This window comes from Chelmon rostratus, chromosome 14, assembly GCF_017976325.1.
Source record: "Chelmon rostratus isolate fCheRos1 chromosome 14, fCheRos1.pri, whole genome shotgun sequence".
Taxonomy (NCBI): domain Eukaryota; kingdom Metazoa; phylum Chordata; class Actinopteri; order Chaetodontiformes; family Chaetodontidae; genus Chelmon; species Chelmon rostratus.
Window position 1 is genome coordinate 22,510,433 of NC_055671.1, and position 70,539 is coordinate 22,580,971.

Below are 70,539 nucleotides of genomic sequence, written 5' to 3' on the forward strand. Positions count from 1 at the left end.
ACGTTAGCCGCTCTTAGCATAAAACGCCTGAATCTCCGACTGAACTGTCGGAACTGATGTGTGAAGTGTAGGCGCCAGGTTTTGAGCAGGAAGAGGAAAGTGTGGGATGAAAAAGACGATAACTCTGTTTCTGCTGCGTCGACTTTGACGTTTTTATCCATCATGAGTCAGACAGTCTGACAAGATAAGATAATGTTATTTTTAACATCAGTAAATATTACAACAAATGTCTGTCCCTTACCTTGATACTAGTAGCACCCGTGGCTTCTTTACTGTGGAAATGAATTCAAGTTTCTTATTAGTTAGCAATGTTTAGCACTGCAGACTCCACCCTGATAACTCTGGTTCATTGGAAAGTACCACTCCCACCCAGAGCAGGGACCTTTTGGCACCAGGAGCTATGACTGATGGAGAAACTTTAAACCCGGGTTCCTCTGGACTTCCAGGTTCCTCCTGTTCCACTAGGGAGATTCTCTGTGCACAAACTTGGGTTAGGATCGGTTCAGGATTCCACACCTGGAGTTAGCATGTCAAGAAAACCTCCATCAGCTCCATCAGCAGAATCAACAGTTAATAAAGTGAACGCAGCTCTGTCCAGCTTCAGTTCTGCTTCATGGGCATTACACGATCCTCGAATATCATAAAACAACCGAGCCAAACACTCACTGTCATCCTCACCTCAAACTGATGCAGAAACTGAATTTGGTGAACATCTTTAGAACCTTTTCGAGACTCAGTTTGTCGAGCAAAACCGCTGCCGCTGTGGGTGGAACACCTAGACACTTTATGTTATGTTGTGTTATGTACAAGTTTATGTCCGGATGAAAGGGAGAGCTGTCAATCATGTGTGGAGCAGAGGTTAGATTTTCAGATTTCACCAGCAACAAAGGGAACATCCTCTTTTCAATGTGCGGCAACATAAACCCAGTGGATCTCTTGCTGAGTTGCCTATTTGAGAAAACACTCTCAAACAAGGGCATCCATAGTGTTCCTCTGCAGGACGGGTGAAAGCTTCTGTTCTTAAACTTCGGTTATCAATTCATGACTGCAAATGTGCGTGAAAAAGACGAAAAGCAATATTTTTTACAGATTCCATGAAGACGACTTCCTCGGGGTCGTATCAGCAGCGCTATCAGCTGCAGTTCATGACTTGATGAACATTGTCTCTTAGTGTCTCTCTCCTCTGTCTGAGTCCTTGCCGGCTCTGGATGAGGCCTCAGAGGGCGACAGGACCATGTAAACATTCCCAGCCTTCAGAATCTGTCTGTCTGTCGGGGGTGATGCATCTGTCCGGCCCGTTTGTTTACTGCCCAAAGAATGTTAAGAATATAGGCTTCAGCCTGTGTGTGTGTGTGTGTGTGTGTGTGCGCGGGTAATTTCATGTCCATGTGACCGTGCACTTAAAATAGAGAGTGTGAGGAGGCCAGGGGGACGCATGGGTGGGGCGGGGTCACAAGTTTTGTTTCCTTTTGTATCGTCTTAATGTTTGTAATGATCCAATGGGACGTGGATCTGGTGAATATTGCACGGTGTTTAGTCTACCAATCACCACGGTGACAAAGAGTCTAGGTTTGGGGGGTGGAGGTGGAGGCAGGGGCTGGGGGTCAGAGTAGTTAGTGGTGTTGCGGGTCAGGGAGAACTGCACTGCAAAAAAGAAATATCACGTATATAAAAATACACCCAATGAGCTGCAACAGAGACACACTCTGCTGTAATTGTAAAAGTGTAGGTTTTGCTTTATTACTCATGACTCTGCCCACAGGAAGTGACAAATTTCAAATTAAGATGGAAACAAATATAAACGCTTTTCTTAAATAGCGATGACGAAGCACAGCATGTGGAGAATACTGACATGTTGTGTATCCTTGTCTGGTTCGGGTCTGAGGTCTTTGATGTCTTAACCTCTTTAACAATTTATTATAAACATGTGTTGCATGGCCCAAAGCTGTTGAGATCTGCAGAACTTTATTTTAAATTATAGTAAAAAAAAAAAAAGGAGGAAATGTGTTCAAAACGATGCACAAAGCATGCCAGATCCCAGCCAATTGTTTTACTCTATTCCACTGATCAGCAGGTGGCGGTGACACGTCAAGAGGCACACTAATGCACCAAGAAAGGCAGTGAAGAAGAAGAGTGCGAGCAAGTAAACATATGGATGAAGACAATGGCGGTTTTTAAAATGTGGTTTTGCAAATGTTTCACCAGGAAGGAAATGTTTTCAGCTTGTTTGTTAGACCTCAGAAATTCACTCGATTGGTCTTGGCGAGTAGCGCAGAGCGTAAACATGCAGAGACACCTCTGATTGTTTTGCTTTTAAATGTCACACAGTTTACCTGAAGGTAATAAATACACAGTGCTGCTACGCTGACTTGTTCCCCCTCTGTGTTGTAACAAGGAAATTATATTATACAACACTGTTGTCAAACAAGGTTTTACCTAATTTCTTAAAGTTACTTAAGGGGGAATTTTATGGTAAAATCTGGGTTTTAGATCTTAAATAAGTTCTGCCAGTATAAACAGCCGTAACCAGTCCAGAGCCTCGAGCATTGACAGAAATATTTAAAAACTGGTTTGGAAATAAGTTTAGGAAACAGTTACGTACTCCATTATGTGTTACCATGTGTGATGACTGTTCACAAAATATTGTTTTCAGGACGTTTTTTTGCAGTGTGTGTTGTTATGAAACTGGAAACGGTGACGGTGACACACACACACACACACACACACACACACTCTCTTCCAGCACCCCTCAGCTGCTCTGGACAGTTTAAACTCCCGCCGACGGTGAAAGGTAAGTCCAGTGAGGCTGCACTCTTACCGTAACACACATTAATTCTCAGCTGTCTGCAGACGCTGGAGTCACCGCGGGACGTATCCTATTCAGTCGCTCTCTTGGGATGTTTAAAAGCTTGGATTTAGTTTGATCGGCTGCTTTTGATTTGCATTTTGTTCATTTGCACCAAATATTTCTGTCACACACAGAGCAAAGACAGAGGGGCATCTGACAATGAGATTGCTATATGCTCCTATAAGTCCTACAGTTCTCTTAAATAATCTCTAATTAATAATCACATCACTGTTAATAAATCAATATCAATATTACAGCTGGTCCATTCATTTGAACCTTGAACATGCATGTTTATGCATATCCAGGTTTTGCAGATCAGTCCTCTGACTGTTATCTTATAATCGTCTTACTACCAAATATGGATGCATACTGCTGACTGCCAGCAATATATTGACGGACATTGTCAGGATATAAATTTTAAGGTTGTCAGAGGTGAGAAGATATACAGGAAGATTCAAATTTAAACATTTCCGAATGGATTACAGTCCCAGAAATTCCTTGTGCTGCTCTGATGACTCTTCCCAAAGAGTTTTAGACAAAGTTTTAAACCCATTAAAAGCTGTTTGAACACCAAAAACATACAAACTACAGATATGTGTCTCAGTGGACAAGGAACTGCTGCTTTTAGTGAAGACAATGCCACGTGCAGCACGGCTAATTAGATGTTTTTAAATATGTTAATCGTGTTTTTCAGGCCAAACTCACTTCCCCTAAAAACTAAACAAGTCCGTAAGGTCACTGTCCGACACAACGGAGAAAAAAACGACATCTACTCAAGAGTTATAGATCTTACTCACCCTTTCAATGAACCTTGAGATGCACTTAGGGGTTGTTTCCAGCAGCCGTATATCAAGGCCAACAACAGTGGAAATCCTCTCCAGAAGAGCCTGGCATGAGGGTGACTCCCAGTACTGCCCCCTAGTGGATGACAGGCTTTATGTAAATACATGGAAAACCAGCTGAGGCCGGTATACTGTAACTGCACCGTAATGCTGTATAAGATGAGAGGTTTGTAAAACTGCTTCTGTTACAGCTGCTACACCTCATTATTATTACAGAGACATTTAGGGCTGCGACTAATCATATTTCTTATTAAAGCTTTTTGGGGGTTTTTTCCCAAGAGAAAGTTCTTCAGCAAATCCTCACGTTTGAGAATCTGGAAGCATGAAATGTTAAATGACTAAAACAAGCAAATGACTGTCACCACTGATCGTTATTTGATCAGTTTATATTAAAATCGAGCCTCTATGGGACTGAAAAACATGCAGCAGGTTAACGTGGTGTATTCAGAGTGAGGACATGAGGTGATTTAAAGCTGTGATTGGCTGCCCAGAAGAAAAGCATCTAACCTCTGCAGGAGAGCGTCCTCAGTCTCGCTGTTGTTCGGTGTGTTCGCTTCGCATTCAGGCCTCCTGCTATCTGAATGACAAGGTTCAGTAATCAAAGAATTTGTTGACCCCACCTCCCGTTCACTCACCTCTCTCCTTGCTGCTACACCTCCCGTCCCTCCCTTTTCTCATTTGTCTGCATGTGTCGCAGACGAATGCATGTATGTGCACACAGCTACACGCTTTAAACCGGAGCTTTTGACCATCAGGACATTATTTCCAGTTGATTCACTCAGAAAATTTTGACTTGTGATTGTCAAGCAAACCAGTTTTGACAATCTTGTCTTGCAATTACAAATTACATTTATTTGCAAGTATTTACATTCAGCAATGCAGATAGCAGGAAACTTTGCCAATGCTTATGACTGATTATTCTTAAAATGTCTCTAATATTTTCATCACCTGTGCAGTGATTTATCTGATACGCCCTCCAACCCATGGATCTATTACTCAAACCTGAAACAGAGCACCCCCACCAGTGCAGCCCCTTCTGTTGCTCTGATGCTGTTTCAAGAGGTCGAGGTGGATTGTTGGGCGTGCAAAGTGACTGAAATACCAGAGACTGAACCAAATGCGTTAAGCTGCTGAAACGGGTGCAGAACCCGATATGAATTGTTTAGGAAGGCACTGACAACTTTTGTTGTTGTGGGTTGGTTCCAATATTCTCTTTACACACCTAACACACTCCAACATAATGCCTCATGAGGTTACATCACGTGTTTATGATCCTTTTTTCAGTTTATCTGCTAAAAGAAATGTTTTTCAGGTGAGCACTGCATCATATCTTTGCCTGGCAACTAATGTATGTAAATAAAACAGGCTGATTAAGGTCAGAGAAAGATGGTGGTCGTGGACAATAGTTGCTGGTATGAGAGGGAACGATAAGAAATACTCACCCTGCAGTCCCTGCATTAGCACCGAATGTTGCTGATGAGCAGGTTTGTGTTGGTGTTCTCCGCTCTTCTTCTGCAAACAACAAAAGATTTGAACATGGCAGAAATCTGGAGGAACAACGACACTATTTCTGGAAACAGATGTCGCTGTTTGCAGTTTTTCAAAAGTCATTTTTAGTTAAGAGTAAAGAAAATATGTTAATTTGAATATTCTGACCCTTTTAGGGCTTTTCTACCGTTACAACATTTCAGTGCAGACGACGGACGTTTAGATCAGTGTGACGATGATAGTGGATGGCAGATTTTCAAGAAAATGTAAAAGCTGCTTACAGGTATGTCAGCTCCCTCCACACACACACACACCCCTCTGATTTTAATAGACACCGAGACACTTAGATCACGGAGGGATCAGATAATTCTTGCCCCTTTGCCCCTGCTCTCTGCCTCCCCTACACACACACACACTAACTCACTGCACCATCACCAACCTCCACCTATCCGTCTCTCACTATCAGCTGCTCCCTGCTGCCGTTGTTTTCAGAGGTCAGAGCTGTTTGTTTGCTCGGAGGCCCGTCGTCTGATAGCCTGTGTCGGACTACGCCTGCCCCTCCCGCCCCATCTTAACCTGAGCCATTATCAGCCGACTCCCCGGCAGCTCCAACCTTGTCTGTTAAAAGGAACACTTCCCCTGGAAATTATGGAGAGACTCGGACAGATAGACGGTGTCTCTATCTGTCATGGTGGAAACCTTGGAACAGACAGGATGACAGCCTCAGGCTGATTCCACGTACTCCAGGTTCAAATGCATCTCATGACCTCTGATTTCCACCTCAGGCCCTGTTCACACAGGGTTCACTCATTAAGGTGAATACTCCTCAGTTTGTACCAATTTTCATGACAAAATACATGTATTTAAAGGACAGATCAATTTCGCTGATTTCCACAAGGTTTTTTTTTTTTCTTCCAAAAGTAGATGTTTCCAGTTGCAAGAGGAAACTAAATCCCCTTGTGGTGAGGTAGACCTGAAAATATTTCCTTAATAGAAAGCTAAGGGGAAAAATGGAGAGAGCATACAAACGAGCTGCTCACTGTGTAGCTCTATCACTTCACTGTGAGTAAACAGGAGTAAGAGACTACAGCCATGCTAGTGACCCTAAATGCTAACGTCGGCATGCTAACATGACAATGCTGACATGCTGATGACAGCGTTAACATATTTAGCATGTTCACTGTGTTAGCATGCACCAAACACAAAGTAGCCTGCAGATGAGGTTTTGCAAGTGTTTGGCCATAAAACAGCACAATGTATTGGACACATTTAACTTTTGACCTGATGATGGAGCTACATGAAAAGTTAGGGGGTCACTGAAGTCAACAGGATTCATTTTCTGGGAAATATGAATGTCTGTAGAAAATTTTGAGACAATCCAGCCAGTGGTAGTTGAGATATTTCAGTCAGGACCAGACAGACGGACGTTGCAATCCATAGACGCACACTGTTAATATGGCAGCTAAAAGCAATACAGGATTAAACTGCAAACTGTGAGTCATAAAAACCTTTACAAAACAAAAGCAAATCATAGCCTTATGTAAGAATAAAACAGATTGCTAAACAGACACGAAAATGTTTTCAGGTTTGACAGTAAATACCAAAACATAAAAAATAACCTTCTTTGGAATCGTGTTCATTTATTCAATATTTCCAAAGAATAAAAAATAAGACAAATCCCTTTTGGCCTTTGACAAACCCCCCTCACCTCAGCGCAGAGTCGCCTGGCTCGTCCTGGTTGGAAGTCCAGCTGTCCGTGTGACCACGGGAGAAAGAAAAGAAAAACCTGTGATGAAATTACTCCCCCAACACTGGATCAAACCCAGCGGGGAGGGGAGTGCCAACCACCTGATTAAGCAACATGGAGGAAATGAGTGGAGCAAAGGGGTCCATTTTCTTCAGGAGTGGGAAGAAAAAAGAATGGGAGGGGATGATCGGGGGGGGCAGGGGGTGTAGGTGGGATAATCTGTGTACATATGCGTGTGTGGGGGGTGTCGGAGGGTGTGCGGGGTTAAAGTCACAGATTTTAAATCAGTTCTTTGGCCTTTAACGGGCGCAACAGAAGCCCAGTATGAGAGAGCAGAACAAAGAGGGCAGCAGTGGCCTCGACCAATTAACATTCCTGCAGCCTTTATGAGCCGCCTGGACCCGCCCCTTCACTCACACCTCGTAAAAGTCACAAACATCAATTCTTGCAAACCATAACTGTCATTATAATCCCATTAAAAACAACCCACTGAGCAATTTACAGTGAACACCGGGGCCAAGTGTGCCAGCAGAGGGGAGGGATCGCCCCCGCTGGAACGCTAACCGGACCAAACAAATGGGAAAGTTTATTGGGAGTAATTTGACAAAATATGACATGATAGTGACTCCGTGAGTTCACAGTGCAAACCGAACAACAGAAAATCTCTTCTCTTCCATCCTCCTTTGAATTTAATGGGCCTTGGCAAACATCTGGCTGACCACACAGTGCAGATGTTGTTGTTTAAAGCTGCACTAATCAATATCTGGCCACTAGAGGGCAGAAAAACAGCACAACAAGCCGATTAAAAAAAAAAAAAAAGCATATGAAACTTGATGAATGCAAAAGTCCACCATTTCTTTTCTTTTAGCTCTGGTTCTGCTTCCAACTTCTCATCCAACTCTCAACAAAAACATCTGCCATCTTAGCTGCTAAACACGCCGCTTTTTCCATCAGCTAGCGGCTGACTTTGTCTGTCGGCCGTTTGGTGCCGAGCAGATAGTGTACAGTCGGTTTATCAGACATGTTTTGCTGGAAGCAGCTGGCTTTGGGGATATGTGGCTGAAACTCCCACGCTGAAAACAGTGTGCTTAAACTGGCCAAAAAGCTCAGTGGATCTTCAGAGTTTTTACATAATTCTCTGTGATTTCAGCATATATGCAACCTGTAACAACCCAGGTGAGTAATACCCTTCACCTGAGACATAAAACTCAGTTAGGTGTGATAAAAAATAAACCTGCCATTGTTAGGTCAGAATTGTGAGCTAATAATTCAAATGTATTTAGCTGCATAACTGTGACCTTGCATTGTTATTTTAATTTGCATCATGAGTCTGAGAGATCCCATAATGGCCAGAGGGTGGACAAAATAACAGAAACACCTTACAGTATTGTCAGTATAATTCAAAATCCCTGCTGCAGTTAATTTATTTATTTGTTAGTTTATTTTTTCTGCATTGACTAAATGACTCTGTTACACTAGCCATTAATTGTAACCAATTCTCTGGAAGTGAACCAATTAAACATCTCATTTTCACTAGAATTAGTAACAAATTGCATCGATCTTTCCAGCAAACTGTGTTACCACTAAATCATAATGCGAGTGCAGTTGATGAGTGCCACTTGGCAGCATGTGTCAGCTTTAATAGAGGTCCGAGTGTCAACATTTTCACGAGCGAGGTTTCAAAACTCACAGAGGCCGACAGAGATGCTGCACATTATTGATCCGCAGCACTGTGACCCCACATGGCCTCAGCTGGATGGGCTCATTGTGAAGTGTGTGGCTCCCTCTACCTAAAGTGTTGGGCTTTACATTCATATTTAAAGGTGGCTTCCTGTGTGTTTTCTGTGCAGTTTGCCCTTTGTGTGGTTTTACAGTTTTCTTTGCCTTCTCAGCTGTAAGAATATACAAAATTAACCCAGCATAATATATTATTTTATCATTTTAATAACAACAAATCAATAATAAATGATAGTCACTTTGTTAAGCATGATACTAGCAGAAATGAACTAAAGAGATAAATACTTTAAAAGTAAGTGTCAAATAAAATATCAATAATATCAATTGCTGTACTCCACAGTATTTGTAAGTTGAATTTACTGTCTTAAACTGCTAAATGTCTGTTTGATAAAGTGTAAACTGTAACATCCGTAAAGTGATTATAGAGCTAAAATAATTCAAAAAGGAAGAGACAATTGGAGACTTTTATACTGAATCCCAGCAAAGAAAATTAATTAATCAATAAATGCTGATCAGTCGTCTGTAGGTATTTTAGAGTTTTAGTCTCTGTTAATGTAAAGGAAACCATAAGGGAAAGAATACTCTCAATAAATTAGTGTTAGAGGCAGTTTTTCAGTCAGTGACATGAGCATGTTTTGGTCTTTCTCAGATGTCTTAAGTCTGCAGTGTCGTTATAACGTGACTGCGCCAAAGCAGGTTGTGGTTTATTGAAATACGTGACGGTCCCGGTGGTCATAACGACAAGGGGGGAGAGGTCATGTGTTCTTGGCGCTGACCAGGACGATTTGGATGTTTCTCCTCCTCATCTCTCTGGACATCTGACACCAGGTGCAGGCCGTACAGCAGGTCGCATACACACAGTCCCTGCACATGGTGCCCTGCAGACGACACACAGCGACAGCAGGTGAGCAGGTGAGCCGCAGGCTGGAGCTCACACAGGTGTCAGGGCGGAAATCTGTCATCAACTGTTGCCTTTAATTGTGAATTCATACACTTAGCACACATATTCCTGCCTTCATTTAATGATTTTGACCCTCAAGTTAAATTTGTAGCCTCGAGTAGTTCTTTTAACCATAAACAAAAGTTCACTAACCTGAGAGATGAGATAAGATCAGGTAAGATAAGATAAGACAAGCCCTAACCATTCTGGTGTTGCAGCAGCACAAGGACAGAAATAAGTACAGCTAAACTGAGAAAATGAAGAAATTAACAATTAAAAATACATAAAATAAGAAATTATACTAGAGCAATTATACTCAGAATTACAAGGCAACTACGCCCGCAATACCGTCTGAAGCTGAGTGACGCTGTGGTGTGGTTAGCAGCCGCAGAGTCAGCAAAGTGTAGCTCATATAAGAGAATAAAACATAGTATAAAATTATAAAGTCAAACTCACCAAGTGGTTTTTGTGTCTAGACCTCAGCAAAGCTAAACTGCAGTGCTGCAGATAATAAAACACCAGCTTTTATACCGACATCACACAGCAGTGGTGAGCAACCATCATTCTGTGAAAGAAACCCATATACTGTCTACACTCCCCGCCCCTTTTCCTCAACCTCAGTGTTTTTGATACCATTCTTTCAGAACTTCCCTCACATGTATTTTAAAAAAGTACTTCAAATTTAATTTAATTCTTCTTTCCCCCCTTGCTCTCTCTAGTCTTGTTTCTTCATTATACCTACATTTACTGTAAATACGAGCAGCAGCCTGTAAGTATGTTGTTAGCAAACAACATACTTACGCTGTAAACTGCCTCTATTATGCAGAGTTACCAAAAACGCTACGATGAATACGTTTTGAAATTGTCATTTGTGTTTTAGGCAGCAGAAAACGCTCATTCTGGGTCATTCTGAAAGGTAATGATGTATTTCAAATGTAAAAGAAATGTCTTTTTTGCTGTCTTTCTCCATTCCTCAGTTTCCCACAGTTTCTAAATCGAGATTACATTGACAGACCTGCCTTCATGAATAATTCAAACACTAACTCTTCTCTTCTATGTGCTGCATGTGTGTGAACCGCAGTGAAATTTCACTAACTTATAAAACAGAGCTACAAATCAAGCTTGAATTTGTTTTTTCTGACGTTTAACTCTGCTCACAACAAATGACTTTGGTGTAAATAAATAATAAAACACACATTTTAAGACTGAAGATGATCCATTCTAAATGTTTGGTGTGTGAATTGTGCCCCTTTGTCTCCACACAGCTACACCTGCAGTAAATAAAGGTAAAAACATTACAGATCAGGCCTTTAAGGCAGAGAACTGCGGCCTTACTTTGATGCCGTAGCGCTGCCTCATGGAGGCCCTCATGGACATGGTGATGGGGGGGATGCAGCCGAAGATGTCCAGCAGGGGGAGGCAGAGACACTGGCCGTACTTCCTGGTGGTTATACAGGCGAAGCAGGGACAGCACCAGAAAGCAAAACAACCTTCACCAGGAAAGAGATGCCCAGAAAATCAAGAGATGAACACCGTGGATACAGATACCGACACACCTACAAACACTCAGAGACAAAGGAATGAACACATGCCGTTTTACGGAGGAAATAAATGAAACACCTTCATGTCTTAACAAATATTTTGGTTCATTGCATCAGCAGTGAGTCAGGATCTTAGTTTCAGCTACAATGACCTCATCATTATAATTTAATTCAATGCTTTGTTTCAAATCAGCAAATAAGATGGTTTACACGCTGAATCAGAAAGGAAACAACAAGATCGATAACATATTGATCAGTTTATCATCCAGCGCCTGCCAGACACTTACACTCAGGTACGTCCTCACAGCAGTCACATATCCCCGATCCCCACTCGTCAGAGTCTCGGGCCTCCATGACGGGCTGCGGCTGCCGGATGACCAGCGTGGAAGACATAATGGCGTCTAAAGGGGAAAATAAGGATCAGATAAGGATAAAAATAAGGGGCTGAACTGAGCAAATAGACAATAAAAGGGATACAAAATTAAAATCAGTTATATTCATGTACATTATGAGTATAAAAATAATATTGCCTTGTGATTACACCTGAGTTAGACAATAAAACACAGTGGATTTTTATTATTGCATGGTGGAAAATACTTAACACAGTGTAAGATACTGTGGCTTCAGAAAGGGATTTGATGATTTTTCATTCTTTATAAAAGTGAGGAGGATAAAGCTGTTGTGGTGCCTGCCATCAGTGAGTTTGTATGTGTGTGTAAATGGGTGAATGAGAGGCTTTGGATAATAGCATTTTATAAATATAAAACCAATAGCATGTTTACATTCAACTGACAAACCCATGAAATCCCACAACCAGGCGGCTGTCGGGGTGAGTGAACGGTCTTCAACACAGGAGACTGCTGTTCGCTTCTCATTTCATAACAACAGTCAACATTTCTTTCTTTTAACCATGCCCGCCATGTTTCTCCAACTTCAACCAAGTGGTCAGTAATGCAACCGTGAAGATGAAGGTTCCATAACCATGATGAAGTCTTCGTTTTAACCCAAACCACGATCGTTCCCCGACCCTCGCTGAGTCATATAAGAGCCGAAATCTAACCAAAGCTTCACCACAGTGTTGTCACATCAGAAAACTCTTTTACTTCAATGTGCCATTCTGGAGGTGAATTACAAAATATTTTCTATTGAAATTTGAAAGACTTGTTAAAAAATTACAGTTGAATAATACAAGTTGTCCAGACAAAACGTGCACATCAAGCTGGTTTCCTTGATCTGCTATGGCTCTTTTTGGGCCTCATCGGAAGCTGAAGAGAGAATGAAAACGACGGTCCAGTTCGAATGTTCGCCTTTAAAAACTCACAGCTTTAAGTCTGGAAATTCACTGTGAAATCAGCATAACATGCTCGAGGCCCCAATCGCTGCCTCATTTCTGTGATTTCTGAACGTTGCAGAACGCTTACGAAGTAGAACTCCAACTTAAGGTCATTTGAGTCGTCAAGTTGTTGTGACTTCAACCCGCAGTGCAGAACTCTTCTCTCCCCCCTACGGTAATTAGAGTAAATGCACCAACACTTTTGACAAGCTTATGATGCCGAAGGCTCCACCGTACTCATAGCTGCTATGACAAAAGATGAGACATTACAAGCTGCATCAATGCAATAAAATGCTTCACACTCCCTGCCTCCTAAATGGCCGGGATCAATAGTGTGGGAAGTGTCGACGTCGTGTGGATGGATAGAGGGAAATTGGGTTGTTGCTTCTCAGGAGAGTATGTTGCAGAGACAGATCTCAAAGAAATTTAATTTCCTCCTGATAAAATGCCATTTTAGTGTCAGAATGTTTGGAAGATATGTGACGAAAGAACAGATTCAGCCACTAGTCAAACCCCACAGGAAAGTCTGAACCGTCTCTGCTGCAGTCTACTCATCACTATGATGGCTTCCCAATCATTGCCGGTTGATAAACGCATCGCTACCCAGTGACAGCAACATCACTGCAGACACCAAATTTAAAAACGATTATTGATTAACTTGGTGGTGACAGACTTACTTGTTGGCTTGAATAGACGTTCAGTTACATGTAAAAGTCTGCACTCCAGGTTTAAGATACATGGAATATAATGTACATACTCGTATTCTGCTTTCAGTTTCAATAATAGATTTTCAGCCATGTGTGTAGAAATGCCCCCTTTTCTGAAAGTGAAGGTACTTAAACAGCACACATTACGCTGACCTATGAGGATATGAATAATCAGAAATTTTTATCAATATTTTATGAAACTTTGTTTTAAATCAAGGTTGACAAAGGGTTCTACAAAAAAAACAACAATTTGAAAATCATTAAATGTCACAAACATTAGATGCACAAACATGTATTTGTGATTCACACATAGACGGATTATGAATAATAAAAGCAAATATGTGTAAAGACTTTACGTATGAGGTCTGAGCCTAAAGAACACAGTTAATGTCTCACCTGTGAATCTGTGTGCCCAAAGAGCTCTGAGTCGTGTCACAGCTGATGTCGGCGCTGAGAGGCTGTCAACTCTCAGTCAGTTCAGAAATACCTGCAGATGACAGAACACCTGAGCGAACAAACCGGACAAACCAGCTCATCCTGCAGTCCGTTAACGTAATCCCCATTATTTATTGTAAGCTGGAAAGGATCAAAACGAAGGTGAGGCCATGACACCACCAACAAACCATGTCACAGCCTTACAAGCACACATTATCTATACTGTTTCACTGGAACAAAGTTCTGGATCTGAACTTCCTGTTGCTTTAATCAAATGGATGTAAGTTCAACATGTATTTCAAACATTATTATTTTTTAAAACATTATCAGTCGCTGTTGTATGGTAGCTGTCACCATAAACCTTGAAGATATACCTTGCATATTAGTCTTTCCTGCAAAATGTACAAAATAGAGACAACCAGCACTGGAATCATGCTTAAATATAGCTTGAGTCCCACTGTAAGAACTCCGCTTCAGTCACTTGAACAGAATTTGTTCCCTGAGGCCCTCTCAAAAGCCCTATTTCACCTACATGTGATCTGATCTGCTTTTACACCTGGAATTAATGAACATTTTGCGCACAGCGTGATTGGATCTTAATGTGCCAATTACTTTGACGTGGCTGGCAGATGTCAACAAACATGGTGCGTCCCAGATCAAGTGGAGTGAAGCTGTCGACAGGCATCATTCATTTCCAAAATCACCCTTTGCGAAGGAAGACTTGTTCCTGACACTTCCTCGACTTAAGATCGCAGGAGGAAGCAGCGTTTTTTATCCTGCTAGGTGGATTTTTTTTTTTTTTTTGTTAAGAATGTGACCACACTGTATGGGTTGCATTTACACATGGCTGACGTCCCATCATGAAGGGAGTAAGACCGCCTCCAGATGTGGTCTGGCTGTTCCACTTGTATTCTGATCCCATCTTCACCTGACTTCCAGATGGGATAGCCACATGCAGATCATATGTTAACAACAGGGTGCCACAGCGTTTCACTTCTGCTCGCATACGACCTGTCCTCTCTTCCTGTGTGATTGCTGAGCATTAGAAATGACGGCCCTGGAAATACATCTTTTGCTCTTTTATTCTGAGGAACTGACAAGATCTGGTACAGGCTCATTTTCATGAGGAAGGAGCAGAGAGAGCAATTCAGTCACAAACTCTAGGAAAGTTAAAACTGGTGGAAATGGCTCAGACTCAGAACATTCTGGAGTAATTATTCATCCCAGTGGGCCTGGAAACAGCATCCTCCAGGAGGAGCTGGAGAATGAGTCTGAGCATAACTTTATAACTTCGTTTTCCATTTACCTAAAACACTGGACCTCTCTTTCGCTTGTACAATAATTGCAGGGACCAAACCTGTGATATTAAGAACAACAACAGTTGGAAGTGCCACAACAGGTCGTTTTGAGCCCAAACGGTCACCTGTTTATGCCTGTTTAGAAAATCTGGGCAGGAGGCACTGTGGATGAATCTGTGTCTCCCATCCGTTAACAATTACCGCTGAGAAACCTTTTAATGAGGCGCAACAGCGGCTGCAAGCCACAAACCACAATAAAGGCTGTCAGTGAACGGAGGAGGACAACGGCCAGAAAACCTTCCAAGGATGGGAGGCTGTGTTTAAGAAAATGAATAGCAGACAAAAGCTAATGAATTTGTCAGTGGTTTGTTACTTTGCTCTATTCTTACCAACCATCACTTAGAGCCCCCCCTCTCACTACTTCAAGGAATCCAAAAAAGAAACAAACAAAAAAAAACTTGAGATTTGAACCAGCGCTAAAAACAGAAACTCATCGTCATGGAGCTGCCCTGCCCTGCATTCCAGCTCCGCCAACAAAGAAAGCTGAATGCCACAGTGATTACCTGCTTTCCATCGTCTCCAACCGTCACTCATTTAGTCACAATTACTCACTTGAGCATCATCTGGAAATACCTGAACATTATGTAATGGCAGGGAACATTGCGTTAGTTCAGCGCTTCAGTCATTCTGCCGCCTCATTGGCTAACTGATAAGTCAGCTGATCAGCTCCCAGCTGATGAGGAACATCTATTCAGATTTGGTGCACAGGTAGCAGGTGTACCTCCTCCAACTCCTCTTTATGTGTTGTAGGGTTGTAGCATTGCTGTTCACTTTGCAAAGATCCAGTGTTCATGTTAGAGCTGTGATTTCGGTATGGGATTGCTAATTCAGTTTTTATTTAAGAGAACCAGCAAAATATCTACTTATTTGAAATAAAATGTGAAAATTGGATTTTCAGACTGCACTTCTCACATCTATCCTCACCACTTAATCTTGTTCATCATCAGCTTCTTGCAGCAGGACATAGATTCCTAGTGAAAACTAGTTTGATGCCCAAAATTCTTTATATTCACCTGTGAAAATCGCAGAAAATATGGTTAACGACTGTTACCAGTAGAGTATTTCTAAAGTACAGAAATACTTGATACACCCCCACCACCCCATAATCTGATATGGTTTGAATGCTGTAAAAGGATAATAAAAGACAATACTGACCCCAGCCTGTTCATTCTGCTTCCCTCTGGCAAGCGATAAAGTACCCGCCGCTGTACCACCAGACTGCAGAGCAGCTTCTTTCCTCAGGTGAGTCCACATTTCATCCTCTGCGCTCCACCATGAAAAATAGTTTATTAAAGATTTTAACAGATATCCCAGCACGTTGACAAAGAGAGTCAAGCATTTAAATAGAATGTTTCTACCATTCATGTAACGTCCTCTGTTAAATGCTAACACTAGCTTCGACCAATTAGGCACACTGAAACTGAAGCTGTCAAAAGTTTCCATAACGGGAAAAATTCAGGAACTGATGCAACACTGCTCTAAATGAAGCGCATTGCAGGTCACATCTGAATTTTTGGTATTATTTTCAGCCCATTTGAATAAAATCCACTTAAGGTTGGTTTATTCACTTTTTTCTCATTGTCAACAATCCCATGAATAAAACAAATCCAACATGTCTTTCAATACTCTCTGACTTCTCTGCTCTGTTTGTGGCAATCATTCCTCCTGAAGATTCAAAGTTTCATTCAAAGAAAAAGACTCAGTAATTTCCTAAAATAACTGTCACTGCAGTTTTTATCAAACGTTACTTAAGCAGAAGTAAATAATGTACATGTTGGGGACTATTTTCTGCAGCGGATTAATGAATATTCTCAATCATCCAGGTCATGGTTCTCCACGGAGGGTTGAATCTAGGCTACTGTACTGTAATGTCAGGACTACTGGTGGCCTTTCATGACGCTGCCGGAGCTCCAGCAGCTTTCCCACTACCTTTGACCCAGATTGGTGACAACCATGAGCCAGTGCAAACTGGGCAAACTTGGTCCTGCTGTGCTGTGATACAGCTGACTGTCCCTCTGAACTTTGATCCACAGTTCTGTGAATGGAGGGTGAGCTGCTTGCCAACACGTGAACAGCAGTTGAGGTCTGACGATCACATGATTTAGTGAATATTTGGAATAGCTCAGAGCTGTTTGGATTAAAATGACCTCGTGCTCTTTACTTGCTCTTTGACTTATAAATTGTGTCTTCAAATAATACAATGATTGCGTCACCTAAGTGTCAAAGGAAATAACTCTGCGTTGTACAGCTTTAAGTTCTGTGGTCAGAAATTAGCAGACAAAACACAACACAATTAGCAGGGTCAGTCGTCGTATTAGGTGACTCGAAACAATGGGAAAATGTTATTATAGCTGTCAGCACTGTCATAGAAGGGATAGCGGCAACGAGGGATGGAGACCTAGATCCCAGAAAATATCTTGCTAAAATGAAGCACTCAAGTCCCACACATGGATGACAGAGGAAGTTCTCATGATAGAAAAAGTCAGACTGTCCAGTGTTATAACGAGAATCAGCTGGACAAACACTTCCATAAAGACACTCAGCCGTCATCACATTGATACAATGAACAAGAGTAATTTTATATAAATGTAGTAACATCCGTTATCCAATCATGTGTTCACAAAGTGGTGACCCTCACCCATCTTTGCTTGTGAGAGACTGAGCCTTTCCAGGATGCTCCTTTCATACCCAGTCATGATACTATCACCTGTTAACAATCAACCTGTTCACCTGTGGAATGATCCAAACAGGTGTTTTTGGAGCGTTCCACATCTTTACCAGTCTTTAGCTACTTCTGTCCCAACTTGTTCAAAAAAGTGTCGCTGCATCAAATTCAGAATAAGCAGTTATTACAAAAATCAATGAAGCTGATGAGGTCAAACATTAAATATATTGTCTTTGCGCTGTTTTCAGCTGAGAATATGTCAAAAAGGATTATCAAATGATCACATTCTGGGTTGTATGTGGTCACTAGACACACACGCGCACACACTTTAAATCCTGCTGTTCAACAGTCCTCCTGCTTTGTCCTCAGCAGATAACCGCTGGACTCAGGAGAAGAAGACCAGCGATCACGTGTCTGATCAGAGCAAACAGTCCTGCAGAGTGAGGTTACTGTCCGTCCACAGTCAACATGATCCTGACCTTTTGGATGAAATCCCAAAAGTGGGTCTCAGAGGTGGCCAAGTTCAGCACTGATCCAAATGAGTGCAGAAAAAACAGGAATGTTGTAAGATGAATCATTAGGAAATGATGCAGCGTCAACAGCAACTCTGACTGCTAAAAACTGTGCTTATATACTACTAATCTGAAACAAATGTGTTTTGCTGCAGCCACAAATCACATAAGTCCTCCATCATTATGTATTTAAATAAACCATAAAGTAACAACTATTTTACACATACATTATTACCATTTCAATTTTACGGTTATGTGGAACATATTTTCTCTTTTTTTTTTGTTAGATTTCATCACTGATTTCTAATAAAATGTTGCCTATATCCTGAATTGTACTTTGCACCTGTCGAACTCGCTTAACTGGGGCTGCCATAGAGAGAGAGAGGGTGAGGATTACAGAGAGAGAGGGGGGGGGGTCAGATAGAAAGAGCAGTGGTAAAACATTCAGTCCTGAGAGCAGGAAGGAGAGAGACGAGAGAAATGAGGATCTCACGCTGAAATCTGGTATGACCTGAATCTACAGCTTTGTGACCATTTATTGTGGATATTTCTATGTACAACATGCAGATAAACAGATACTCTGGAGCTGCTACATGATAGTTGACAGGTGGTGTGAGCAAATAGTAGCTCAGCTGGACATCTACACTGCTGATTATGACATATATTAAGTAAAATATAGTGGTTACCCTTGGGGATGAGATATCTTTAGTGATAGTATTTCACTGAATATATAATATAACATAATAAAAAAGTGCATTGGTTATTATAGAACTACAGTCTGTGTCATGTTATCATTCATCTTTTCCTCCTGCAGCCCCTCTGCAGCCAGGAGCCCCGGGTCTCCATCTTCTAGTCAGCACATCCTGCACTTCCTCCCGGACTCTGTGCTGCTGTCAGGGTCTCCACACCCCAGAAATTTTTCACTGGACAACACTCCAGCAGCAACAGCTTCAGCAGCCACTGGTTAGTTTGGCTAGACTGGTTCATTTGCACAATGAAACGTGATTAACACAGAAGCTGGTGCTTTGTTATTTCAATTGCTTTGTGTTGGTTTAACTTCGAGGTCCTCAATGTTTTGATGACTGCGTATCAATTTAGGGCGCCAGCATATGATTGAGGGAAAACTCATGAGATTGGAATCACCTGTTTGCAGATAAGCCGACGGAATAAGAGTTGATCCATTTTTCCTGAAACCGCCTTCTCTGCTCAACCATGCAATGTTTTGTTTTTTGTTTTTTTTTCCATGGTGGCTTTTCCATCTTGCTTCCACATTAAACTGCTGAGTTGTCTACTGAAATCACTAACTTTGGCTTACAGATGACAGACCACATCGTTTCTGTGAAACTCGCGAGGCGCTGCTAGTTGCCAGTTTGAGTCGTGTCATAAATGTAGGCTGCTGAAAGTGAAAGTTTTGAAATGGCATGCTTAAAATACAATGCGTGCATTTCATGTCACATGGCCCGCGGGCCGCACCTTGAGAAGCTATGGTCGAGTTTATAGTAGTCTTTCATAGGATCACCTCCACCTGTTGATAAAAAGCTTCTGTCTCAGCCTTCTTACAGCAGCACTGACAGCCTAACCCACGCAGAACTATCACCAGCTGCACTTTCCTGCAACTCTACACATCATTTTAGTGTCTCTTAGCTCATTGTGTTAGCTTTCCCGCACACAAACTTCAGCAGGCAGCTGTCTCCAGTGTCAAAGATCTGATAACATAACTTTATTTACTTCCTGCCTCTTAAATGATTTCACAGTCCCTAAGACTTTGTGACCCTTACATCATGTCATCTAATCGAAGGCTATAAAAATATGATTTACAGGTGCTTTAGTACCTCAAACCAAGTGCAGAAGCAGAGCAGGAGACTCGGGACAACAGTAGGATGGAGGGCAGCATTAAAATGGACCCTGTTCCTACTAGTCTGCGTAGGACGTCAGCCATGCCTGGACCTCTACTCTCAGACCCTCTGGAGAAGCTGCACAGCCAGACGGACTCTTTCCTCACTGCAGCCCGGCTCGTCCGTGGAGGATGGACGGAGGAAGGGAAGAAGACAGGGCGGCAGTTTTCCTATTTCAACTACTCAGCACGTCAGCCCCCTCTCTCTAGGTCACACGGAAATCAGGGTCCAAAATGTGCTGAGGTTTGCCTGAAGGACCCCAAAAGCATGTGGGCTCCCCTCTCGAACAGCAGGAGGACGGCTGAGGACAAAGAGATATGCTCTGAAAGAAAGGCAAAAGAAGCAGAACAGACAACTGGTGGTGCATTCTCAGCTAACAGACAAGCAGGAAGACAGACTGGTCTCCGCAGTCAGGCAGGAGGTGTTTGTGTCTGGGCGTCCGGCTGCCGCACCACATACAGACAGTTCAGAAAATTCAGGGCCCCGAAACTACCAGTCATTGCTGAGATGTAGACTAGCACCAGAAAGGACAATGAACTAAAGACAGGGCACTTGGTTAAGATAAGAGTACAGTAGAATCTGTCTAGACTTTAATCAAACCTCATGTTCAGTGAAGGACTATGATGGCATGAATACTCTTGTTGTGATTATGTGATTAAATGGATGATATTATGTGTTGATGCTGAGTTTGTTCATTAAAATGCAAATGTGTACAAATGTGACCGTGATTTGTTGTCCTGTTCTTGTAAAAACCTCCAGAATGAACAGTGAAACGCACTGATCAGGGCAGGAGGAGCTCAGTGTTCAACTATCTGATAATTATAATAATCTCCTTCTTTTGACATACAGCAGTATTATGATGGATGAAAAATCTATGAAACCAAGAGGAAACAGTGCAGTCTGGTGGTTATAGTCTTTAGTGGCACCTTTAAACAGGGCCGTCACACTGGAGGGAAAAGGGAACTAAGTACACAGAGAAACTATTTGGGACACATAAACAGGCTATGCCCCTGCCTGGCCCTTAAACAGCAGACATTACTGAAACGTCCAAGATATACTCAAGCTACAATATTAAATTTCATAAAAATGAATATGAACAATAAGGGTAGAAAACTAATACTGAACTGCTAAGTAATTAGCTTCCTTCTCTGTAAGTGAGTGATACTGGACTATTTTTACCTTCCAAAGAGGATAATCAGCTCAATAAATATCAGGAGCGAGCTAATAAAAGCAAACCGATTAATATGAGGTATCAAACAAGTAAGATGTCTGAGTTTCATTCATCACAAACATAAAAAGACCCGAAAACCTCATCATTTCGTGTTAGAGGTCACTTTTCGCTTGAACTTCTTTGAATCGCTGCTTCTATGGTCTAAGCATTTCAGTGGATTCAAGTGACGGAAATTCGAACAGCGCCAACCCTCTATTGCAATTTATGTTGTGGTTAGAGAGAGTATTACATCGGTCCTGATGAGCACTGGCAGAGAGTAAAAGGGAAAAAGTGACCCGTTGAACGTCGTTTACAGACGGCCGTCGCCAGAGAGACAGAAAGAAAGAAAGATTTGAAACAGGGCGGGATCATCGAAACCAATGCTACTTTTAAAGTATGCAAAAATAACAAAGATGTGTGAAACAATCGTGTAATCACTTCCATGTTGTTTGTGCTTTGTCGGTGAATGTATAAGAGAGATACGATGATGTATTGAGCTGATTATGACTATTCTGGCGTTGATATAGAATTAGACTATGATTGGAAACTGCAACATAGAAAATATCTCCTTGTTTCCGCCCGGTTTCGAACCGGGGACCTTTCGCGTGTGAGGCGAACGTGATAACCACTACACTACGGAAACTGTCTAAACCGCAATGGCTACTCAAATTAGAGTGACCATGTTGACATCTAACGTTTTGGTGATCTAAATATTGTTAATATTATATATCAATATTCTTTTCTGGATTATCAGGTGAATCAAACACTTCACCTTCAGAGCGTGAGGCCTGAACTAAGAAATTAAACATACCTACTGTGCCCTTCAATCACAATTAGCAGTAACATCATTAAAAAAAAATACACAGGTCATTACAAACGAGAATATTTATTACTAATAAAATTGCCAGACACTAGCTGAGGAGGCTCCAGTGGCCTGAAGTCTGTCCAGAAAAAACCAAAGCATACTTAACTTCAGAGGAATTACTTCTAAAAACGGCACTTGACAAACACAAACTGAACTTACATAGAAACTTAAAGTTTGCTGATTTTAAATATGGTCTGATCATCCCATCCCATCCAACACATCTGTATGCTTTCAGATGTTTAACTCCCTGGTCAATCGGGAAAAAAAGAAGCTTGCAGGCAGTCATTGCAGTTTTCAGGAATTATAACTAGACTTCTCCTGACACTCGATTCCACATGAGCAGGGAGAAAAATAAGGGGTTCATCTGAGGGTGACCTTTAAAGTTACTAAATGTAACATTTTAGTATTACAGATCATTGGATTGTGTGGCTAGAAAACCAGAGAAATTAACACTGAAGTTAAATTTGACAACTACATTTTAAGCTTGAACACACTGAACAACTTTTTCATCTTCCACCCCAGAACCTGGAAGCATCAGAACAAAAAAAGTTACTGAAAATGTTTTTTTATTTGTCAAAAAAGCTCCTTTACAGTGCCAAGATTTTCAACCTGTAAAGTCAGCAAACATGTAAAATACAAGCCTTACAATACATTAGAATCAAAACAGGTACCAAAAAGTACAGTAAAAATTACACTTCCATCGATGGAAATGTGGAGGGGAAAGAAAAAAAAAAAAAAAAAAAAAAAAACACCACCAAAAGGGGAAAAAGTAAAACCTAAAAATGATAGGATTAAAAAAAAATGGAAAAGTTACATTTCAGTTGTTTTCTGTACAAATGGTCTTCTGTCATAAAAGAGGTCGAGTCATGCCCAGTGTGTCCGTCCAGCCATTGGTCTCACTGGATCACTGGAGTCCTGAGGGATGACACAACTTGGTCATATTTTCCTGATTTAAAACACAACTGATAGAGCTGCACAAAGGGTTATTTGTTAAAAAAAATGTTTTTGAGCTGGCAAATTAAAATATACTATCTTCACTATAGGCTACACCATAATCTCAGACACCTTTAAAATTTGGTAAGTGGTCTCTGTGCAGTATACCATTTGCGTAGCAGGTTCAGATGGAACTGGTCTGCTCTAAAACCTCAACTAACTTCATGCAGTTGGTGTTTCAGTGCCTGTGCGTATGGGCACCGTGAGTGTAAGTCAGGAAGGTAGTCTAGGGCTGCAACTAACAATTTTATTATCAATTAATGTGACAAATATTTTTACAATTAACTTTTTAATCTATATAATTTCAATAAATCGTGCAAAATACAGACACGCAGAGTACAGACATGCAGAGTCCAAAGTGAGGTCTTCAAATTGCTTCTTTTGTCCAACTGACAGTCAAAACCCAAAGACTTTGCATTTACTATCATAAATAAGAAAAGCAGCCGGTCCTTCATTTAAGCTGGAAACAGCATCATTTTGCTTGAAAAATTACAAACGATTATCAGTTTTCTTATCAGAATAATTGCCAATTAAACTTTTGATTAACTAACAAATTAAGCGTCACTGCAGCTGTGGGTACTCGTAGCATACCTTGCACTCCCATGTGATCATCAGTATGGCTTGTAGCTGGTCTGGTGTCCCCCCCGCCTCGGAGTTTTCCCATAGCTGGCATTTCCCTGGTCTGTTGGGCAGAGAGGACAGATGTATCAGACAGAGACAGGTTTCCATTCAGACAAGAGTCAATCTGCTCAGTGTTAAGGAATAATAACACTATGGGAAATCAGGTTATTCACATTATTCCCTGACAGAGCGAAATGCAGTTTCAGATCAGCCTCATGTCTGTCATGTCAGGAGCTCTGTTCATTCTGGCCAAACATATTTTCTCATGGCACGAGCTTGATGAGCAGAAACAGTTACGTAGTCAAATTTGTGTTTCAACACAATACACAGAGCAGCTTTTATACCTGTACTGACCTTATTAAAAAGGGACCAGGAACTGGCTACATGTAAATTGTTCTCTGTAATTAGTTACAAGGATTTTGAACTTTAAGAAAAAAAAAAGTACCACTGTCCCATATCAGCATGTTCAAGTTTAGGTATCAGAGGGAAATTGAGACGGTGCATCCCTGATCACAGTATAAAACCCACGCAGCCAAAAACTAAATGACTGTGTACTTACTGTAATCATATCCGGGACCATATCCATAGTAACCACCAGAAGAGTAGTCGTAGTTGTTATAGCCGCCGTATCCACCGTAGCCATAGCCTTGGTTACCGTATCCATGGTTCCAGTAGTTTCCGTATCCCTGGTTCCAGCCATGGTTGTGACCTGAGACAAAGTGCAGAGTAAATATAGAGGCTTTCAAATATATCTACCAACACAAAATATACCAACGGTACATGAAGTTAGTCAACCACGGCTTCAGCTTTGAGGCGATTGGTCTCACTGATGTCAGACTTTAACTTTGAACATCAGGTGTCCAATTCTCCAAAAATTTACAATCAGCTAACTGAATGCCGGTAGTTTTCCAGTCAATGATTAAAGTGAGCACATGAATTGTAAACATTTTCAGAGAAACAGTTTACTTTTCGTCCTCTTTTCGTTATTTTAAACAGATGTATGAAATGATTGGTCTCTTTCTATTTTGTTACCCTTTCCCCAACCCATACAAGTTCTCTCTAAAGCACAGAAATTTTTGGGGTAAAGAGTCAATCTTGAATTCTGCCATTGTTTCTGCTACTCTCAGACCCACACAGCCCTGCTAAAAAGAAATAAAAAAATCAGAGACATGGTGTTGATGCCTCGTCCATACCTCCACGTGCCCTGCCTGCCCGGCCTCCATAACCACCACCGCGGCCGGCTCCATACTGCTGCTGCTGGTACACCTCCTTTGGCTGGGCGATCTTCAGCTCACACTGTGGAGACGCAAACACACATTTTATAACCTGACTTCACAAACCCAGCAGACATGGACAAAGCAATGAATATTTCTTCAAAATGAAACTGCTTGCAATATAGAGACAGAGAAACCTCATTACGGTTTTAGCAAATATTTGCATGTATAGTGATCATCTGCAAAGTAACTACAGGTCACACTTCAAGGTCCTGCACAAGGTAACTGGAACAGTGATGATCAAAACCCACAACCTTCCAGCCATAGAACAGCATCACAAATCACAACGCTCTGCTGAGATTAGTGCGTGTGCGTGTAATTACCCTGCCACCCTGGATGTTGTGGTATTTCTTCTCCAGACACTTCTTGACACAGGCCTCATCTTTGTATGTGATGAAGATGAAACCCCTCCTTTTCTTTGATTTGGGGTCAATGGGAAGCTCAATGGTTTCAATCTAGAAGGAGAAGAGGGTGATAACGCTCCTGTTAGAATACTGTCAAAAACAAGTATGTGTGAAACGTGATGACATTAACAGAATGTCAGATTTGTATTTAAATGTTTTCTCCTGGCTGTCTTTTCAAAATTATGGCTTAGATAACAGGACCCAAATTATTGCTCTGTGTGCCACTGTAATTTTCAAATGACAATAAAACTTTTAGAGTAATAACACATTTTCCCCAATTCAGCTCAGATAAGGCTTTTCTCGGGCCATTATTTTTGGGTGACAGAATTTCTGATCAAAGAGTGATTTGCCACAGGAGGCCTGTCCTATCTCTACCGGCAACCTTGTTTCAATCAGCCACTTCTTCATTAGTCAGTAATTAGGCTCAAGGATTAGACCAATTAAACAACATGGTTGTGTGGCAGTCATAGGATTAACATTGAATAAACCATCCTTCCTTCTGAACTCTGTGGTAGAGCAGTGTGTGTCTCAATGTGAGAACTGCAGCCAGCCATTCTCAAACTGGCCTCCCAATTAGACTTCCAGACTTAGACTGACCCATTAGACTGTTTAATTAGGTAGATAACTGCCACCCCCCATTAACTAAACACCATCTTTGTAGGCTGCTCTGTTACAACACCTACTACACACGGCTGAGCATACAAGACTACACAAAAAGTGGGGCTCTACTCTGTTCTGTCCAGAGCTCGAGTGCTTTTCTTATGGCCCTAATATGAATGAATCTAGTAAAACAGACCTCTCCAAACGCCCCGAAATGTTCCCTGATGGTGTCCTCAGTTGCTTCAGGGTTTAACCCCCCGACAAAGATCTTTTTGACAGGCTCTTTCTTCATGGCCATCGCCTTCTTGGGGTCGATCGGACGTCCGTCCAGTCTGTGTTCCTTCTGCTCCAGCACCTGCATACGCACATATCATAGTTGATGTGGACTGCGTTAGTGTTAGCACACAGCAAAGCTCAATCGTAATCCTGGAAAAATCCTCTTGCGTTGTATAACATTACATGCTTTTTTCTATAGACGTGACTGTTGTATGTTGAATATTGTTGGGCAACATTTGTACAAAATTTTACATTTGAGAGTGACCCAATTCAATCATTTTAAGTGAAAAAAAACACGACTGCTCTGTGGATCACCTCAAGAACTGTGTGCTCTTTAAAATTAAATGTCAGTCACAACATGCTAATCAGACGCATCTGCTGGCAACCGGATTTACTTACCTGAAAGCCTACTGAATATGTATAAAAACAATGCTCTGCACCCAATTTTAGCTGGGTAATGACGCATGTGAGACAGCCAACACACCTTGTCCACGCTGCAGCAGTCTTTGAAGAGAACGAAGCCAAAGCCTCGAGATCGGCCAGTGTTGGAGTCCATCTTGATGGTGCAGTCCGACACCTCACCAAACTTACTGAAGTAATCCTTCAAGTCCTTTTTACTCGTGTCCCAGCTGAGGCCGCCCACGAACATTTTACTGCAAATACAGTAAGGCGTCTTGTTTATTTCTTACTGTTTTACACCAGGTACTGCACAGATAGCCAAAGAAGTTACAGAACACCTAACTCCTTTTTTTAACTTCAGTAATTCCAAATAGAGGGTACATATATATTGTATGACTAGCTGTAAGTCACTTATTTGTAAGTCATAATACTCAGCCCAACCAAGTAATTGTCCTTGCACTTAACCCCCTAAACCATGATAGCTGCATCCTGGAATCTTTGTTTAATTCAGTCACAAGCAAAACCAAACATTATTTAGTGAATACCAGACGTGTTCATATATGCTGAGTGTAATGGCTGTCGGAGAAACTAAACACTCACCCGGCATCCTCCTCTCCTTTGCTGGCATCAATCTTGCCTCCATCTGTGCCATTGTCCTGGCCGTCCTGGCAATCCTCGCCATCTTGACCATCTTGACAATCCTGTTCAACCATCAGCTCCTGCTCTGCTCCGTTCTGGTCCTCCTCTCCCTCGTTGCCATTCTGGTCTGATGTCTCCATGAGGAGAGTCTCAGCGTCTGCCATTCTGACGGTGGGCTCTTCAAAAGACTGAGATGAGACAAGACAAACTTTAGAAAACTAGCCAATGCAGCAGCAAACAGAAGTTTCATACTTATAAGTGCATACAGAGATTTAAAAAAATAAAAAAATAAAAAGGAAATTTTATCAAGGGCAGGGTGGTGGAAGGTCTAATTAACAACTGCATTGTGGGAAAATGGTTGGCAAGAAAATAAATTACTGTAAGACTGACTGTTGTAACTATAATACTAAATTTCTAAACTTTTAATAGTTCAGTACTATTGCTAGATATTACCAAAACGCAACTGGCATCCAGTTAACATTAGGCTTTTGGGAGAGATCTGGGTCTTGGGGCCAACGAGCAGATGCCTAGTTGTTAATCCAACCTTGCATAACAGATCTTCTTAAATGCAAAAATTCTACAAACAATTATTCACTTTTTTGCACTTATTTGACTCTAAGTAACGGCATTCTGTGGCACACGGCGACGGCTAATAGAAAGTTAATACAATAGGTGAAGCTGTTCCAATACTGACCTATCGTTTCTCTGCCAAGTAAAGTTAAAAAAAAAAAAACATGTCCTCCATATTTTTGATCTCATTAAACTATATTACCGTTAGGATTCCAACCTCAATGGGGATTATGCATTGCTACATGTTTGCGTGTACATTACGACTTGGTTAGCTAACAAAAACAAGCAATAAACCGGCATGTCTCTCTGTGTTCTGCGTTCAAGCGGACCGCGCTTTGCTTCGTTGCCGCTCGGAACAGCGTGCAGGCCCGGCTCAGAGCTAGCCAGCTGAACCTGTTTCAAATACCTATTATAATCCTAGCAGTCAAATCGAATAAAATCCAAATGAATACAATAAAACACAAAGGCTTAATTTCTACTAGAATCGATTTACAGGTCATTCCCAGCCCAAATAACCGCGTTAACGTATATAGCAACACTGCGGCAGTTAGCACACAAAGCTAACTAGATTTACTGCTAACAAGGAAGCACATAACAAACATAAGCGAGGTGATGGCAAAGACCACAACGAGACGAGCTGCAGTATTAAGATAACATTTCGCGCCAATATATAAATTCAAAAACAAAAACAAGTAAATGTACTTACTTTAAGGGGAAATATCGGAGACGCCGACTGGCTGCTCAAAATGGACACCCTCCAAATTCGCCGCTAACTCGTGGCAACATATATACGACCGGATGTGACCAAGCGCAAGGGGACGCTGTAACAACAAAGTCTGTGATTGGCCGTATTGGTCCATTGCGCGAATAAAGGCATTACGTTATTGGCTTATTGGCTGGCGCACTATGACAAACAAATACAGCAGCCAAGTGTCCTTCCTGCTTCCTGTCCTCTCACTGTTTCTAATAAGAAGAATTTTTATTTTAATAGATGCGTTAGAATGTGCATTATTTTTGTGCGATAGCACTGGCTAATCTATGTGCCTTTATTGTGCTCGGCGAATAACAACATATGTCAAAGCGCATGCAAGAGTGCAGTTGCTCGTCCTGCGCAGTTGCTATTTCAGTGTCCGACCCCGGCAGACATATGGACACTGATAAAACCATTAAGATTACGAGAAGTATATTGCAATCATAAATATAGAATACATTTTAGTTCAAGATGATTTTATTGATGGCATTTGAAATAAACGAACTGTGTGTACGTATAAATTAAATACTTTTAAGAAAAAGGGGGTTAATCCTCTGTTATTGGCACTTTCTGACAATGATACTGCAAATGCAGTGAGGTCTTTTACACAGTTTCAAATGTATTCTTGTAGCTTTTAATGCTATCTGGTTATTTCCACACTTTCATTCAACTGTCACATAGAAAACATGGTTTGCAGATCACCTGAACACAAATGCCGACTCTGAAATTTTTGCTCCATATCTGCTCATTCACTGTATGAGATTATACAGAGGTTCTTTAGACTCCACATTCAGTAAGAAGTTACATGTACAGAGACCCAGCATGTATTTTACATGGCCATAGCTAAAAATAGACGTAGAGGGCAGGGAAAGTAGCAATGACACATGTATGCAAACATAAAATGGGAAAATCTACAGTCCAACTTTGCTAACTTCACATCGGGCAATGTGTACCATCGATAGTGCAGCAGTTTAGGAATGCTTCCAAAACCATCCAAGAAAATCAGAGAAAGTGATTCTTGTGTGCATTTTACAAAATCAAATCTCATGTCGAGTTACACTCAGAGGTCATGAACTTCGCTGCAGTCGTGCCAGAGCTGGATTTACGAAACTACTTCGCTGCATCTACAGTGTCTGAGAAGGGATAATGTTTCAGCAGGTGTGGTGTGGATTCATGTTTGAACTCTCATTTTCTTTTTAGAAACATGGCCTATGTGGTTTTGCTGATTGTTTTTTTGGAGCATGAATTTGATTTTTTGCAAATGTTAATGTAGTTCTGGTGTTTGTGTCACATATAATCAGTAGTGGGCTTTTAACAGTGCATCAAAACTGTTGGGAAACATCCTGAATGTGTCCACCTTATTGAAATCCATTATAACCTTTAGCAGGATTTACGTTCTGGTGAAGAAAAACAAAATTCTTTAAATGTGCTTAATTTAATCTATTGAGCTGAAAGAAAGCAAATTAAAAATAGTATTTCTAAAAATGTCTTTGGTCCACAGCATAAAGGAACAGCTACCACAACATTCTTCCTCCTGTAGACACATACCTACTTAATTTCCAACCTTATTTGTCCCTCTAATGTATAATTACTACATCCGAGTCACGAAATGAATTATTTAGTTAGCTGTTGTTAAAGAAGTTATGTTAAAAAAGAATATTTTTAATCCATATCTTAAGCTGCTGCTGTTTTTCCTATTCTAAGCAAGGATAGCCGACAGATCTTTTTCCATTTGTACACTGGTAACTCTTGTTGCATCTCTCTCCCTCAGCTTCCATCACCTCTCTGCTGTCTATAATAAAACCTAATAATGATAAATAAAAAAAAGGTTATATTTCACTGTACTTTACAATATTTCATATATTGTGTACATTATTTTTTTGCTTGTGTCATAACAAACAAGCAAGAAGAAATGGGAAAATATTAAAACAGGTATAAGCAGTCTAATGTCACACACCTTCAGTGCAAATCACGTCGTCACAATTGTCACTTAGACATCTATCTTATCAGGCTTGTGGAGTTGTGATAAAAACATAAAAATCATTTCAATTGAGACATTTGGAAAAAAAATAAATATATTTTTTTTGCTGTTTAAAACATTTGCCTCACACAAACAACTTTATAGGTTGTATAGTTTCAACCATACTCAAGATTTCAACTATAAAATATAGCTTTATTAAATCTAATTTCTCTTAGAATCAGGTTATGAAAACAGACAAAACATCATAAAGGGACTCTCCACTGATTATTCAACTGAAAACAGTTTTTTGTCGCTCAGGAGAATGTTTGAGACAATGATATCAGGGCTAAAAGTCAGACTATCTCTGCATTCATGTCATTTCCTGTCAGTGTCTCTCATAAGTTGCCCAACGTTTTGAAAGTGCCATAATAAATCCTCCAGTGTATATGGGTGAATATAACCTTGAGCGCTATAGCAGATGTGTTCTGCAAAGCCTTCAGAGTTTGTAACAGAGATGAGGCTGCACCCGATAACATGTGCTGAAATTAATCCACGTAGTAAAAACATGTGAGACTGCTGTGGTCACATGAAGCACAGCAAAACTGGAAAATCCTGGGGCTCAGGGCGAGTGTTTACTGCTGCCACTGACTGCTTCACCCCGGCAACATCAACTGTACCTGCCAGCCAGGGGCAAGTCGAGGCACGACCTGAGACATGGGCTCGCACACAGCAAAGCGTAGCTGTGGAGACAGTTGTGTTTCTCCAGCAGTGGTCACTTCTGAACAGAGCGGTGAGAAGTGCAGCCACTGCAGGTAGGATCACTGCACTCATCTGTCCACATGCACACAGGTCACACAGGACAGCAGCAGTCGTTCACTTCAGACTGCTGTTTGCAGGAGCGCAAACATTTCTCAGGTTTTGCTGATGCCTTCATGCGGCTGTGGACCGAGCTTTCAGAGAAGGAGTTTACTTCATGAAGAGCCCAGCAGCTGCAAAAACGAGATGTTTGGATGTTCAAACAGTCAGGGACAGCCAATCAGAGCTCTGCTTCCTTGTCTTCCCACCAATGTGATTCAGCATCACGAAGATCCACGTGAAATGAAGTTCAAAACAGGAGTAAACATCTGAACATCACTGACTGCAGTGTGGCTCCTTCAATCACTGGTAACTCTGGAGTCTTTGTATTGTTCCATATTTTTTTTGACTAACATTATTATTATAGTCTTTATTAGCTAGCTTGTTCGGTGCCATTGCCATGTAGAAGGCAACTCTTGGTTTATTCCCATTGTGACAGAGCATGAAAGTGACGGCAGAGCACCTCATTCACCTCACATGTACAGTATCCTCTAAAGACAGGAGGAGGAAGATGATCTGACGTCATAAAACCCAGTCTGGGAGGTGTTGGGGGTTTGGTGAGTTCTTTAAAATCATTTCTTAAAAATGTTTTCTTTTTCTTGTTTAATCATATTTCCGTCTCGTCAGTTGCTTTCTACTAAACATTTGAACTTAAGGAAAACAAACAGGTTATTGCACTGAGGCGATTGCTACAGTTTTGAAAAAGTGTCCAAAGTCTTAAAGGAATAGCTCTCCGGACCCTTTTCTTGGCTGGGACCAGTAACTTCCTGGAATCTCCACCAGCAGCTGCTCAGAACCAGGAAGCAGTTTGGCTCATAATCCTCTGTAAAACACATCGTTTTGGTTTTTGTATGGATTAATCAAACAGGGCATGTTCATCAGCAAGCTTTACAAGTGCTGGTAGGTGGATTGTGTTTCTATTGGACGAAGCTAGGCAAGCTTTTTCCTCGTGTTTCCAGTCTTTGAGCTAAGCTAGACTAACTGGCTGTTAGCTGTAGCCTTATTTTTTAACATACAGAGTGGTATTAGTCTTCTCATCAAAGTCCTCCCAGAAAGCGAATCTCATTTTTCTAAAAGTCAAGCTATTCCTTTAATACTTTAAACTTAGACTGTCATTCAAAGGATTTTTCTGTGTATTCTATACAAATCTCGTCTTCAATCCAGCATGACGATGGTCAGTTGGGTCTAGCTCACCTGACCACATGCACCAGCCTAATTTTGAATTTAACTCCTTCTTGCAAAAACCAGTGATGTTAAACTTATCAGTGTGTATCTGTAGTGTCGATCATTTCATCGAAGCATTTTTCTGCAGTGGTGCTGACTCCTGAGGGTGAACGTGATTGGGGTTGCTGTGTAGGCAGTGTTGTTAGCTGATTGTTCTTACACGCCAATCACTAACTACACTACCAGTACAACCACCACCACACGCAACCGCTCAGCTGTGTGAGGGTCCAGACTGAGATGCATGTACCTACTGTCCAAAATGATTATTATCACATGTTTATTCAGCGTCCCAACTTTTTTTGAATCTGGGTTAGGATGAGAAAATTCCTGATGCACCAATGGCTGCTCCTCATTAGGTTAAGTTAAAAAGATGAACCAAGACATGAAATGAAAGAGGAAACACTTTAGAGCAACCACCAGAGCTGACACGGACGCATTTATTTCTTTTCAATGACTGTTCAATGTTACTTTATTCACACTTACTTTTAGTTTAAAAACACTTTTAGAAGAGAGAATTTCTTAAAATACTTGAATATTTCAAAATTTAAAAAACATGCTTAAACAGCATTACTTTAAACCATTGACACTTTAAACCATGTACGAATAATAAAGTTATCCTTTAAAGATACATAAACTGTGCTGAAATCTTTTTTCCCCTGCAGACAGGGTCTATTAGTGCTTTGATTTGGCATCATGGCTGCCGGTCCCTGGTCCCATCCTGAGCAGGAACCCCACAGTGGTTGTAGGTCGGAGCCTCGGCTCGCTCTATCGGGATTTGCTGACCCAGTGGTACTTGTCAACACGAGGCCCGGCGAAGGTGAATGAGGGACGATAGGACTTGAAGCTTTTCTGGCTGGAGAACTGAGAGGTCGGACCCCCAGCCTGAGGAGCGTGAGGTGGGAACGCATCCCCGGCAAAGGCCTTCCGCTTCTCCCTCAGCCAGGTCTGAGGGGCGCCTGGAGAAAACTCACTGAACTGAGGGCGAGAAGAGAGAAGGGTTAGAGGCCAGCAATGAAACAGAAACTAGGATGCAGTGACGGTGCCCTTGCAAAATAGCACCATTTTCAGCATGTGTGTTGCTAGCTAGGAGGTTGTTTCATGTATAGACAGAGATTATCAGCAAAACACTGATAGCAGAAAGAGAACGCTGAGTGAAAGTCGACCAATGGCAGGCTTACACCAACAGCCTACTTCCAGTGAGTCAGACTAATACGATCAAGTCAACCTACCCGGTAGACGCTGTTGGGGTTGCTAACGGTTGGGATGGTTTTGGGCTCAGGGTTGCTGGGCGGGATTGGGGCAGAACAGAGAGAAGATAGGCTGCTGCTGCTCATGCTGTTGTCTCCGCCCTCCTCTTCCTCCTCATCTGACGAGCTCCCCGATTGGACGTCGAGGCTCGCCCGCTCCACGGCGTCATGGATGCGGCGGGAAAATTCTCCATCTCCACGGCGACAGCCATCTACCACTGAGACTGAAAATGGAGTGCTGTGTTCGCCGTACCTGCGAGGAGGAAAAACTGAATCAGAAAACTAAAGTCTCACTTCCCAGAATACGTGGCCAAAATCTTTAATTTCATATTTACTAAACTGATCAGTAATCCAACAGTAAAAGGTAATGGTGAGCAGTGTTGGTGTGAGGCCAAAGCTCAAGTCTGGTTCATGACAGAAGCAGCAGCTCTGACCAGGACGAAGTTTAGCCTCGATTCGGAGGACTTTAACGACTTTTTCACACTTTCATAGAACCAATGAAGAGCTGCAGCTTTCGGACACTAATCCTGACAAGCTTGGACCTTGCACCAGGTCTGATCACGTCTCTACCGAGTCAAGCGGCCTGACCTGCAGGACACCTCCCCGGGGTCGACCCACACCGTCATCTCCTGCGGAAGGCCCAGATCCTCGTACCGCACCACGCTTTGCTCGCAGGCCTGCTGCAGCACGGGGTCCTGCAGCCGCACCCGGTTCATACGCAGACACCTGAAACACCCAGCACAAAACGACTGCGTTTCAATCCTCAAGTGAAAACAAGGTGAGTTTCATTTCATTGGGTTTACTTATGCAGATTACCCAGTTCTCTCTTACCTTGAGTAACAATACCTGTGGAGGACCATCTTTAGTTTTATTTATCCATATATTTAGAAATCTGAAAATTCTGCTTCAGCCCCAGTGAAAGGTGAATGAAATCTCATGTGATGCTTAGCAATAAAGCTAAAAACAGCAACATGTTTATCCAGAAACATCCCTCTTAATAGCTCCTTTTTAAAAAAAAAAAAAAAAAAGGGATACTTTGTGCTGAAGAAATAGTCCCTGTGCAGTCTGCTGAAAGTGTGGTCTGTGGATTAGCCAGAATAACTAGAAACTACATTTTTAAAAACAAATCATCCATAAACTGTCTTTAATACTCTGGATAATAAAAACATGCAGTCAAGACAGTACAGAGGAGCTATTTTAGTACAAATTTGTTTCAGTGATAGAGTTCAGAGATAATGCTGCAGCCCTGTGCAACAGTATACAGCATAATTTACTTAGTTTGATAACAGTCACCATAAGCGTGTATTAGATTGAGAAAATGGTGTCTTTATTTCTCATGAATTTAATGCTTCTATTTGTAATAATGCTTTTGTGGTATTGCATCACCATAGTTAGAATTGTTTGCCTATTTGTCCCCAGATTTGTTTTGTTCTGTTTAGTTGCCCGTTCTTTATTGATTTATGTAATATCTTGACAGGTGTTGCATTATATTTTTTCTCTGAAACCACAAATAAAAAAGCTTTACTGACCTGTAGGCCTGTCCCTTGGTGGGCACGCTCGGGTGCCAGTGGTTCTTGTAGTTGGCAAACAGAATGCAGGTGAGGGCGGCGGCAAAGCGCTCCCTGCCTTCATTATCCAGGCAGCCATATCTCTTCACCAGCCGAGCCATGAAGAACACAGCAGCAGCAATCTCCTCCTTCATGGCTGCACGCACACCCACCCTCTAACCTCCAGCTTAATAAACACAGCAAACTCAAAGCTGCACTGTTAAAAACCTCTGCAGAGAATAAAACACGCGTAGGGTGATCCTACTGCCACAGAAAAAAATTACAAAAAAAACTACATAAAACTAACAAACTGGAGGCCAGATGACTGAAGCAAACATATTTGCTGCTGGAGCTCTAGAGAGAACTCAGCTTTGATTCTAGTGTGACGAGGCTACGCCAATAAATAACAACATAAATACATCTACATGTGTCTAAACATGTGCACAAAGCAGCAGCTTGTTCAGCGGTGGAAACCTCACATACATCAGATACTCATCAGTCAGTCACTCCTTAGTTTACTTAAATGAGCCCACAGGTCAGCTGTGTGGAAAGCTGGCACACCTGAAGGTGGTTGACTTAATGACACTGTGTGTGTAATTGATTAAGCACTTACATCACAGTTAAAATTCACTTTAATAGCTGATGTGTGTACACCAAGCAAAACTGTGAATTATTTTCAGTGATTTACAGACTTTCAATAAAAAATGCATTGTGATAAAATCACTTATGTCTAAATAGACTTTACTTTCATTTTTTATTACATTTTCTGCTGTGTTTGTGCACATAAATAGTGGAGCAATATTTTTTTACACCCTTGAACTGTCCTAAGAAATATTTTTGAGTAATCACCACTAAATATTTGTTCATTTTTATGGGCAACCGTGTCATTTGTCTTGTATTTCAGGTTTAAACTCTTTAAAATAAGATGATAAATGAGACTCACAGCAGAGTTTCTGCTGGACAAAAAGACGCTGTGCATGTTGGGAGAGGACAGATGCTTAACAGAGATGCAAATGAAAGCATAGAAAGTCTGGAAGAATTCATCGAAATGAACCAGGACTCCAGAGGGACACTAGCTTGCCTGTTATTTTGGCTAAATAATGGGCTTTATTGATAGCATCCTGCTTAAAGCTTAATCTAACTGCATGTATGCAGGACTTTTAAATTTCAGATTTTACTGCCAAGCAGCTAAAACACTGCGACTAGCTTCTGCACAGGAGTTTTTCTGTTAATGTGAAACATCATAATTACGCTTATGAACATGTGCTAGACAGAATTTGAATATCAGCATGATTAAAACGTGTGAGCAAACAAAGAAAACACAAACCTCTTAGCTTAGTCTACAGTATGTTTAATGTTTATTGTTGGCCTATTAGATGTGATTATTGAGTCATTTGTATGTAAATTGATGATCAAAAGTGTTGAATTTTAATTGACCAAAGAGTCGCCATTAAAATACACATTTCAAAATGAATTAAATGAACACTGTGTGAACAATAACAGCCATTATATTTTAAGTATATGATATTTCGTGTCTTTGCAGACTTGTAATCACCTCCTGCTGGTGGAGATACTGTTTTGTGTCATCCTTGACTTTCAGTTGTGTGTTTTTTCTGTCATGTAGTTCTGAGTCAGACACAGACTGCTCATCCTGCTGCTTGTCGAGTTCCTGTTGCAAATCGTAGGTCCAGTGATGAGCATCATTTATATGTTTTCCAAACATTCTGCCTGACATAACATGGTATGTTAGGAAATGTCAGGACTTCCATTATAATTCAAAATAAAGTTTTGTACATTTGAACAATGTTTGGCTGCACATCACAAGTTTTTGATGACTGACTGTCCATAAGAATATCTTTAAAAAATACAGTTCATCAAGGTGGAAAAGCTGCTGAATCTAAACCAGCCACTAGGTGGAGACAAACAGCCACTAATGGGACACACAGGTATCAGTGAAGTGTTGCTAATAAATAGCAGTTTTTTTATATGGTTTGTTAAATAAAATGTCAGAAAATAGTCAAAAGGTGATGCTTTCATTACTTGTCCAAAGGTATTCAGTTTCTAATTATATAAATAATAATAATTATATAATTACATAAAACAGAAAAAAGATGCAAATCCTCAGATTGATGTAGCTGGAACCAAAGAATGTTTGATTGTTTTGTTCGAGAAAAGATTTAAAAGGATTCATCAATTCCAAAAATAGTTGATTTTTCTCTCAATTGACTATTTAATCAACTGAACATTTCAGACCTACTAATAAGTCTTTCACATTTGGTGAAACACGGTGCAGAGTAATCCATTCTAATCATCAAGATTAAACCAAAGCATCTCTGGCTCAGCTGAACATGTTTGTACTCATCATTTGCAGGGTCTTTTTCCAGCCTTTGTGGAGTAATCCACAGTATCGTCAAGTCTTTGGCCACTTTGCTTTCCATGAGAAAGAGAGCCTGGGAAATGCTGCATTTTGCATAAAAACTATAATGGATGTATTTTTACAAATCTCTTTGCTTTTTTTTCTAAAATAAAAGTAATGAATTAAAAACTGACCTGAAGATTCATCAACAATAAAAATGATTCTCCAGTTCTGTTTTCACACTGTCTCTGCTTTGCGTTATAATTCTAGATCTGTCATGTTTTACTTCCCTGTTTTACACATTCAGTGTTTTAGGGGAGAATGTCATGCTATCTTTGACTCAGCAGCTCCACCGTGTGGTGTCACACAGACTGACCCAAAGATTTGAAACGTCATCCTCTGGTCTCCCAAACCAATGCAGGAGAAGCCCAGCGAGCAAAAAGAAATGATCTGATACAGAAACGGTCACAGTATATATTTTATTTGAGTGAACACTGAATTTATATAAAGCCACACCCATTCTGTCAAAGAAAAAAAGTAACTTCCACCATAGAAATTCATCGAGTGAACAAGCATAAAGGTTATAGACAGCAATGACACACCAAAGTGCAAATGATAAGAGGACGTGAAGAGAAAATGTAGAAAAATATTGATAGATTTTCTTCTCCTGTCAGACGCCACACTCGAAGTATTTTAAAATCAGAATGACGAAACAGTCTGACTGAAGCATCTTGATCAAAGTGGAACACAAATAACTCCCTTAAATATGAACGTTTCTTTAGTACACAACTTTGGCCTTTAAATGAAGAATATGTTCATTAAAGCGTCACCGGGGTCCAGTGTCCAGGGAAAACTATCAGGAGGAATGATGCAGAAATCCAATTCAATGAATGACTGATAACTTTTTAATTTGATCAGTGTAACAGTTCTCTTGTTTAACATGGGACGGGAAAATGTGCTCGAGCAAGGAAAAAAAAAAAGTAAAAGCAAAAAGGAAAGGGATCACACGTCTGAATCTGTGTTAAGAGACAGAAAACTGGAAGATTTTTGACTGGTTTAAAAGTTTAAAGATGAAAGCTTTGAAAAGTCTGATAACATGGCACACCAGCAACAACAACAGTCAGCAGTGGTGCTGCTGTGTCGTCGGGAGAGAGCTACTTTCTGACTTTTCTTTCTCTCAATCTCTCTTTCATAAAGATGAAGCGTTACACAATCATGAGCATCGCAAAAGCAGAACAAAATCCAAATGTGCTTTGAACACAAAGACTTGTGTTTTTGTTGTATGATTTGGGCTACGCAGCAGACTTCTGGACCTTTATTTCATTGTTTGAGTGTGAGAAAACACTGTGAGCCTCTCTGATTCAAACTGCTGTCAAAGCTACTTCTCTGCCCAGATAACCGTGACTTGAGCTCAACTTTCTGAATTTTCTTTCACTTTCTTTCTTTTCTGGAGCTTTCAACGGGGCAAAGTCTAATCTGCTGATGAAGACTGTGAGATGCAGAGTACAATACAGCGAATGGATCATGACAGGACAAGGACCAGGACAGGAACACAGTGGGACCCTCTTACGTCTTGCCACAGTCCTCAAGCGCAACGACTCAACACCTGGCGTACCCTGCTGCTCCACCCTGCAGACAGGACGCCCTTTAGTGGGATATTACAACAGAGACAACAGAAGAAGCACAAGAAACATCAGCTGTCTGTGATCATCAGATCAAAAGCAGTCACAGCAGCAGCTGGGAAGAGGTCAGAGGTCATGGACCACTAAAGAAAGCACCGGAAAAAGCAAGATTACATTGTCTGATTATTACTCCCAAGGTCGAGAATGAACTAGCTCAAAGCTAGTGTGGTTTATTAGCTGCCGACACATTTTACGCACAGCTGGGCTGCGACTTGGGAAACGGACGACGTGTTCAGAGTGAACGAGGGGCGGGGGGTGGAACGTAAATCTGTTTACACCCACCAAGGTTTCGGCTAAAATGAGGCCACACAAGACGTCCCTTCTTAAACCAAGTATCATTAGTGAATTCTGTTCTCACAAAACGGATGCGGTCCAGATCGCACCAGCATTTAAAACGGACAAATGTGCCGATTTCTATTTGGCTAATTTTTATGCCCTCTCTGCTTGAAAGGAAGGGGGCTACTAAAAATATTTGGTCAACAAATTCATGAGACTCGGAGCACTTAGTAACAGTTCAGATTAGAACACAAAAAGAAAAGAAAACTTGCCACTGTGAGCATTTAATGCTTTGTAAAGGAAGTTTAGCAGGAATGAACAGCAGCATCCACTGAACAGACTAAAATAAATAGATGAATCATTCTATGGTCAAATCCAATCAACATAAAAAGCAGAACTCTTTTAAAATAGAATAGCGCTGAAACTCTAAAAAGCTTAAAATATAAAATTCCCAAATATAATTTTACCAAAGCAACACTTTTTACAGCACAAAGACAATCACAGAGGTGGACGACAGGATGTTTAAAGGCCGGACAGTTCAGGTAACACGGAGCAGAAGTGAACACAGCCTGCTAGGATGTGACAACGATCAGCTGAGAACCACACGTTCTTTACAAGAACATGATTCATGAACACTGAGAAGAAAAACTTCAGTCAGATCATTTTCAACAAGCACACAAACATCAGCTGATGAGCGTCAGTCACCGCTCCACACGTCCAGCTGATTCAAGTGTCAGCACATCCAACTGACTTAAAAACACCACCAGAGACACAATTAGAGGTAAGACAGTGTCTTTTGTGTCCTGACATCACTTCCTTCTATGCCGTCTAATAATTTAGCGTCGCATTAGCATTTACATTCACATAATGTGCAAAAACGCACACAGAGAAAGTTGCCAGTTGCCAGCACACAAAAAAAAACGTCATTAACAATTTTGAGTTTTGGGTTTTCTTTTTCCATCTGCTGCAACGTCTAAACGCAACTTTATGGGCTGGAAATGTCTGTCTGATAGACGTACATTTAGTTCCATTCAGACCGAAGTCTAAGTCCCGAGTTTGAAATTTACCTTAAAATGCACATTTATGTTGTGACACTACTGTAACTTATGTGAACAGACAAAAACAACATGTTCAATAAATATCTGTAATGATCAGTAACGTCCACATTAACATGGATCACACAGGTTTCCATCCACACTGGCATGTTTCTTTTCTAAAGGACTGTTCATCTTTTTATTATTTATTTATTAATCAACTTCCCATTAGAATTTCACAGAACTGAAAAATGACTCTGATGTCCTGATACTGTTTGTTTTGTCTGTCAAAACTCAGAAATATTCACTTCACTATGATATAAAACACAGAAAATTAGTAAATTTTTCAATTTTGGAAGGTGGAACCAGAGAACGTTTGATATATTGGGTGGTTAATCATCTAATCCTCCTGAGCTAAAATCATTACAGCAGATTAAAGCACAGTTTTGTCACCTCAGTGTGGATGAAACCAAAAACACGTTTTCAAATGTATCCGTATTGATCTGACCTCAGCCTGAGCCTCAACCCCTGCACGCAGATCAACTCTGCACTCACGCTGAATATCTATAAGCTGATTTTCACTAACAGTTCATGGTTACATGAAAAGCTGATTAAACTTGAAATAAACCGCATGAGAATCCCTTTGCAGCAGTTTACAGGAAGGTAAGCGTTTCTAGATGAATCGTAGATCGCGCTGGTTGATACTGTGATACGTCGCTGTACTCGAGGACTATGTATAACTGCTAAGACGGTTGAAAAGGCTCAGGAAAGCATGACTACTGCAGTAACACGGAACACATCTCCTCACAAATGCACTGAAATAACTGGCTTTAAAATTTTAACTTCAATATTGAGAAGTGTAAGCTTAAGCTGTAGACAGCAACTAAAAGAAAACACGCTAAAACCAAACACTCGATATGGTATTGAGGCATCAGTAAAGCAGAGGAGAAACATCATCGCAGGTAAAGTGTAAGACTGTGACTGCAACTCTGCCACGACTCCAGGGCTGTATTCAAATATCTTCACAACACAAGGCAGGAATACGCCTCGAATTTGACACTGCTGATAGGGTTTTTCAGTTTGGATCCTACAGTCAGGATCAATTAAAAAAAAAAAAAAAGACAGCTTGTGAGATTTATGCAGCTGCGACGACCAGCGATGCATTCAAGGGCAGAAGGACACCACGTGTGTTTTTAATCAAGAGCACAAGAAGCAGGCAGAAGGCTGTCGAGGGAAAACCTCATTCACAAAATCCTTACAAGCTTTCTACTACATTCTACTGTATGGAGGTGAGAGCAAACTAAGAGGTAAGACTGAACACGAGACCACGAGTCAATTTGGTTTACAGTCTCGAATAGAACAAGCCAACTGCATTACAGAGCAGGGAACAGCGACGCTGCCTACAGCAGTTTATCTGTAGAAGTGCTGGTGCCAGTGCTGTTCAAGCTAGAAATTAAAAAAATTAAACATATTTTCAGCGTGTGTCGATTCAGCAGGTTCGTGCCGTCATGACAGACGACTTGTTTCAGTCTCAAGATTGTTTTTGTGACACCAATCTGATGATAAGAGCCACAGAGAATTGCTTCCATGATGGGAAATCACTGACCATCTAAACAAAAAAACAAACCAACAAAAACAACCGCTGTGATTAGCATAACCAAAACGGACGAAAATAAAAACTACTGAAAACACTGACATTAAAAAAGGGTTTGGTAATGCAGGTGGATGAAAGAGTGAGGTCACGTGGCGAGGAGGCTGCAATCCTGTACTGCACAAGTCAAACAAGTAAGTCAGTATTTGCACATAATTCATAGCAAGTTTTAACACAATTTATGGCTTTCCATAAATAATCAAAAGCACAACTTACTGAAAAAATGCATTTGGTCTGTTTTACGTTGGTTAAGTTTAGAGAATTCAAACATGTTTCAGTTCCAGACTTGCTACGCTATCTTTCCTGTAAACCTGAATTTCACACAGACTCAAGTAGCTGCAAACAAAACCTTGTTCAGAATTATCTGCAAATAAATTCGACCCAGTTTGATAAGAACAAATTTTGGCACAAAGGTCCTCTTTCCCACCATCCATCCACATCAGCTGTCTCTTCATGCCATGACTTTACCTCGAACGAGGGACACAACAGTAAAAGTAGCACAAAAAGGCATCATATGTACACCTGGACATGCGTTAGATAAAATACATCCACCTCCTTTCCTCTGAGTCTGTACAGCCATTTCCATTACGCACCGGATGGTTAGTGAAATCATGACATCAAGCACCGCTCACGACCCGCTAGCTCCTAATACTGCAGCAGACTGGAGGTGAACGAAATGGAAATGTCTCTACAGCAAAAACAAACAAAGGGAGCGATTGATCTGGATTAAATATTTCCTCAAAAATAAAAACAAGAGAAAAAAAAGTGTTTTGTCTTCTGTCATAAGAGGCTTTGGTTCAGATTTCTGATTGTTTCAGTCGTGGTTCTTTAAGATTACAGATATTCAGAGCTGGTGTTCCAGTATGTCTCTGGAAACTGCTTTTCCTAACAAACAATGAACAACAAAAAGAGAAAAACTTCATGTGTTGAGTGGCTTTCTGGCAACTGACTAAACTTTAAGATTAAAAATGCAGTGTGGGATTTCAGAGGCTTTGCGACACCTTTGTTTGACACCTTAATATACCGCAGATCACAACATACACACATGAATGAGTGTCATTTTCCATACAGAGATGAACTCATCTCAAGTGCTGTTGAGAAATATTTCCTCTTTTCTGTCAGTGTGAATTCATAATGCTCTTCTCTCTCAGTAAACTCACTACCTGTAACAGTCAGTTTGTCGTCTTCCATGCAACTCCTCAGCATTCAACAGTTAAATCTGACTTATTTCCCAAGCACTTGTCATGCAGTGCAAACGCCATTAAAATACAGGCTTCCTACACAGCATTCACGTTAAAATTTCATATTCGTTCTTCGGTTTCACACCTCCTCTAACTACGTAGCCATGCACGTCTGAACTGACATTCTGCAATTCATAGACTCAATAATAAATTCATTTCCTGTGTTTTTTCAGATCTGAGTAGGAATCCTGAGTAGGAATCCTGAGCAAGCAATCAGAAGCATCATCTCTGTTTGTCATTTAAGAAAGGCCAAAATTCAAAAGATCCCGCTGAGGCAGACCACAGCGGTAAGCTTTAAATAAACCTCGTCTTTCACCCTTAGTCTGCTACAACCAAACATTTAGCTGCCTGGGGAGTGTCAAAAGTGATTGAGGGAGCGACTAATCATGAAGCAGCAATCCTTAAAACAGTATAAAAACAGAACCAGTGACAATAAATAAACACTTTGCAAAAAAAAAAAAAAAAAAGAGAGAAATCAACATAAGATTTCAATGAGCGTGAGGAGATGACTGATACCGTACTGTATCATTGGTATGAATCTGAAGGGAGTGTGAATATACTGGTGCCAAAACTCCAGGTGCTGCCGTGCTCACACCCCACCTACGCCCGACACAGTCTGTCAGACCAGCGAGGTCCCACTTCCTGCTGGTGTTAAAACGGGAGCTTCTTCAGCTGCTCGAAGGTGATGAAGAACTGAGCGGTGTGTTAAGGAAGGCTTCAGGATTCATACAAGCGGACTGACACAAAATGAGCGATCTCGCCTGATGCAAGACCTTCCCAGGCTCAACTTTGATCTACAGGACTTAGCACGGTTAAAGATTAACATGGATATTTCAGAGCTTTCGTCTTCAGAATAACTAGTTCATCATATTCTCAAATAAAAGGCGATACTCAACTAGTGGCAACAAAAACATTGATTTGGGGCTAAATTGGCTGGACGGTAATGATGCACACAGTAAATTCAGAATAATGTTAATTTCCACAGCACTTCATTAGTATAAACAAGTAAACTTTCATTCATTAAGTATTTCTAATCATTTCGACTCAGCTGTTGTTAAGCTACCATCAATAAAGCTCAATACTTCCTGCAGATTTTTAAAGCCTACGAGGAAAAGGGAGGATTAAGAGACAGGAAGGAAGCAAAAATGTCAAAATAGAAGTGATGACAAAAAATAAGTGAATGAAAAGAGAGTGGAACAGAGTGGTTGAGGTTACTGCTGTAAAAAGGTACATTATCATTAATTTCTGAAGACAAAAGGTTCACACTGAGGAAGTGTTCATTTTGTGTTACTTAGTGAAAAGGGAAAATAAAAAGGGTGTCTCTTATAGAAGCCTGTATCAAATTATGGCCTGGTTCTCTCTGCAACGCTGGAGGCCCCAGCCTCTATTGAATAAGACTGCAAGGAAGATCGACTGGGATAAACAGACTTGTTCCAACCGGCATCCTGTTTTGACGGATTGTAGACTCCACGTTCCTGTGTAACAACGTCTCTGTTTTCAGGTTTTAAAGGATACAATGATGTTCCAAGGCCCCAGTCGCAGCCAGTTAGGCCAGAATCCCTTATAGAGAGCGAAGAAGCCCTCATTCTTCCACGTCTGCATCACTCCGTCCAGTGTTCCTTTGTACATGGGGCCTCCCGACAAAACTCGCTGGTTCATCATGCGGGTCCGGACCACGTCCACAGGGTTGGAGGCTAGCGCCCCCGCCAGGCCACACGTGAAACTTGAGCTGTACACACATCCAGACATGGAACAAGGTTAACAGACCTGTTCAAAGCGGAGTTTGATACAAATGTCCACCTGTTCAAACAACACAAACAAAACATACTGATAAAGAAGGTGGCTTCAATGTCATAACTTGGTGCAGCCGCTAGCTTCCAGTGCAGTCCTCATCACTGTTGAAACAATACTTAAGAATGTATTGCATGATCATAAAGGATGACCACAGAATAAATAAACTTACATGAAATGGGCCAAAATAGTGTCTCCCATGAGGCCAGAGCGAAGGAGGTGCTTCTTCGTTATGTCATAGACAGGAAGCTCCACCCCAACGACAATGGCTGCTCGCTGCGCCGTGGGGATGACACCCTGAGGAGGACGACGATGACGAAGATAAAAAAGTCTGACTGTACTACTAGTGTACAACTCATCAGTGAGAACATGCAAGTTCATATTACAAGCTCACAAGAAAAAACATGGAAATAAGATGGAGATGGAGATGCTGAAAGTGTAATTTTCCTTTTTTTTTAAGTGGCTAGCTATTTCCCCCGGCCTTTAGGCATTGTGCTAAGATAGGCTAAACATATCCTGTACCAATCCCATTCAACAGTTAAGGAGAAATGTTATCACTAATTTTTAATAGTGTTTCAGGCCACCTGGTGAATCTAAGTCTAATATTCACTCCGTTTAAGATCAGATTTTGGTCTCTACCATCTCCTGGGGGGAAATAGCTCTTTTAGTTGCTAAATGCTCCACTATGTCCACCTTAAAGCCAAGGAGAGCTGCAGATTCAAGTTATAATTCTTTCTAGGCTCTAGGCAACCCCTTTCACACCGTTTTCACACTTTCATTTGAGTCATTATAAAATTCTAGCTTGTAAAGGAGGTGCTTGGTTTGGGACCTGCTGGGAACAGTAAGCTGTTAAATGAATGAAACACTGACGACAGTTTTATTCGCTTGGGTCTCTGTTTCAGCACATGCTTGGAATTAAGTGTCATTAATGATTTAACATTTTGTATTTTGACAGTTTGAGCCATGCAGTCCAATAAAAATTAAAAACTCATAAAGAATGAACAGTTCGCCTTCTTGGAACACAGTCTCCATGACAAATACATCCATAATGCACGTCCACATCCGCAAGTAATCCAACACTCACCCTCCACAGCCCCCTGGTGCCCTCTGTCTGGTAGATGTTGATGAAGTTGGACATCATGCTGCCTTGAAGCAGACTGCCCTGCGCCTGCATTCTGATCTGGAACAAAAACACAAACAAACACAAAAGTGGTCAAACATTTTTAGCCCACAATTTACAACACAGCACTTCACAGAGCGTCTCAATTCAGGACAAGGATTCACTTTCAGCAGCTGCAGGAATATTGTAAATCCACTGGACTATTTCATTATTTAAAAAATTACTATTATTACTCTTGGCACAAAACCTGATCTCCGGGATTTGCACTAAACGTGCAAAGTAATAATAATTAAAACATAAAAAAAAGATTAAATCTGAGAATGATTTAAAATTCGCAGTGGATGGCAGGGCCGATCTTTAGCTACTATTCAATAAAGGCTTAGCTAAGCACTGCTTTGATATATTGATGTGCTGGCATTTCAGTCTGAGCCTTGTCTCCAGCATTAAGAATCACCTTGAGGACGTCAGTGGGGTTGGCCAGAGAGGAGGACAGGACTCCAGACACGACACCACAGAAGACGTTGATGACCATGGTCTCGTCTGGCAGGAAATAGACAAAAAATTATATTAACTGACGCAGGCAGCCAAACACAAACAGATCAGCCGATAATTTCCTATGTATAGATGTCTAGAGGCATGTTACATGTTATATTCATCTTAACATTATCATGCATGCTCTCCACTTTGAGAAACTGTGTCATTTTCAATACAATACTTGATCTGGTTGGGACAAAACCTGAGACAACAGCCCTGTTCAACTGTTATTATTATTATAAATTATTTGTATATTAACAGATGCTAAAATGCACTTGAAATGCATTATTCACAAGTTTTAGCTGCTTTATTTAACAGCTGCTTTTAAGCAATGTACACAGATTAACACAGGTACATGCAAGCGACCAAGTACATGTTAAAAGGCACATGTCCTGCATGTCCACCAAAAGGTCAATTGAAGCAAAAGCAACATGGCGGCATCTTTATCTAAAATTAACTTAACAAGCTCACTTACAGCTCTTGATCAAGGCCAGTCAATTAAATCATGAAACAGCAAACTATAAGAGACAGAATCAGCCCTTTAAACACTTCTCATATGTGTTCATCTGATAATCTGATTAAATCATCTGATTTTAGACATCTGCCTTTATCAAATGTTTTATCATAGCAGGTATGCACCACTTCTTATTCTTTAGATCTCTTAAAAAAAAAAAAAAGTTATTCGCCGACCCAAACAAGAGACAAACTAGTGTGTTGAAAATGACACTTTAAATGTGCATTTAACAGATACAACTGATTGTCTTTTACATCCTGATTGATTCCAGCAAAGTTGCAAATTGAGCTACGAGAAAGTCAGAAAGGACAAAAAAAGTGTCTTACAGACAAGCAGTTATTTTCAGGGATTATTGTTGACTACTTAGAGCTCCTTACAAATAAATCATTGTGTCTAATTTACTGTATATTACCTGCATACAGGTGGTCATACTTGCTCTAACCTACTTGGAACATCACATGGGTGGAGTTAACTGTACAGCAACATGAGCTGTTGGCCACAAAGCTAAACTTGATGGACCTTTAAACTGTTAAAACTGTCTGACACTGGTCTCTCTCTCTCATGATGTGTTAAACTCCACCCGTCTGGCATTCCAAGCAGATCAAAACCAACGCTGATAATGATTTGAAATTACTGTCTGACAGACTGCACACTCTACACACTGGCTTTAAAGAAACACTATTAGCAATTAGCCGCGGCAGAGTTTGTCAGTGTTAGCAAGTGGTGGATCTTATTAGTAGTAACCCAGCATGGCATCTACACTGGAGTAAGAAGAAGGAGGAGGAGGAGACAAAATAATAATGTATTGAGTTCAGAACAATAGTTACAGTTATCCTTGATCAATCTGACCAACAGTTAGTGTGGCGGTCCTCGCGCCGCTCATTTTTTGGACAGGGGAACGGGGCGTTCGATCCCACCACAACCACAGGGCAAACCCAAGCCTGTATCAAAACAAGCATTCAAAACACAGTGGCACCATCGTGGCACAGGGCATGCAGAGTGGAAAGGCAAACAATCAACAGAAACAAAAAAACATCAAGAGGGTGAGATCAGCAACAAGAATTCTTCATCCCCAAATTAGTGTCCCTCCTTGCTTCCTTCACTCGTGTACTTTTCACCTTTAGGAACGTTACTATTCAGTGAGTGAGTACACTGAATGCACAAGACATTTGCCCTGGTTCATTGGTGCTGACACATGTGTTTAACCCATAACAGAAATGTCTATTTGTGGTTTTGGGGGAAGGCTACGTGCTGGATCTCTGTCTCAGTGAATAACATCCTATTATGTGTGCAGCTTTCCATCGGTACCATTGAGAACTTAAAGGGACCGAAACCATAAACTGTTCTCACTGCCGTTATCGGCAAGCAGCACTGTAGCTGGAGATGCTGCACAGAAGTACTGGGCGTATGGATAAAACTGTTGTTTATTAAAAATTAGTTCCCGCATGTGACCCTTCCAAAAATCACAAAATTGTCAGTTTTTCATATTCAAATACGTAGAGGTTAAACAAACAAGACACAATGTGTTTTTTGTCACTTTGGACAGAGCCAGGCTAACAGTTTCCCACAGGATCCAGTGTTTATGCTAAGCTATGCTAAACACATCACAACTCGGATCCATTCTTAATGCACAGGCGTGAGATTCGTATCAATCTTCTCATCTCAAGATTATTTTCCAAAATGTTGATCTATTGCTTTCAAGGAGGTACAAAATACAACTTCACTCTTTCATTCTTTCCAATCACTCACTGCTTTTCTCCTGCCTTGATCTACTCTATTATTCATATTATCTGAGATACACTAATTGCCCATTAAATATTGAGAGGAGCAGAGGGGAAGACGAGAACAAAGCAAAGTGGAAGAAAGAGGACGGAGAAAAAGAATGGAGATAATGAAAATGTAGTGCCAGAAAAAGAAGGAACCAGTCAACAGGAAATGATGAAGGACAAATAAAAAGGCAGACAAAGAGGGAATAAAGGAAGAAACGGAGCCTGTGGTCACACTTCCTGTGAATCTTGGAAACATGCCGGCAAATCGCTGATAAATGTAGCGCAAACCCATTTGGCTGATAACTGAAAGGCTGTTTCTCTACAGGGAGGATGAAGTGAACATCTCTGTTGATTTTTTGTGTGTGTTTATGTCTATGTCCACTTTACCCATTACTATGTTTTTTTTTTTTTTGTTTTTTTTTTACAAATGTGGTGAATGTGAGGTTCCTGTTTCCTCTTCAACTTGACAGTTGTTTTGACCTTATGGTGCACGCTTTAAATGCAAGGATTATAATAGGACCAGTGCTTGATGCACTGCTCTAATTTAGTGATACAACTAACCATTATTTTCATGATCAATTAACCTGTAGATTATTATTATTTAATTATGATCATTCTGTGTATTTTAAATTTTGTTGTTTGAAAAAATTTCCTGTTGATCGACTAATCAACTAATTCTTTCAGCTCTTCTCTGAATAAATTAAGTCAGTTTCCTTCCAAAAAGCCTTTAAGTTGTGACTGATTTGAGGCATCCTGGTGAAAACAATCATTCTGGGTGTTTGTCAGGAGATTTTACTATTTTCGGGTCAATGAAATACATAAAAATTCGTTTGGATCTGTCTCAGATAGGAGAATAAAGCACGTCAGAGCTTTAACAGCTGCAGTGTCCTGTCTCCACTAATCCCTCTCTATGCCATCCTTCCTTCCCTCCTTCCTGGAAACTCTTTGCTCTCATTTTATTTACTTAGCTTGAGAATTAGTGCCGGCAGGTTAACACACTCACTCTGCTTCCAGACGGGTCAACATAGGTAGTTTCGATATATCCAACCTGTTTTTTGGTGGGTGTGTGGAGTGTACAGCCATACACTAATACTGTGTAAAGAAATATATTTAGTGAAATGTCGTTGATGAGGGTCATGGCACCAGTATCACCAGGGCAAACTGCTGTGCACTTTGTGCATTGATCCTACATTATTTATCTCACCATTTCTGATTCTGATGGATCACAAAAGTAAGGTAAAGTAAATTACAATTAGCTAAGCTCCACTTTATTGATTCCAAGGGGCAAATTCTTTAAATTTCTGAATGACTTCAATTGTGGTTTAAGTCCTGCCACTTCGTACTTGAAGCCTCTTTCATCCATGTCTGCATGTAAACAGAAAAACCTACCACCAAAACACCAAACACACATGTAAAGTGTCCCAGCATAAACAAAGAGGAGAGAAGGCAAGCAAGGGGTTTGAGCTGTTTGAGGCACCAAAGATGCTTTGAGTCCAAACAGAAGGAAAGTGAATGAGAGACTCTCAGACTGACACATAAGAATATGATAATATATGCAAGGTCAGAAATTTGGACAAGAGAACATTTTGGCTCACCTAACAATGATGATACTAACAGAACACTTACTAAACGTTTTTGAAGGTCAAAAGGATTAAGTTAGCGTTTTCAACCGTGTTAGAAACATTAAGTTGGACTTCAAATATTAACTTCTTTTCATTCAATTGTTTTTCCAAAAATTTTAACTGGTAAATATAAAATTCTGAAATTCGGCTGAGTTAAACTTATCTTGGACATAACAAATTTCATCAAAATAATATAAACTTAGTTAGAATTCTCAGATAGAAAGTTAAATTTGTACATACAAATGTATTTATTTCCCCAGGAAGCAATACTTTCAAATGTATATAACTATCTAAACTGTCACACTTGTGACACTTTTTTCCACATGTACTTTTCTTTTCTTGACAGTTGCCTGATGCATTCATGTCACATCAAATAACCGCAACATGCGTGTTGCGTTCAGGGACCACTCAGAAGGAAAGTCCAGAATTTAATGTTGTTTTCTTTTATTGCAGAAAAAATCGCTGCAGTCTAGAGATTTTTTATGAATTGCCTCGCAGGCAATATTCTACCACATCAGTTCAAGGTTTTTTTTTTTGTTTGAGTTGGCTGTAAACAGTTCTGCCTGTTGTGGTGCCGGAGGGCTCACAGGGCTTTTACCTGGGTTAGGGCTGTCACTAAGGCTTATAGGCCCAACTTCGTTTGCAGGAGATTGCATCAGCCTGAAAACAGTCGGAGCCGCCATGCAAATATGAATCCAAATTTAATATATCTTCCTGTCAGTATCTTTCAGACCATCTCCCATAGCTCATTGTTTGCCAGCTGTTGTTCCAGATTAATATCTTAGAGTCAAAAATGCATTCAGGGTCTCTGGTCACCTCTCTGACACTAACCAAAGCCTGTGAATTAAAGGGCGGGTTTCCTTCCTTATAGGCAGGCTGTACGTTTAAAGCCTTAAGATAAAAGAGTTTATAAGCAGAGCTGAGCAGAAAGGTAGAGGACAGGATGTTTGAGGCAAACACTCACCTTCTGGACGACTGACAAACAGCCTCTTCAGAGAGTTGTACGTTCCTATCTTGATTGTCCCGTAAGAAGCTTGTCTCAACAAGGCAGGAGAAATCCTGAGAGGAGAGGTCAAATATGTTTATTAACCTTCACCCTGGGGGTAAACTCAAGGCAGGTGCAGAAGAAGAGAGGCGCGTGGCTTCGAATGCACAGCAGCAAAATTTGAGTCTTACTGAGGAGCATGAAATGCAGGCTTATTGTCTATCAAAAGCAGAGATGAATCTTAACAGCTGCAGCCACAAAACACTTGAATCACGAGAAGCGCTTTCTTTTAAAATGGAACACATTGTCCCACTGGGCGTCTTTCAAATCTGTGGTTGGATTCAGCAATATCACAGTTCAACCACCCACAGAGTGTGACAGCTTATCACTGCATATTGTATTGAACACAAGCTGTTTCCATCAGCATGGAGCATTCTAGCCTGTAGCTAGAAGAAGTAACTAAATGTACTCAACAGAACACTGAGTTTAACTGAAAGACATCTGCGAATGTATTCACACTTCCTGGAAATGAAATTCTAAGGTAACTGTTTCAACGTTTTCCACAAACCTTCGTCCTTAACCTTAAGACTGAGACCTAGTTTAAGTGGATTAGCCTTTAATAAAACTAGCAAGTAGACAGACCATTCCGTAGCTAAGGTGTTCTTCAGCATATATGCATTAAGTAAAAGCAACAGTTTTGTGGTAAAGTGGTTCAGAGTAGAGTGTGCCGGGATGATCAATGTCGTTAACCCCAGTACATATGCAGTCAAAGTTAAATCACAGCCTCTGTTTATTTCATTCTCATCAAACATGCACAACGACTGAACTGCATTAATGGATAGACTACCGCTGTGCTGTCACACACTGATGGCGCCCACACCCACGCCCATGTCAGTGATTGATTTTATGTACATCTACCCAAAAAATGTAATGCTTCGGTAAATACAGCTGTAATGAATCTCCACATGTGTTAAATTGACAGGAACTTGAAAATGATTGCCACATCCACACAAACAAAGGCATTACACATAAGTATTATCATTACATATTCACATTTGTGTGATTATGGAGCGGTTTCCTGTGAGCAATGTGAATGGTGAAGGAAGCATGCTGGGATTTCACTTGATAAAACAACAAAACAACTACTTCCCCACTGGGATCAATTTTATTGTATTATACTCAGTTTTTGTGAAAATTGCCCTCAGCCACTACTTGTCTGACCTTATAAAAAAAATCATCTGTGCTGGCCAAACTGTGGGCGTAAATAGATTGTGATTTTTGAGCAGATCTTAAAAAAGCATGTTGCATACCCAGAGTAGAGCGCGCGGATGCCTTCCTCCTTGCCGATCCTAAAGAGGGCGTGGAACATGCCTCTGTAGCGCACCTCTGTGTACTGGGACTGACCCTGGACCTGTAGCCGGGTCTTAGTCAGGTCAATGGGAAATGTCCCTAAGGATTAAAAGCATGAGAAGAATGATCATAATAAATAGCAACTACGAAAAAAAAGATATCCATGGCAGTAAGGTTTTAAAAATGTTTAAGTGAACAATGATTAGACATAGAGGATATTTTGCAGATATACTGTGGTTTGTAACTTTCAGTCATAACAAATCCCTCACAGGATATTAATAAACTTTATTCCAACAGATACGCCTTATTTTCACCTCTCATGTATTATCATTAATAGAGTTGCAACAATTACATATTTTCAATATTATCTGATTTCTTCACTCCTCTATGACAGGGAACTGAATATCTTCAGGTTATGGATAAAACAGGACATTTAAGCACGTCATCTAGAGCTTTGGGAAACACTGATTGACATTTTTCACCATTTTCTTACATTTTATAAACCAAACAACTAATCAATTAATTGATAATGGACAGATTCATATCAACAATGAAAACAATCATTAGTTGCAGCCCTAATCATGAAGTTACATTGAAGTCACAGAGCAGGAAACATTTTTTTAGGATTTTCAATAAAACAAAGAGCAACATCAATCATATAAAAATACTTACTAAAACTTTAAAAAAAAATTCTGGTTAAATACATTTTTTATCAAGCAGCAGATGATCTAAATATATATAATTTTCTAGATAAAGTGATGCTCTGTGACTCAAATGCAAAGATAATATCTGGCAGGTAAAATCTAAGCCTAACGGTCAGGATAATAACTATAAGAAACCAGCAGGCTAACGTTATGGTGTGTTATAAAATAAACAGCGTGCGTGTGCACCAACAACCCTAACAGAATTCTAACTTTGTGAATTGTGTACATCCGCAGTTGCAGGACGATGCATATATAATGTGCACCAAAGAGCTTTGATATCAAATAATCTGGATGAATCGTTGCCTTTTTGAAGCGCTACCATCACTTTGCAGGTGCCGATGCAGACATTTCCTACGACAGCAAATTCATGGAATTAAAAATATAGATATATTTGCATACATCATATACTGCGATGACATTACAGCGTACAAACCCAACAATATACATGGCGGTTATAGGGATGCATGTTGTGGTGCATCACGTAGCCTACCGAATTCTGCGACAATCGAGGCCATCCCTCCGTAGATGAACGGCTTCCAGTTCAAGTTGGCCATCTCCGCGGCGGCGGCTGCTTCCACCTGCTGCAGCCCCGCTAAAAACAACAGTAGTCCCCCCAAACAGAGGTCAACACAGTGCTGCAACCTCAGGCAATACAACATGTCGATAAACATTGAGATGCAATGATGCTACAATTCAAGGAGCAAGGAGCCTCCGCAGCATCAGCATCCCAGCGTACTGCGCCGGAAAGAGACGCCCGCTGTGTCGAACACAGCAGAGAGAGCCATCATATTTGTTGTGGGGTTGCTATTGGCTGTGAGTTCAGTCAATCAAAATTTTAAGCGATTTAATTGGCTGGAGTGCCGGGGAGGGTAAACCATAAGTGACAGTTGGGTGACAGCAACAGTGTCACGAGAATTAAATCAAGTTATTTCACATGCTTAGCGCTATCATCTCAGAAGATAAACGGACACTAAGTGATTAGGGGATTATAAGACACTCTTATAGTTATGATGTGGAATTTTAATTGCAGAAAATCGTGCATTTTAATCGTCTTTATCAGAGATGGCCGTCCCAACTCTTTCGAGCGGTTAGCTCGAAGCAGATGGCTCCTGCTAGGCTAATGGCTAGTCAGCTAGCACTTGTGGAAATTACGAGCCAGCTTGTTAGCGAGGTTTAACAGATAGTAAGTCGTTCCCGAAGTGAAGCCGAGATGTCACCTACCTATGGTGTCGATAAAAATCCGCGCGCTGCTATTTGACTTGGTTTTCCATCAGTTACTTCAGATACGCGGTTTGACTTTACTGAAGTCCAAGCGGAAAACTTCACCTGCTGTTAGCTTCCCATTTCAGCTAATGTCAAGTACACCAGAAGTGAGTTTCTGCTTCTTCTTCTTTTCCTTAAAGGTTTAGCGGCAGCTGGCATCCCCAGTGTCTCATTACTGCCATCTCCTGGAGGTAGTGAACTCCTGCAGTGTCCGGTTTGTCAGTCCTGCTTAGCGTCCTCTGCCTTGTCCATTTCCAGCACACACCAGTACGGTCTTTAATCCTGCAAATCTCCTCTTTTAATGCCATCCCCCTGGTGTATATTTCCTGCAACTAACAAGCAGATGTTCTACAGTTTCTGGCAGTTTCCCTATAGTGTTTGTAATTGTGAAAGTTTAATACAGTTTGAACTTTTTCATAAAAGCTTGTTTGTCCGGTCTTTATTACCCAGAATGAGCAGGAACCCAAATGATTGTGACCTTAGTGCCTTGTTTCATGACTCTTGAATGTATGAAATGTCATGATTCAAATAGTAGGCAAAGCCATTAAAATGGTGTACAACTTTCTTGCCTTAATTTGAACTAGATAGATAGATAAAAATGAAAAATGACAACAGCTTTTAAAGAAAATTACTTTTGCTTTATTGGAGTGGATCAATTGAGTTCAATAATCATATCAAGTAACAGAAGGTATCTGTATGTCATACAGAGTGTTAAGGGACTGACTGCAGTGAGAAATAGGACCTATACTTAAAGTCATCAATCATCATACCTCAATAGACAACTGTCACAGTCACCCAGTGTTTATCCACCGAGTTTCATTTAGTTAAGCAAACAGCTTGACTTATATCACCTTGGGGTTTCTGGGGCGGACAGGCTAATGCTGGAGGGAGTGCTACACATTCACTCAGATGTCACCGCAGCCACACACTGACACTCAGAGCCAAGCTAAAACATATATCATCTTTTCAGGCGGCGGATGATATTAAAACCCATTCACATAACTTGTCATCTGCCATCAGTTGTTCCTCAAATAAATAATCACTGCAGTGAGTTACCATGCCATATACAGTAGGTAGTCTGTGAAGGAGCTTATTCCGACTCACATTTACGCTGATTGTTAGCTATCGACCTATAGTGGCTGTAATAATTATGACAGGAGCAACGGAGGAAGTCATGTGACATAGTGTAAAGAGCAGGAAAGTCTGCATATGGAGGAGGTGGGGTGAGTGGATGGGTCAAACAAACACAGGACTTTCACCCAGGAGACCAATTAAGTTAATGTCACTTAAGTAACAGTAATATATTTATTTTAGCCAAATGATGATCTTTTCCTCAACCTAACCATGTAGTTTTGGTGCTTGACCTAAGCCAACTGTGACCGTTTCACGAGGTTAACCACGTGACGACGAAGGTCTGGTCCAGGTCTGGTACGCCTGTCATTGGTACTCTCCAATGGTGATAAGCGTTGTTTTGGGAGTCATTGGCAATCGACCTGTTCAGTCATTTAGGTATGCGGACGTATTGACGTCATATTTCTTTATAGTTATCTACCTCGATGTGAATCCACCTTTATTCACCTCACCTTTTCTCAATCATATAAACATGAATTCTCTTTCAAACCAGCAGCTTTTTAACCTTCAGGTGACCTCTACCCTCATACAAGTAAACATGTTGATATTTCTTGCAACATCCATCTTTTCTGACACCATTACAGGATGTGAGACTGTCCTCTCTAGCTTTTTTTGTTGTTGAATGTCTAAAAGCGACGTCACTGTGAGCTCAGTGTAAACAGTTTTCAGTGAAGAATACTGGAGGAAAACATGGGTAAAAATTACTGGAAAGCGGTCTGTGAATTATCCAGAGTAACAGCGACGTGTGTTTGGAAAGACATTTCTCTGCTGGATTCTTTAAATGTAATTTCTCACTGCTGGAGTACTACTAACTAAATTCCCTTCACCTCCTTTGTGTTGGAGTAGAGGCACAAATGTCAAAGGTATCTCAAAACCTGCATAATTAAAACCGGGGACATGCATGCTGCAACTGTAAGCTGTTTTTCTATTATGCTACCAATCAATTAGTAGTAGTTGCGTAGGCTCCTATAAGCTCTTGCCTCAGTGTGTTTGAGGTCTCCCTACCACTCCCTTTTGAATTATTATTTATTTTTTCATCATTATTTCTCTCTTCGCCTCTTAAGCCCCAAAACATACCCTACATATGCACCCAACAGAGGATGCTTCTAGCTATGCAAAGATACGTCTACACACTGTTGCCTTCAGAAACATGACACCTGAAATTCTTAACACAATGCACCTGCAACTGTAGCTTCACTCCTGCAATAGTAGTGAAGGGCATACTAGCAGCAACATTTGACGTGTCTCTTGCTGTATTACCCCTATAGAGCTCTTTCACCTCCACAGGAAGTAAAGATACATGTTGAGTTACGGTAAACAGTTAAGTTCTGTGCCAGGCGCTTGCAAAGCACAAGCCAAGTGTTGATGAAGCATATGTGTGCTTAAGTAGGGGGTAATGACTCACTATCAGCTCTGATCACATGGCATTTTCAACTACTGCTCCCTACTGCTGCCAGTCCTAGAGCTCTCTTTGGGTTGACCACATCGCATCTGATTTACCTATCGGGTCCTTTGCAGATCCGGTCTCCTTCCAGATCTTTGCTTGAAAATGAATTCATGCATGTTTAGTTTGGGTAGGTTTTCCAAAATATTAGACCTGTGAAAACCTCCAATATGTTTGTTTCAAGCTTCACTCTGAACAGCTCACACTCACACCCCAGGTGCTGTCTGCCAACTACAGTGCACAATCTTCCCCAATGAAGGAAGATTTACACTATCATACGTTTTAACAACACCACCAGCATGTCCAGGAATTTCAACTAGCAACAAGCCAGGAGTTTCTTGAAGCTTCATTCTTCAGCTGGTGTAGTAAACAGCAAAGCACTGAACCCTTAAATGCATTTAAACAACAGCTGTCCTTTCCACCTCACTCACATCTCACACAGCAGATACCCGCAATGTTAATCTCAGTAAAAAATAAGTCATTTTCAGACACATTCTCCTCATCTAGAATATACGCAGAGAACTGGCGGACACAGCAGGGCAGGAGGTGGAAACTTCACAGTCCAAGAGTGGAGTGACACCACTCCTCTTCCTGTGCTTCTTCTTCTTCTTTTTAATAGGTGCTGCACCACAGGAGGGCATGCTTGACAACAGCCACAGTGGCAGGACAGGTCTGGAGTTATTGGTTTAAAACGCTGCGGATCAGAGAGTGGTGCGCAGCAGTCGAATTACACGCTGGTAAAGCTGCTGGACGACTGACACCAGATTCCTGTAGAGAAGGATGAAACAGTTAAGGAGTGTGAGGAATGAACAGAGACGTGCATATATATATATATATATATATATATATATATATATATATATATATATATATATATATATATATATATATACATACATACATACATATATATTAATCCCAGAGAACATGCCGCATTGTCTACACACTGATCGCATCCCAAAGGAAAATGTGATCGCTGTCTAGGTCATTTGTTGTCACTGTAAAAAAAAGCTCTTATACATTTGTGCATACAGACGTTGTCCACACTCACCGAGCTCCGACGGAGAAGCAGTTGTTGCGGTTTGGGTGGAGGCAGAAGAGCGAGGCCACGCAGTAGACACAGCACAACAACATGGACAGCAGCCGTCTCTTAAAAGACATCTTCAGTCTGATAGAAACAAGAATGCCGTCACTTTCACTTCAACACACCACGAACAGGAAGTGTTGGTGACTGTGGCTGGTACGCAGACACAGAAAGAAGCAGAAACACCCTTTATTGAACTCTCATCTTCCAGGATCTTGGCCTGCATGGCAATTATTCAGCACAACTTTGAGTTGTGTTTATTTGAGTTTATTAGTATTTGTATCTATAATAGTTAGGTACAGCTTCAGGCCAGATTTAAATTAAATATGGAAAGACTGAAGCTCAATGACCTGAGATAATTCCTGGTATGAAGGCAGTGTTGTCTTATGAATGATTCCAGGCCCAGGTGCAAAGAATGAAAGTGCAGTTTTGCCAAATTCAGAACAAATGATCTGGTCTATAAAACTGATAAATCTCGACAGGAGAAAACAATCTAATCCCAATCATGCTAAATTAGATTGTGAGCACATCACCAATCTTACAGTATACTACAGTATAATAATATAATCTGAGATCTGTAACATCTTGAGGTTAAAGTATAATAAATTTGGTATTTTGGCTGTTCTTGGCACAACCCCAAGACCTCTGATACACCTCCAACCCTGCTGCAGGCCACATGATGTGTAACAACAATAGGAAGCAGCAGCTAAATCCCTGCTCCTGCTGAACGCCACGCATCAGCGTCCAGTCATCAATCACACAACATCATCATCATCACCTTAACAAGTCCAGAAGAACTCCTTCCTGGCAGATTGATCCTCCAAAACTGGAAAACTCCTTCGCTGGTTAGAAAACACTCAGCAGCTCCTTCGAAACAGATCCCAGACCCGGGTGGACTTACAAGAATCCGTCACAGCGGTTGGAGGATGGCGTTGGCAGAGGTGTAAACAGGATCCCGGCTCCCTGGGTGCTGCTGGGCATTGGGCACAATTACTGCTGACCCACACTTTGTTTTGAAAGGTCCTGAAAGGTCTAGCAAGGGTGAATAACATTCCTACATTGTGTGTCTGTTGGAGCTATTTTGGCTAGTCGGGAGGGAGGGGGGGTGAGAGGTGATAAAAAGAGGGTTTTTCCTCTCAGGTTGCCGTGGACTCATAATGAACCCGGTGAAACGGTGCTCTGCTGTTCTTGGCTGGCTGTGATTGTTAGTTTTGAGGTTTGAGGATGTGTTTGCGTGGCAGTGTGAAGACAAAGTGTGGCTCGGCTAACGCATTCAGATAATAAACCCACCTGTTTTGTTTACAGTATCTGTTGCAAATCACCCAGCAAGGTCCAGTCATGTTTAACTCTCGATGTATCCTGCACACAATGGATGATTTAATGACAAATTTTTGCAGTGCACATTTTTAAAGTCTTGCAAGATTAAGATGCTACAGTCATGCTATCACCTCAGTGAGGCTGTGCTCAGCTATAATGTTAAAATGTTGATTTTTAGCGATTAACATTTACTAGGTTCACCATGTTTTGTGTGTTTGCATGCTAACATTTGCTTATTAGCACTAAACAAAAGGTGCAGCTGATGTCATTTGTTTTGCAGGTATTTAAGCATATCCAAGTGGGACAAAATAACATTTTGACCTCATGATGGTGCAAAATCAGAGGATCATCAATGTTACAACAGACCTTTTCACAGCAGACTTTTGCTGTCCAGTATATGTTCAGACATTGAAACACCCTGAATGTGTTGGTACTATTTCATCTAGAAACACATCTCCTTAAGCTGGTTTTTCTGTAACTTTCTGGGTGGTGGCTGGTTGCTGTATTCTGAGGACAGTCTGGGTCACCATTGTGCTGTTTTAGCTGGAAATAACGTCGACTCATGGAGTGCGATGCTGTTTCCTTGAGACTCCGACATGATACATAAAGAGATTATCCAGAACACAACAATCAAAAAGGTCACTGGGATGCCTCCAGCCCCTTGTTTTTCCTTTAGTATTTTTCTCACAGACTACAGCAGCGACTCACTACTTTAAGAAGCTGGTGTGATGCCAGGTGATGTTCTGAGTGTGTGCAGCGATAATGCATCATTAGCCAGATTTATTTGTGTGTGAATCTTAGTGGAAAATGGTCCCTTCATGCCAGATGTCTCCCCTGGGGACTCTGGGGCCGGAGTAGGACAGCAGCCAGCGGGGTTAGAGTTTAACTAAGCTCATTCAGCTCACAAACGCGGTTGTAGCTGCTTATGTTTAATATTAGTGAATGGATCTTACTTGAGTAATACTGCCTTAATGCTTTCACCACTAATGATCAATACAGTACATGCAGGAGTCCACGGTCCACCAGATTTATGGAGGTGTCTGCAGGAAAATGGAGCTTTACATTTCATCCACAAGGGTTGGAGTGCACTCAGTGTGTCTCCACTGGAACATGCTCCTCTATGTTGCTGCACTGCAGGACACTCATCTACATTAAAGCTGCAGAGCACATCGCTTGCTTGATTGCACATGCTGATAAGATGCTGTCACGCTGAAGTATAAAATACTGTTTTGCCGCCCATATATAGAGGACCAAACCTGACTTTAAAAAAAATGTATGAATCAATAAAATACATAAAAATGTAGAGGAAGGTGCAATACATTATATTCACATGATTAGTTTTAGCTTTTAGTCCGGTGTAGCATAGTATGGTGGCCCAATAATTTACAAATCTCCTCCTCCTTATTGAAGCACACAGCTAAAACATCACAGGGACAAAGATTCATTTGTTTAAAAAAAACAAAAACAAAAAGACAGAATATAAATTTCACCATGCATCAGAGATAATCGTGCTCGACTAATTAAAATCCTGTGATGTCTTCTTCAGTGTGTTTGCACGAAGGTAGTGGAAGCATGGAAACATGTAACATAGAGGTAGTAATGAAACACACTCTGACTCACACTTTATTGTGTTGAAATTTCTGAAATTCACCCCATTCTAAATGCCCATTTGAAAATATCCTTTTATTTCTTTGTAACAGCAGCCATGTTACGTTCAGTCCTTCATTTTTTCCTTGTGTGTTGGTTCCCTTTGTGTCTCTCCCTGTGGGTGTGTTCTGCAGGTGGCAGGTAGCAGAGGTGACCTCACCTGATCCCAATCTCCAATCAAGACTCACCTGACTTCAAGGGTATTTAAGCACCAGCTCTCCTTCCAGTGTTTGTGGGATTGGTTGTTATGCAGCGTGGTAACCTTGTGTCTCCGGGATTGCCTGCTGAATGCTGTATTTGGGTCTCAGAACTTGAAAAAGACATGACAGGCCATCACGGCTCGAAGCAATGAAATAAAATGTTTTTCAGTCATGCAGTGAACTGCAGTCTAACAACAGCAGAGCCGTGAAGTCAACAAACTAACTCAGTCATGTGTTAACACAACAATATCCACCTCAAGTTTGCTAACATTAGCTAACGTTAGCTACAGTGAGTGGTCACAAAGTAAAGCTATGGTGGAAAAACCCCCGTGTACACACACGTGTTAAAGGGAGTTAATGAGCGAATACTGACACACGCACTGCTTTTTATGTTCCTCAGCACAGAAGCACAGTCTCCTGGGTGATGTGACGCTTTACATTAAAGCTTTTAATTTGGTTTATCTCAACTTCATTTCTAAGAAAGCAGGGTTGTTCTAAAGAACCAGATGTTTTCTTACAGTTGCATATATTTGTAGTAATGAATTAGTTTTATGTACCTCCAACCTCCAAAGGTGCTCCAACTGTCACTCACATTACATGTACAAGAGAAAATTAACAGGGAAAATAATAATTCCTTCTACTTTGCCTGTAAACTGAATGAATGTTCATCATGGTTCTGTGGTTATTTAATGGATTATATATGAGTCATAAAGTTAGAAACAAGATGAAATGACTCTGAATCAGCCCAATATGGATCAACAGACATTTTACAGGAAAAACACATGTGTAACCAGTAACTTTAACAATGGCTCCATTCTACTCAAGTGTCCCAGTAAGTCAGGACAGTGTGACCGTGAGCCAGCATGCACAACACCAGGACCCCGAACCTGACGCAGCTAAATGGTATTCAGCCATCATTAAATTTATCATTCACACCAGAACTTTTTCTACTGTGACAAGAAATGTCTTCTGTGAAAAACGCCTTAGCCATCCTCCTACACTGATTTCATTTATTTATTCTCTAATTATATAAGGTTTGCTTCTCCAGCGTAAGTTAACCCTAACCAAGCCGTAGTTTGAGAAAACCCTCTTGACTAAAGATTCTAAATAAAGTAAAGAAAAATTAAAATAGAGATCTTCCTGCCTGGCAGAGAGCCAGCAGGGACAAGGTTCAATCCAAGAGAGGCAACAACAGCAACGGATGAGCAGTGGAAGGGTCTGTATGGGTTTTGTGTGTGTGTTTGCGTGTGTGCGTGTGTGTGTGTGTGTGTGTGTGTGTGTGTGAGGGGAGGAGACAAGCCAGACCTGCTGATAAAGCTGTGAGTGTTTTTGTCTTTCTGCATTTGTTGAAGGGATTTTAAGAACACTGATGAGAACGATGAGATCAATTTGATGTTTTAGCAGCAGCTTAACTTTGTTTAACTTTGACATGAGTTGCCGTGGAAACATTACCGACTCTGGATTAGCAGGGCAGGACTATTCTGGCTGAGAAGACTCTTCATCTTGTGGTGAACGAACCAGTTTGACGATTGAAGTCTTTGTCACTTAAATACAGTCACATGTTTAGTTCTTTGATATGCTTGATATTTCAGTTTGGATTTTTATTAACCTTTTGTAAAGTTTTAATATCCTTCATGTTCATATGATGAGCATCTGTGCAAATCTCTATTTTTTTTTAAGTGCCACATTTTGAGTCATGATGGACATCGGCTTCAAAGGATGAAACACAGTTTCTGATCACAATGTCAGCTCATCTCAACTGCACACACGTTTTGTGAATTTCACCCTCAAACTTTGGGTTTTTTGTAATGAACATGTCATATTTGTGTGGACATGCAAGCTCTGAGCTCTCTGTTAGCGTGACTCCTGACTGCGTGGACTCCATCGAGATGACAACGCACGGCGACATGAGGCCTCGGGTGATGGGTATGATCCTGAGCATCGCCTCCTGCCTCATCATTGCCACCAACCTGCTGGTGGCAGCCGCTCTGCTGAAGCTACTTCTCAAGAAGAGCAGCCAGAGCTGGTGCTTTGTCCTCAACTTGGCGCTGGCCGACGCCCTGGTGGGTGTGGCCATCACCGGCCTTGCCACGGAGGACTTCAACAGTGACCAAAACAGCACCTCTCAGAACCAGTACAGCCCCATCGCTGCCGATCTCCCCACAAACGCCACGCCTCCTGCTCAGGGCAAGACCCGCTGTTTGATGCGGATGGCCTTCGTGACATCACCCTGCACGGCATCCATCATGTCCATGTTCCTGATCTCACTTGACCGCTACGCAGCCATCAAGATGCCCCTGCGGTACTCCCAGCTGTGTGGGAAGGGGGCAGCAGTCGGGTCCCTGCTGGCTCTGTGGATCAGCGCCCTCACTATGGGATTCTTGCCAGGTGAGAATTAAAAACGTGCTACTAATTAATTAATTCATTCAATTTCTATTAATTTATGGTGTGTTAGACTAAAGGGCAGAGAATAAAACAGCACAAATGAGAAAATGTCTGGGAAGTTAAGTTTGAGTAATATATCAATTATGATTATGCCATTCACGTCACGAAGTAATCTACCAGGAATGTGCTCTTGCATGTATTTGACTGTCGGATGACATTGCATTGCATTACTGCACAAGTTAAAACAGATCATCCACTGGGCACAAAATTATGTCCAAATGTACCGTGATGTTGAACACAGGATCATATTAGCAGCTGCCTGGCCTACTTCAGTTATCACAACAGATAATATTTATCTGTTAACAGACACTGGTCACCTCTCACCTTGAATACTTTAATACCCTTCTGACCGGGCTACTAAAATGCGGCAGCAGCTTGTGTCGCTCCGCTGTCTCTCTAAGATTAAGCTGCTAATGCTGAACTAGCATGAAACCTGCCGACCTCAATTCCATGAACCTTCTTGCTCACTCCGTTCTGCATATGAACCCAGACTAGTCATCACTGCGAGGCTGCAGATCTTGATCTAAACCCTTTGTGGTCCCTTGGTGATGGAACAAATTCGACTCCTCACCTTCATTCGGGCCTGTCCTCACCAGAAAACTTGCAAGTAGGTTATAACGACCCATATTTACATCTGTCATCTCTAGTGGCCGTAGTATTTATGATGAGAGCAAATTATTATCTTTCCCTAAACGTAACAAAATACTTTTGTTGCTTAAACCTCACCAAGCAGTTTTGGTGCATAAACGACATGAGGACGAAGCTTCATGCTGGACAATCTTTATTGTCGCTTGTTGCTGGGACTCTCCAACAGTGAGATAAGTCACTGGCAATGGACCCGTTTAGGGCTGTGTTGCATCAGTTACAAGTCAGATGAATCAATCTAAATGTGATGTAAATCTTCAACTGCACATTAAGGCACTCGTTAGGCAAGTTTTTCAAAAGAGGAAACATTTTTGTGGTATATTGATGGACTGTTTCTGACAGTGCAAGAGTGTAACTAGAAGTAGTGTCATATAAACCGTGTTTTCTGTTCCTCAGTCATGGTGCGGCAGCTGCAGACCGACGGCTACGACGGCTTCTGTGCCTTTTTCTCCGTCGTTCACCAGGTGGGCATGATTGCGTTATTCAGCGTGTGCTTCTTCCCCGTGCTCTCTGTATTTGTTTACATCTACCTGGACATCCTGAAGATCGCCTGCAGCCACCAGAAGCAGATCTGCCAAGTAAGGCAAGCGAGTTCGAGGACAGCTGACCATCATGGCCATCAGCATCAGGAGCATCAGCATCAGCAGCTGAGGAGCTGGAGCCACGTCAAGGCCCTGAGGACAGTGGCAGTGCTTGTGGGCTGCTTCTTGGTCCTCTGGTGCCCCTTCTTTGTGGCGTGCATAGTGCACCTTCTGTGTGAAAGCTGCAAACTCACAGATGTGTTGGAGAATTATCTGTGGCTCTTGGGACTGTCCAATTCATTGATCAACCCTCTGGTGTACGCCTTCTGGCAAAGGGAGGTGCGGCTGCAATTAGCAGCCATGTTTTCCTGCTTTACAGGCAGGTCGTTAGCTGCTGGACCACCAGGTTCCACTGAAAGAAATAACCTGCCGAATGTGCTGACTCAAGCTGGCGCCCCTAGTGGAGATTCCCTCAACCCATCACTGTTACAGCCAATTATCAGCGGCCACAAGGTTGTGCAAACATCTGCCACAACCAGTTTATGAAAGAAACTGGGAAACTGGAGAAACAGGGGCAGCACAAACTCGACAGAGTGCACTATCAGTGTGATAATCAAGGCACTGTGGCTGTAGAGTTATCACAAAGAAAGGGACAAATGCAAACAACTTCTTTTAAGAGCAGTGAAGAGTAACTTGCTCCATGCTCTCCCTTTCTTTCTGAAAGACCGAAACATGTTCCTGTCCAGATTTAAAGCTAAATTGATGCATCTGTAAGACAAAAATGAAATTTACAAGGCTAATTATAATTAATACAGACAAGTCCTTGTCTCACTTTATCACACAAGCACCATTCTGTCGGATTTCACCCAACTCCATCAGGCCTAAGCTTGATCAGGGCCTGACAACTAATAAAGTTTTAAAGTCAAAACTTTCTCTCCCTTTCTTTTGCTGTAGTTTTCAGACCAGGCATCACCATATGTTGAGTACTAATGTATCTGCAAAATATGTTGGCAGTGAACAAATAACAGATATCAGGCAGCTTATTTTTAGCCATGCTAGTAACATGGCTCTGTGGATTGCAAAGATAGCCTTGCTGCACCGCTTTGGTTCAGATTGAAATATCTCAACAACTATTGCGTAGACTGCCTTGACATTTTGTGCAGATATTCATGATCCCTAGAAGATGAATTCTACAGACTTTGGTGATCCCCTGAATTCTCCTCTAGCGCCACTATAAGGTTGATTTTGTGGTTTTGAGAAAATGCCTTAACAGGCAATGAACCACCTGTGGGTCTGACATTGTTATCCCTGGCTTAGTCCCATCTGTGATTTGAGAGCTTCCTGTGTTAATCTTTAGTCAAATCACACGATTAGTTTTTGCTGTGAGTTTTGATGGTCTTGATAGTCTTGTATCAACAATTATAGGATATTCCAGGCTATGACATGACAGTTAGCACCACAAAAGTTGACTGTCAAACATCAGTTAGCCTTGGAAAATGCCCAACTGGAGGTTTGAAGCTGTGCTGTTTCCACTAATAGGTCAGAAAATAGGTGAAGAAGGGAAAATAATGCACAATGGCTGCAGTATCATTATAAGTAATATTTCTGTACAGGAAAAAGTGAAGAGAATTCAAATTTTAATTAAACTTTAAGACATAAAAACACTTGGATGGAGCTGACAAGAACATATCGTCTACCAGCAGTCTCTGTGTTTGTCCTGCAATGACTGCATAACGATGCTTTTCAAAAATGTTTTCATCTGCTTGGATTCAGCAACAAAAGCATTTTGTACGTGAACAACAATCGTTCCTGCTACTTCTGACACATGAACCTCATTCCATTGTGTGACAAAGTGCTGCCACGTTCCTCGTAAAGTATGTTGGGCCCTCACACACTTTACGGTCACAAATTTAAACTCATGCATATGTATATAAACATTAACATCCAAGTCTTAGATTTTTCTGATTTATCTGATTTGGTGCTAAAAAAAAATATACAAAAAAACAAACATGGACTCCACGTGAAGATTGTCAAGGTTTAAGGTAGTTTAATGAGCATAGTGCTATTAAAAGAAGACCATTAAAAAGTATTTTTACCCTCCACATGACCAGTTCTTCAGCAATATAACTGTCTTGAGTTGAGTGTGACACATAATGACCGATAAGTGACGGCCGCCAAAACCAAATATTATTACGGTTTATTACAGTGAAGCTGGAATCTGGAGTCTTAACTCTGATACGTCACTTGTAAAAGCTGATATCTGTTCAGACAACCTTTGACATTTAATGTAACTTTATCTGAAAGACTTTTATCTTATTTTAGGACTTCTGCTGTTTCGTTACTGTAACCATGGTTGTTGGTTTGCCTAATATTTTTATTATTGAGGTTCGGGTTTGGTTCGCTCTGATTGAGCTAGCATTTGGGTTATGGGCTGTTCACTGAGCCAATGACACCACAGCAAGAATTCAAAATTCAGGATTCAAGATTCAGCTGCTTAACTGGCAGTTAGGAGGAGTTTATTTGGGTGTGCTCTTTAATAAAAGAAAAACATTCATTCATTCAGCATCTCAAAATTACAAATAATGAGAGCAACCAATCAAAGATTCAACAGATTCCCAAAGAAATATGCAATTAAAAAGGAAAATAAAATATTCAGAATAAAATAAGCAGCTCAGCCAAAGTGCCGTGTCCTGTTAATAGACAGGACACAGCACATAAATTCATGCAGTTAGAAATGTCCGGACTCAGCACCAGAAAAAAGAAAATACTCTTATTCAGCATTTGAGCCCCAGTTTTTCTCTGTAGACTTCCGTCGTCTCATCTGTGCCAAGTAAATTGAGGCAGGATGGACCACAGATGACGTGCGGCAAAGGTCATGAGACAGACTGGAACCCATAGCATTATACATAAATTGTGTGCCTTAACCCTCAGACCCACTTTGTTTCATGCTGTTTTATTACATCCATGTGATTTAGTAGCTTTAAGCTGATGCTTCTCTGATAGCAGAGGAGCCTGCTGCTTATCTTAGTGGCCGCCGTTGCACATGCAATATTTTATAGCTGGATAGCTGCTCAGTCATGGAAACTTCCCCGGCTGCTTGAATCTTGTTAAATATCGTCCACTTTACGTGTCAGCAGTCTGTATCAACAAGGCAGTTACACCAGCTGACATCAGACATTTGGAACATTTACTTTAGACTGACCGACTGCAGAGTCCACATAAAGCCTAATCAGCTGGGCTGGAAATAGATCTAATTTATTTGGTTTCTTCATCATGTGTCATGACTGTTTCTTTGTGTATCAAAGTAAAGAGGGCCTGTGGCTGGAGCAAAATGCATTAAAGGCAAATTCTGGTTCCATACAAGCTTTATTAAGTCTTCTTTTAGTAGTTTTGGCCATAATGAACAGCATCTGAACCGTGACTATTTGAAATCTAAATTTTGGATGCGCAGTTTTAGCTCCAAATTAAGCCATTTTAGCTGAATTAGACTGGATTTGGTTAAATGGCTGATCAGCTGACTGCTCCTGTTTCTTGCCGTGCCAGACTGTTGTAATGGTGTCAGATTCCCAGATCAACATAATGGCTTTGGGGAGTGTAATGTTATACTAAGTGAAATAAATTATGGTCAAATTGAATTTTCTTGGGATCTAGTTTGCCCGTCTCTAATGTTGTCCTCGAATAAGTAAATAGCTGTAAAATTAGTTGTATGAGACAGAATTAAGACACACCAAAATTCAAAATATTTATTAACAAACTGCAGACAAAAATGACCAAGACACAATGAAGGAAAACAATTAATTACTCAGCATTACACTCGACTTTTTACAGTGACAGGTGGACTGTTGGATCATGATGGGATGTCAAAAGAAACTTTCAAATAGACAGGAATGCTCTGTGAAACTGTTGTGACTGTAAACAAAACTGAAAATCATCCAACTCTTCAACTCAGAACTACAAACCCAAACAGTTCAGTAATGGTAATATTTATATTACAGCACAAGGTAGATGTTGAATGTGTGTGTGTGCGTGTTTGCTAGCTGCGTTGTTGCTGCTGCTGCATCCTCAGCGGGCTGAAGAACGGGTGCCACAGCGCCTCCTCCAGGGTGATCCGTCTGCACACGTCGTACTCCAGCATGCAGCTGAGCAGGTCGAACAGCTGCCTCTCTTCCTCAGTCTTCCTCTGCATGTACTGCTGAAAGACAGACACTCACTGTGACTTCCTGCTCCTACCTCCTCTGCCCTACGGCTGCAGCTGATTGGCCGATGTGAGTGTAGTCTACCTTGAGAGGTTTGCAGTGCTTCCTGATGTAATCGTCAGAGGAGCTGCACTCGTCCCAGTTCAGATGCTCGTTGTGCACGTAATGCTGCTTTCTGCACACAATACAACAGTAGTTAGTCACAGGTAAGGTACAAACACCCTCTTTCGACTCACTTCCTCCCCACCAGCAGTCGATTGCAAGTCACACCTGCAGCAGGTGTGCTTTCAATCATAAGTCACCATGGAAACTGATGGACACAAGGCCTCACACCTGATGAAGCATGTGACCTAGTGATGAAAATAGTAGCAGACTGAGTGTGTGTGTGTGTGTGTGTGCGCGTGTGTGTGTATGTGTATGTGTGTGTGTGGTCACCTGCTCTGCTTCAGCAGGTGGGGGGGGATTGGACCCAGGACTTTCTCCATCATGGCCAGATGTTCTTTACTGTCGTGTGTCTGAAACAACAGACAGACC

At 41.1% G+C, this 70,539-nt stretch overlaps 6 protein-coding genes, 1 long non-coding RNA gene and 1 other non-coding gene across 8 annotated transcripts in view; 2 read left to right on the plus strand and 6 right to left on the minus strand.

Annotated features, from left to right (window-relative positions):
• Positions 1 to 8,853: 8,853 nt before the first annotated feature.
• LOC121617363 (cornifelin homolog B-like) lies at positions 8,854 to 13,693 on the minus strand. Its single transcript, XM_041952527.1, has 4 exons — positions 13,580 to 13,693; positions 11,431 to 11,544; positions 10,938 to 11,092; positions 8,854 to 9,540 (listed from the first exon to the last, which is right to left on the minus strand). Exons 2-4 carry the CDS (start codon positions 11,534 to 11,536, stop codon positions 9,418 to 9,420), a joined length of 384 nt encoding a protein of 127 aa, XP_041808461.1. The 5' UTR covers positions 11,537 to 11,544; positions 13,580 to 13,693; the 3' UTR covers positions 8,854 to 9,417.
• Positions 13,694 to 18,568: 4,875 nt separating this feature from the next.
• On the plus strand, positions 18,569 to 20,748 carry LOC121617759. The gene is made up of 3 exons (XR_006007408.1): positions 18,569 to 18,657; positions 18,968 to 19,116; positions 19,974 to 20,748. It is a non-coding gene; the product is annotated as an uncharacterized LOC121617759 (long non-coding RNA).
• A 1,080-nt stretch (positions 20,749 to 21,828) lies between these two features.
• On the minus strand, positions 21,829 to 21,901 carry trnav-cac. The gene has a single exon. It is a non-coding gene; the product is annotated as a tRNA-Val (tRNA).
• Positions 21,902 to 22,128: 227 nt separating this feature from the next.
• LOC121617147 (heterogeneous nuclear ribonucleoprotein A/B-like) lies at positions 22,129 to 28,706 on the minus strand. The gene is made up of 9 exons (XM_041952208.1): positions 28,606 to 28,706; positions 27,291 to 27,517; positions 26,776 to 26,944; positions 26,212 to 26,370; positions 25,335 to 25,466; positions 24,931 to 25,033; positions 24,297 to 24,446; positions 23,708 to 23,798; positions 22,129 to 23,038 (listed from the first exon to the last, which is right to left on the minus strand). Exons 2-8 carry the CDS (start codon positions 27,491 to 27,493, stop codon positions 23,728 to 23,730), a joined length of 987 nt encoding a protein of 328 aa, XP_041808142.1. The 5' UTR covers positions 27,494 to 27,517; positions 28,606 to 28,706; the 3' UTR covers positions 22,129 to 23,038; positions 23,708 to 23,727.
• A 4,748-nt stretch (positions 28,707 to 33,454) lies between these two features.
• Positions 33,455 to 35,638, minus strand: btg4 (B-cell translocation gene 4). Its single transcript, XM_041952934.1, has 4 exons — positions 35,466 to 35,638; positions 34,525 to 34,662; positions 33,919 to 34,189; positions 33,455 to 33,664 (listed from the first exon to the last, which is right to left on the minus strand). Exons 1-4 carry the CDS (start codon positions 35,636 to 35,638, stop codon positions 33,455 to 33,457), a joined length of 792 nt encoding a protein of 263 aa, XP_041808868.1.
• A 2,666-nt stretch (positions 35,639 to 38,304) lies between these two features.
• On the minus strand, positions 38,305 to 55,462 carry slc25a14 (solute carrier family 25 member 14). Its single transcript, XM_041952412.1, has 9 exons — positions 55,334 to 55,462; positions 54,603 to 54,704; positions 53,369 to 53,507; positions 52,038 to 52,132; positions 47,089 to 47,174; positions 46,599 to 46,694; positions 45,687 to 45,811; positions 45,239 to 45,452; positions 38,305 to 44,416 (listed from the first exon to the last, which is right to left on the minus strand). Exons 2-9 carry the CDS (start codon positions 54,664 to 54,666, stop codon positions 44,375 to 44,377), a joined length of 861 nt encoding a protein of 286 aa, XP_041808346.1. The 5' UTR covers positions 54,667 to 54,704; positions 55,334 to 55,462; the 3' UTR covers positions 38,305 to 44,374.
• An 8,550-nt stretch (positions 55,463 to 64,012) lies between these two features.
• Positions 64,013 to 66,355, plus strand: LOC121617779 (glucose-dependent insulinotropic receptor). The gene is made up of 2 exons (XM_041953009.1): positions 64,013 to 64,586; positions 65,685 to 66,355. Exons 1-2 carry the CDS (start codon positions 64,013 to 64,015, stop codon positions 66,353 to 66,355), a joined length of 1,245 nt encoding a protein of 414 aa, XP_041808943.1.
• A 3,487-nt stretch (positions 66,356 to 69,842) lies between these two features.
• The window catches only part of LOC121617650 (dual specificity protein kinase CLK4-like), a 4,560-nt gene continuing 3,863 nt past the window's right edge, over positions 69,843 to 70,539 (minus strand). Inside the window, exons 10-12 of the mRNA XM_041952851.1 lie at positions 70,441 to 70,520; positions 70,090 to 70,180; positions 69,843 to 70,001 (exon numbers count right to left, since the gene is read on the minus strand). Coding sequence (XP_041808785.1) covers positions 69,843 to 70,001; positions 70,090 to 70,180; positions 70,441 to 70,520 — 330 coding nt within the window. The remainder of the gene's footprint in view (positions 70,002 to 70,089; positions 70,181 to 70,440; positions 70,521 to 70,539) is intronic.

Coding starts and splice junctions, on each gene's coding strand:
- LOC121617363 (XM_041952527.1), bottom strand. CDS start 11,536: ATGTCTTCCACGCTGGTCATCCGGCAGCCGCAGCCCGTCATGGAGGCC. Junction 11,093..11,430: donor CTGTGAGGACGTACCTGAGT/GTAAGTGTCTGG, acceptor TTCCTGGTGAAG/GTTGTTTTGCTTTCTGGTGC. Junction 9,541..10,937: donor GGCAGCGCTACGGCATCAAA/GTAAGGCCGCAG, acceptor TGTCGTCTGCAG/GGCACCATGTGCAGGGACTG.
- LOC121617147 (XM_041952208.1), bottom strand. CDS start 27,493: ATGGCAGACGCTGAGACTCTCCTCATGGAGACATCAGACCAGAATGGC. Junction 25,467..26,211: donor ATTTCGGGGCGTTTGGAGAG/GTCTGTTTTACT, acceptor TTCTCCTTCTAG/ATTGAAACCATTGAGCTTCC. Junction 23,799..24,296: donor TGGTCCCGGATATGATTACA/GTAAGTACACAG, acceptor TCTGCCCAACAG/ACCAGGGAAATGCCAGCTAT.
- btg4 (XM_041952934.1), bottom strand. CDS start 35,638: ATGAAGGAGGAGATTGCTGCTGCTGTGTTCTTCATGGCTCGGCTGGTG. Junction 34,663..35,465: donor ACCAAGGGACAGGCCTACAG/GTCAGTAAAGCT, acceptor TGGGTGTTTCAG/GTGTCTGCGTATGAACCGGG. Junction 34,190..34,524: donor CCCGGGGAGGTGTCCTGCAG/GTCAGGCCGCTT, acceptor TCCTCCTCGCAG/GTACGGCGAACACAGCACTC.
- slc25a14 (XM_041952412.1), bottom strand. CDS start 54,666: ATGGCCAACTTGAACTGGAAGCCGTTCATCTACGGAGGGATGGCCTCG. Junction 45,812..46,598: donor GCACCAGGGGGCTGTGGAGG/GTGAGTGTTGGA, acceptor CGTCCTCCTCAG/GGTGTCATCCCCACGGCGCA. Junction 44,417..45,238: donor TGGGGCCTTGGAACATCATT/GTATCCTTTAAA, acceptor CACACCGCTCAG/TTCTTCATCACCTTCGAGCA.
- LOC121617779 (XM_041953009.1), top strand. CDS start 64,013: ATGTCATATTTGTGTGGACATGCAAGCTCTGAGCTCTCTGTTAGCGTG. Junction 64,587..65,684: donor CACTATGGGATTCTTGCCAG/GTGAGAATTAAA, acceptor TCTGTTCCTCAG/TCATGGTGCGGCAGCTGCAG.